Below are 72,089 nucleotides of genomic sequence, written 5' to 3'. Positions count from 1 at the left end.
CGCAAGCGGATGTCTGCGGGTGCCACATCAACCTTAAGCTGATCCCGCATAGCCTCACTCAGGTCAACTGTCGTCGTAATCTCGTCGAGGTTTTTACACACGACCAGAACACGCTGCGACAGCGCCTTGACCTGGCCCGCTTCGCCCAGGGACTGCTCAACCAGTTTCTGGTAATTCGAACTCTGGACCGTTGGGTCCTTTCTAAGTTCGAAAAGCATATCCCCTGCCTGGGTTCGGCGGGTCTTTACAACGTTGGCCCCAAGCTCCTGCAACTTGGGGTCCACACGGACCTTTCGCAGTAGATCAGCATACGACAGCTTGCCTGTCAGCTTCACTACTAAGGCGTCGCCCTTATGGACGCGCCTTGGCTTTGGCTTTGCAGCCGCAGCCTCGCTCGGTTTCGGCCTCGGCGGTTTAGGCGGTTTACGCCTAACCACCTGCCAATCCTCTTCCCCGGTCCCGGAAGCACCATCCGGGACCGCCCCCGCACGTTCGCTGGTAGAGGCGCGAGCCGAAGTCCGCTGCCTCTTGGCCACCAGCGTTGGTCCATGGTCGGGCGTAGCCGCCTTGCGCTTGGCAAGCGGCGTACGCGCCTGACTAGGCATGGCCACAGCCTTAGCGGCTATGACCTGAGCTTCGGCGATTTCGCATCGCTGCAGAAGCTCTTGCCTCTCCACCTCGGCAGCTATGACGGTAGAGCGGAGGCTCACCGCCAGCTTTTTAATGTCGAGGTGGACATTTGACCTAGAGTTGATGAACGAGTACAACTCGTCCACCAACTTTTTGGCTTCCTCCAGCTTGCTACTGGCTGGAGGAAGCCCGTCTTCGCCCTCAGGAGGGTGCACCATGCCCTCCGTTGACATTTGCCTACCGCTGTCGCTCGCCTTCTTGGCTGAGCTGGCAGCGATGGCCACCGGCGTTCTAACTGGGGTGTTAGTCCTAGGTGGTGTCAACTTCCTCTTCGGTATCGCTCCCGTTTTCGGGGGGCTTCCCTGTATGGGCTGTGCCCCCGACTTCGGCGGGCTTCCCTTCTTGGGTCGCGCCCCCGATAACGGGGGGCTACCTGTCTTTGCTGTTGGTGACCTAGCCAACTTACTACTTTTGGCAAAGATATCATCTTTGCCACTAGTAGCACCCGTATTCGATCCCTCTTTGAAATTTAAAAATTTTTCCATTCGAAAGGGTCCCAACTCTAGGCCGCTATCTCCACTCGTAATTGTGTAGTCGCCTTAACGATCCCATGGTGATCTATGCAAGCAGGGAGGCCATGGCTAGGGACACTCCCCCCTACCCTTCATGGGGGCAGGGATGTCAGCATCCGATCGGCGTTAGTCAGGAATGTATCATCTGAGCCTACACCACCGCACTTTGACGTGAGTGACGAGCTTTGAACGTACCTAGAGACCAGCCACGGTTTTAACGGGACGGAAGGCAGCTGTACCATTAGCCTACTCGCCGTTTCGGGAAGGTATCACCCTTCCTTACATAAGGTAGTAGAATAGCACAGCCGTCAGCCCTGTAGCGCCAAATCCAAACGATTATTCCCGCCCGTCCAGTACACCGTAATTAGGATCTTCCTGGAACCGATCCTAATGTGCCCATGGCACTCCTGACCTGGCTTTTTTGCTTAAAGTCCTGAGCTCTAACAGGACGCTACTACATCCGCAGCTGGCTTATAGGAATTGAGCTCCGCTCGCCTCTTTACACCACTGCGCCACGCTAACCGCAAACACTACGGCGCCCGCAGCTGGCTTATAGGAGTTGAGCCCCGCTCGCCTCTTTACACCACTACGCCACGCTACCCTCAGGCACAAAGTGCCCCCCTTTCCCTGTTAGCACACAACTGAGGGTGCAACCAAAGACTGGTATTTGGTTGACCCTAGGCCCAGTTGCGTCCCGGCCGGTACCGCGTGGAGGTAGGGATAAGAGTTCCCGCTCCCATCGTAATGGCTATTCGGAGTCGCGCAAAGTCGAATGCGACTTTGTTCGGCGCCTTAACCTCGCTGAGTTAGGGCCTTAACCGGCCATGGTTAGTAGACCTTTTTTTTTTTTTGTATTGTTTATGCAGGGAGAAAATCTTCATAGACAGCACCTTCACGGTGCCGAATAGGATTCACATGGTGCCAACATGCGCCTACCTACTAAAAACTCTCCTGCTGCCCGTTCCTGAACCCCTCCCGGAACTACCGTTAGGTTTTACTTCAGGAGGGAGGACGTGCCGAAGCACTCCGACTTGTCCGTTGCGTGTGTGGGTACACACAACACCCTTGCCATTTCATACCGCCACTACCCTTCACCTAGGGCCTGGGCCGCCCAATCAGCCCGTTACTGACCCTAGCAAGCTATGTCGGCCCTGTCGTTGCAAACGTTCTAGCCGTTGCAACTCCGTTATCACCGCTGTTACCGCCCTATCGACGGCACCCCATGCACGCTGCTCAGCGCACATTCTCTGCACGATGTTGTCGGCGTTGGTGTCTTCTCCAACGACCGCAAGCATCACCTGCCGAGTGGACGTAAACCGTGGGCAGTGAAAAATCACATGCTCCGATGTTTCCTCGGCTACCGTGCAAACGGGGCAAAAGGGTGAATCTGCCCGCCCGCGCGTATGTAGATACTTTTTAAAGCATCCATGACCCGACAGAAACTGGGTAAGGAAAAAGTTTACCTCACCATGACCTCTGCCGATCCAGGACGATATGTTCTGGATCAGCCTATGGGTCCACCTACCATGGTCGGTGCGATCCCATTCCGCCTGCCAACGCCTAATAGAGTCCAGCCTAACTCTGTCCCTAGCGCCCCTGACGTTCCTCTGCCTATGGCACTCGATATCCTCACCTAGGAGTATGCATATTGGAATCATGGCTGCAATGACCCCAATCGCATCCAACGATATGGTACGGTAGCCGCACGCAACGCGCAATGCTAACAGCCTGAACACCTTGTTCAGGCATGCCTGATTGCGCTTACTCTCCAAAGCCGGTGCCCACGCCGGTGCACCGTATCGTAGCACCGACATGGCAACGCTGGCCATCAGGCGTCTCTTACTGCTGCTAGGACCGTAGCCGTTCGGCATGATCTTAGACAGAGCAGTGACCGCCGTTGACGCTTTACCACAAGCATAATCCACATGACTGGTGAAGTTCAGCCTGTTGTCTGTCATGACACCCAGGTACTTCACACTTCGTTTGGAGACAATCACCTGTCCCCCCACGATTATTTTTGCCTCTATGGCCGACTTTCGGTTGCTGACCATCACAGCTTCCGTCTTATGGTGGGCCAATCGCAGATTGACGCCCGCCATCCAACCCTCTATTATGCTTATGGCGTCTGATGCCAGCATTTCCACCTCTTCTAGAAACTCGCCTACCACCGTAAGGACGATATCATCGGCGAAGCCAGTAATATCGACCCCAGTGGGTAGTTCAAGCCTCAGCACCCCATCGTACATGGCATTCCAAAGCGTGGGGCCGAGAATCGAACCCTGTGGAACACCCGCTGTCACTTTGTACCTCTTCGCCCCATCCGCCGTGTCGTACACTAGCGTCCGGTTCTCGAAGTAACTCTTAAGCAACCTGCATAGATGATCCGGTACCCTCATCCTATGCAGCGCTAACGCAATTGCACCCCAGTTAGCGCTGTTAAAGGCGTTTTTGACATCGATTGTGACTATAGCACAATACCTGTCGCCTCGCCTTTTCCGTTTCATAGGCTTCTCGGCCCTCTCCACTACGGACTTTATGGCATCTACAGTGGACTTCCCCTTACGGAAGCCAAACTGCGTGTTTGCCAGTCCGACATCACTTTCCACTACAGGCGTCAGCCTGTTTAGGATTACCCGCTCTAGCAATTTGCCTAGCGTGTCCAATAGGCAAATTGGCCTGTACGACGAGGGATCACCAGGCGGTTTCCCCGGCTTTGGCAGCAGTACCAATCTTTGGACTTTCCATTTGTCTGGAAATTCGCATACCTCTAGGCAACTCTGAAGCGTCTCTCTAAACATATCGGGATACGCTTGGATCGCCGCTTTGAGTGCCTCGTTCGGAATCCCGTCAGGACCGGGCGCTTTCTTCGGTTTCAAACCCCTGGCAATTACGATGAGTTCCTCATTCGTGACCGGAGTGAGGACATCATTCGATTGACCGTACGGGGTCGGAGGCCACCAAACTGGATCGTGCTGCGGAAAGAGCCCTTCCACGATGACTTTCAGCTTTTGGGGGCAGGTTTCCGGCGGCGCAGATGTACCCTTCATCTTTTTCATTACCACCTGGTATGCACCACCCCAGGGGTTTGAATCCGCATCGCGACATAGCTCCTGGAAACAGGATTTCTTGCTACGCCTAACCTCTTTCTTAAGCGCCGACCTTGCCGCTCTAAGATCAACTCCCCGAGCTTCAGCATCTGCATCGGTCCGGGCCCTCTGCGCTAGCCTTCTCGCTCTGTGGCACCTGGAACGGAGCTGGGCAATGGTATCACTCCACCAGTATACCGAGCGACGACCGTTCATTTGCTGCCCCGTCCTAGGCATAGTGGTATCACATGCCCGTACTAGGACGTTGGTCAGCTCCCGAGCACTCAGGTTCGAGCGGGTGCTCTCTGCACTGAGTGCTTCAACGAACAGGTCTTTGTCGAAGGCCTTCACTTTCCACCTCCTCCCTGTCGACTTCGCCCCGCGTGGCCGTAGCGCCCGTCGTTCAATCGTGTACCGTATAGCTTGGTGGTCACTATGCGTGTACTCATCTGACACCCTCCAGCCCATGTTGTCAAGCAACGTTGGGCTGCAGAAGGTGATGTCGATGATCGATTGTTGTACCCCCCTACAAAAGGTACTGACGGATCCCACGTTAGCCAGACTTACATCTAGCTTGGACAGAGCTTCCAACAAGCTTTGTCCCCTCGGAGTAGTGCACCTGCTACCCCATTCGACAGCCCAAGCATTGAAGTCTCCTCCAATGACAACGGGCTTGCGGCCCGTGAGTTCGTCGGTGAGCACGTCTAGCATCCGGTCAAACTGCTCCGGCGACCACCTAGGTGGAGCGTAGCAGCTACAGATGCAGACGCCATCGACTACCGCGATCACGAACCCCTCTTGGTCGGACGACACCACCTCCTGGATCGGGTATCTACCCATCACGGCGATCGCTGCCATCCGACCCTTGTCGATAACCCAGTTTGTGCCTCCACGGGGGACCCGGTAGGGATCCGCGATAATGGCAATATCGCACCCCGTTTCGGCTGCCGTTTGCCAAAGCAACTCCTGTGCCGTTTCACAGTGGTTTAGATTAATCTGTATAACCTGCACCATTATCGTTGCAAGGCGCGTCTATAAGCTGCACACAGTGGGCCGCCTGTGGCATGCTTATTTCCCTCTTCGGCTGTGCAGAGCAAGCACCTGGGGGGTTTGCTACATCCCCTGGCGAAGTGGCCCTCTTCACCGCACCGCCTGCACAGCTTGGACCGATCGGGGGCCTTACACTTGGCCGCCCGATGGCCGAAGCCCAAACACTTGAAACAGCGTTCTATGCGCCGTTTCACCGTCAGTGTACATACTGACCATCCTACCTTAATCTTGCCAGACGCCAACATCTTGTTGGCGATTGCCTCTGGCACGTTTAAGGTCGCGGTTTGCATATCTCCATATGCCTTCCGCAAGCGGATGTCTGCGGGTGCCACATCAACCTTAAGCTGATCCCGCATAGCCTCACTCAGGTCAACTGTCGTCGTAATCTCGTCGAGGTTTTTACACTCGACCAGAACACGCTGCGACAGCGCCTTGACCTGGCCCGCTTCGCCCAGGGACTGCTCAACCAGTTTCTGGTAATTCGAACTCTGGACCGTTGGGTCCTTTCTAAGTTCGAAAAGCATATCCCCTGCCTGGGTTCGGCGGGTCTTTACAACGTTGGCCCCAAGCTCCTGCAACTTGGGGTCCACACGGACCTTTCGCAGTAGATCAGCATACGACAGCTTGCCTGTCAGCTTCACTACTAAGGCGTCGCCCTTATGGACGCGCCTTGGCTTTGGCTTTGCAGCCGCAGCCTCGCTCGGTTTCGGCCTCGGCGGTTTAGGCGGTTTACGCCTAACCACCTGCCAATCCTCTTCCCCGGTCCCGGAAGCACCATCCGGGACCGCCCCCGCACGTTCGCTGGTAGAGGCGCGAGCCGAAGTCCGCTGCCTCTTGGCCACCAGCGTTGGTCCATGGTCGGGCGTAGCCGCCTTGCGCTTGGCAAGCGGCGTACGCGCCTGACTAGGCATGGCCACAGCCTTAGCGGCTATGACCTGAGCTTCGGCGATTTCGCATCGCTGCAGAAGCTCTTGCCTCTCCACCTCGGCAGCTATGACGGTAGAGCGGAGGCTCACCGCCAGCTTTTTAATGTCGAGGTGGACATTTGACCTAGAGTTGATGAACGAGTACAACTCGTCCACCAACTTTTTGGCTTCCTCCAGCTTGCTACTGGCTGGAGGAAGCCCGACTTCGCCCTCAGGAGGGTGCACCATGCCCTCCGTTGACATTTGCCTACCGCTGTCGCTCGCCTTCTTGGCTGAGCTGGCAGCGATGGCCACCGGCGTTCTAACTGGGGTGTTAGTCCTAGGTGGTGTCAACTTCCTCTTCGGTATCGCTCCCGTTTTCGGGGGGCTTCCCTGTATGGGCTGTGCCCCCGACTTCGGCGGGCTTCCCTTCTTGGGTCGCGCCCCCGATAACGGGGGGCTACCTGTCTTTGCTGTTGGTGACCTAGCCAACTTACTACTTTTGGCAAAGATATCATCTTTGCCACTAGTAGCACCCGTATTCGATCCCTCTTTGAAATTTAAAAATTTTTCCATTCGAAAGGGTCCCAACTCTAGGCCGCTATCTCCACTCGTAATTGTGTAGTCGCCTTAACGATCCCATGGTGATCTATGCAAGCAGGGAGGCCATGGCTAGGGACACTCCCCCCTACCCTTCATGGGGGCAGGGATGTCAGCATCCGATCGGCGTTAGTCAGGAATGTATCATCTGAGCCTACACCACCGCACTTTGACGTGAGTGACGAGCTTTGAACGTACCTAGAGACCAGCCACGGTTTTAACGGGACGGAAGGCAGCTGTACCATTAGCCTACTCGCCGTTTCGGGAAGGTATCACCCTTCCTTACATAAGGTAGTAGAATAGCACAGCCGTCAGCCCTGTAGCGCCAAATCCAAACGATTATTCCCGCCCGTCCAGTACACCGTAATTAGGATCTTCCTGGAACCGATCCTAATGTGCCCATGGCACTCCTGACCTGGCTTTTTTGCTTAAAGTCCTGAGCTCTAACAGGACGCTACTACGTCCGCAGCTGGCTTATAGGAATTGAGCTCCGCTCGCCTCTTTACACCACTGCGCCACGCTAACCGCAAACACTACTGCGCCCGCAGCTGGCTTATAGGAGTTGAGCCCCGCTCGCCTCTTTACACCACTACGCCACGCTACCCTCAGGCACAAAGTGCCCCCCTTTCCCTGTTAGCACACAACTGAGGGTGCAACCAAAGACTGGTATTTGGTTGACCCTAGGCCCAGTTGCGTCCCGGCCGGTACCGCGTGGAGGTAGGGATAAGAGTTCCCGCTCCCATCGTAATGGCTATTCGGAGTCGCGCAAAGTCGAATGCGACTTTGTTCGGCGCCTTAACCTCGCTGAGTTAGGGCCTTAACCGGCGATGGTTAGTAGACCTAGGAAAACAAATGTGTATGTGTGGACCTAGGAAAACAAATGTGTATGTATGTATGTGTATGTATGGGGATAGCCACCATCACCTCAAGGGTTTCCCATTGTATGCAAGTAGAATTACTGCAGTATCGAATTTATCTACCCAGTAACTTTCATGTCAATGCTGTTCGTGAAGGACCAAAAGGGGTTGGGTGGATCTATAAGCAATGTCGCTTATATGATTCCACGGGAATATAAGACACTCCTTCCAGCATAGAACTCCGGTTTCTAGATACATAACTTCGCCGTGCAAACTTATCTTGCGTGATGATTTCTGTGCTAGAAGGGCGCGTCAAAATCCTCTCCGACCTTATATGACTTGGGCTGGTTACCACATCCCTCATCCAGCCTTTGATTCATTCGATACCCTGATGCTCCCTTCCCTCCCTTTTAATGATGTATATGTAAATGTATTAAATAATGAGTAATGGTTAGTAAACCTTTTTTTTACCTTTGTTATACTATAACAAAGGTTTAAAAATTGGTCGAAAAACACGAAATTGATCCGAGGCCCGGAGGGCCAAGTCACATATACCAATCGATAGGGTTCGACGATTTGAGCAATGTCTGTGTGTGTGTGTGTGTGTGTGTGTATGTATGTAATGATTTTTTCTATCGCCTGTTTCTCAGAGATGGCTGAACCGAATCGTTCGCTATTACTTTTGTTTGAAAGGTATTATTGTCTAGTAGATCACTATTGAGTTGTTTCGTGATACGACGTTTCGTTTAAAAGTTATAAGCAAAAATGTGAAAAATACGTGACACGGGTTTCTCCGGAACTACATGACCGATTTCAACGATCTTAGTATCAAATGAAAGCCCTTATTAAAGCTAAATTGTTCAGGATTTTTTTATTGAAAACAAACAAGTAGTTTAGAAGTTAGCCTTAAAAAACCTGTTTTGACAAGGTAATAATTATCGCCTGTTTCTTAGAGATGGCCAAGCCGATTTATGCGCCATTAGTCTCATTTGAAAGATAATATATCCTAATAGATCACTATTGAATGATTTTTTGATTGGACGTTTAATTTGAAAGTTATGAGCAACCGTATACACCACACCAAAATTAACAATAATTTAGAATGATTTTAAGAAGAAAATTTACCTAATTTCAATTATTTTAATATCAAACGAGAGGTTTTCACACTACGAATATATATGCAAAATTTCATAAGAATTGGTTTTACTGGTCAAAAGATATTAACCCTCGAACACTCGCGCCAACTTTTGTAATACAGTTACTCGCGCGCAAAATAGTCCCAAACCAAAGAAAACGTGTGCAAGGGAGTTTTGACTGGGAAAACTTGGTTTTAAGTTTATTAAACCATTGTAAGAGTTTCTTGAAATTGAAAGCTCTATCGTCTGGTAGAATTTAAATTTTGATTAATCCCCCTAAAAGTGAAATAAAAAATTTATTTTTCTTCAGTGTCAATATAACACATTGATGTGTTCTGCAAAGTTATAGAACATATTATTACAAGAAATTTTGTTGAAGACTGTAACCTTCTATCTCTGTAGCGAAGATAGAAAAATCTTATTTATTGTATATGAATTTGTAAAATCAGTTTTTCTATTTTTGCTCTTTTTGTAATTGTTGTATAACTTTTATATGTACTACAAAATTGTACAAATAGTAAAAATACACAACTTTGCTGAAAATAGTATACCTGTATGTTTGCTTGTTTAGGAACTGTAGAACTTTGATTATAAAGAATGCCCCAATTTTGACTCCGAATTACTCGACTACCAGCAGACGGATACATTTTAAACATTTTACATTTGCTGATAGTTTTGCTGCATACATTTTCCCAACAGTTTAAATTATTAATGCATTGAATAATTATGACATTTTGCGCACAATAAGTTTGTTGAAGAATATACGTTAGTTAAACAACGTTTTGTAACTTTATAACAATATGGCATTGGAAAACCTACACGTGTTGTATCAAATACAACAGCGTGAGTAACCGAAGGTTAATAAAAATTGATGAAAATTATACAAGAAAACTCTACTGATGTGATTCAAATAGAATAGCTACAGAGAACAGACATCCAAGCAAAAGGTCCCCACTTGGATAAAACTTATGTCAAATTAGTTGGGAAACTATAGTGATGATGTCGCTGAAGGCGCATAAAATTCTACACTAAACTCACAACAGCTAGCTTCTGGCGCTAGCATAACGCTTATAGTCCATATAAACTAGCGCCAGAGGAGCCAAAGGTTGTCAGTGTGCAAATCAAAAGAATCATTTAGTTGGGAAACTATAGTGGTGGTGACGCTAGCATATTAGGTGATTTTAATTTGAAATTTTATCCAACAATTCCCAAAAAAATTGTTGGTGAATGGATGTCTGTTCTCTGTGGAATAGCATTACAGGAAACTATGCATAGTTCAAAAACCTATAAACTAGACCTTTACTAAACAATGTATATGTTAAAGAATAAGATCTCCTCTTACAACTTACTTTTATTTGCACTTACTCAGATTAATAACAACAGATTAATAATAACTTACTTATCCATACTCAGCAATTTCATGAAAAAGGATCTATCAAAATTTAAAAGTGTTCTTATTTTGATCAAATTTTGTAAACTTATTCAATTTTCAAAAGTTTTATGTAAACCAACGCACTGCGTAACGATAACCAATAGATGAATTATGTTCCGAAGCCGTGTCGATTTCTGTCTCAAATAGCAAGTAAGACCGTATAACAAAGGTTCCTTTCACCACTAGGTGGATTAAATCGGGTTTTTGTATTGTTTATGCAGGGAGAAAATCTTCATAGACAGCACCTTCGCGGTGCCGAATAGGATTCACATGGTGCCAACATGCGCCTACCTACTAAAAACTCTCCTGCTGCCCGTTCCTGAACCCCTCCCGGAACTACCGTTAGGTTTTACTTCAGGAGGGAGGACGTGCCGAAGCACTCCGACTTGTCCGTTGCGTGTGTGGGTCCACACAACACCCTTGCCATTTCATACCGCCACTACCCTTCACCTAGGGTCTGGGCTGCCCAATCAGCCCGTTACTGACCCTAGCAAGCTATGTCGGCCCTGTCGTTGCAAACGTTCTAGCCGTTGCAACTCCGTTATCACCGCGGTTACCGCCCTATTGACGGCACCCCATGCACGCTGCTCAGCGCACATTCTCTGCACGATGTTGTCGGCGTTGGTGTCTTCTCCAACGACCGCAAGCATCACCTGCCGAGTGGACGTAAACCGCGGGCAGTGAAAGATCACATGCTCCGCCGTTTCCTCGGCTGCCGTGCAAACGGGGCAAAAGGGTGAATCTGCCCGCCCGCGCGTATGTAGATACTTCTTAAAGCATCCATGACCCGACAGAAACTGGGTAAGGAAAAAGTTTACCTCACCATGACCTCTGCCGATCCAGGACGATATGTTCTGGATCAGCCTATGGGTCCACCTACCATGGTCGGTGCGATCCCATTCCGCCTGCCAACGCCTAATAGAGTCCAGCCTAACTCTGTCCCTAGCGCCCCTGACGTTCCTCTGCCTATGGCACTCGATATCCTCACCTAGGAGTATGCATATTGGAATCATGGCTGCAATAACCCCAATCGCATCCAACGATATGGTACGGTAGCCGCACGCAACGCGCAATGCTAACAGCCTGAACACCTTGTTCAGGCATGCCTGATTGCGCTTACTCTCCAAAGCCGGGGCCCACGCCGGTGCACCGTATCGTAGCACCGACATGGCAACGCTGGCCATCAGGCGTCTCTTACTGCTGCTAGGACCGTAGCCGTTCGGCATGATCTTAGACAGAGCAGTGACCGCCGTTGACGCTTTACCACAAGCATAATCCACATGACTGGTGAAGTTCAGCCTGTTGTCTGTCATGACACCCAGGTACTTCACACTTCGTTTGGAGACAATCACCTGTCCCCCCACGATTATTTTTGCCTCTATGGCCGACTTTCGGTTGCTGACCATCACAGCTTCCGTCTTATGGTGGGCCAATCGCAGATTGACGCCCGCCATCCAACCCTCTATTATGCTTATGGCGTCTGATGCCAGCATTTCCACCTCCTCCAGAAACTCGCCTACCACTGTAAGGACGATATCATCGGCGAAGCCAGTGATATCGACCCCAGTGGGTAGTTCGAGCCTCAGCACCCCATCGTACATGGCATTCCAAAGCGTGGGGCCGAGAATCGAACCCTGTGGAACACCCGCTGTCACTTTGTACCTCTTCGCCCCGTCCGCCGTGTCGTACACTAGCGTCCGGTTCTCGAAGTAACTCTTAAGCAACCTGCATAGATGATCCGGTACCCTCATCCTATGCAGCGCTACCGCAATTGCACCCCAGTTAGCGCTGTTAAAGGCGTTTTTGACATCGATTGTGACTATGGCACAATACCTGTCGCCTCGCCTTTTCCGTTTCATAGGCTTCTCGGCCCTCTCCACTACGGACTTTATGGCATCTACAGTGGACTTCCCCTTACGGAAGCCAAACTGCGTGTTTGCCAGTCCGACATCACTTTCCGTCACAGGCGTTAGCCTGTTTAGGATTACCCGCTCTAGCAATTTGCCTAGCGTGTCCAGTAGGCAAATTGGCCTGTACGACGAGGGATCACCAGGCGGTTTCCCCGGCTTTGGCAGCAGTACCAATCTTTGGACTTTCCATTTGTCTGGAAATTCGCATACCTCTAGGCAACTCTGAAGCGATATTTGTCGCCTGTGCAATACCGAGAGCGAAACCTCGGAACACTTACTCTGCAATTGTGGAGCACTAATAGGACGCAGACTGCAGTATCTCAAAAAGGCCCTACTAGAGCCTAGGGAGATCTGGTTTGCGTCGCCGATCTGGACTATAAGGTTTATAAACCAAGTCATCCCTGATTGGCACCTGTCTCGCTCCAGCTTCCAGCCTACCACTTCTTCAATAAGTGATAGGTAAGCCTGAAGCGTACAGCAAAAGAGACAATGGGGCATACCACAATAGTTCAAAATAATGGACGCAGTGGTGAGAGTACCCAACAGAAGAAAAAAAAAACTCTGAAGCGTCTCTCTAAACATATCGGGATATGCTTGGATCGCCGCTTTGAGTGCCTCGTTCGGAATCCCGTCAGGACCGGGCGCTTTCTTCGTTTTTAGACCCCTGGCAATTACGATGAGTTCCTCATTCGTGACCGGATTGAGGATATCATTCGATTGACCGTACGGGGTCGGAGGCCACCAAACTGGATCGTGTTGCGGAAAGAGCCCTTCCACGATGACTTTCAGCTTTTGGGGGCAGGTTTCCTGCGGCGCAGATGTACCCTTCATCTTTTTCATTACCACCTGGTATGCACCACCCCAGGGGTTTGAATCGCGACATAGCTCCTGGAAACAGGATTTCTTGCTACGCCTAACCTCTTTCTTAAGCGCCGACCTTGCCGCTCTAAGGTCAACTCCCCGAGCTTCAGCATCTGCATCGGTCCGGGCCCTCTGCGCTAGCCTTCTCGCTCTGTGGCACCTGGAACGGAGCTGGGCAATGGTATCACTCCACCAGTATACCGAGCGACGACCGTTCATTGGCTGCCCCGTCCTAGGCATAGTGGTATCACATGCCCGTACTAGGACGTTGGTCAGCTCACGAGCACTCAGGTTCGAGCGGGTGCTCTCTGCACTGAGTGCTTCAACGAACAGGTCTTTGTCGAAGGCCTTCACTTTCCACCTCCTCCCTGTCGACTTCGCCCCGCGTGGCCGTAGCGCCCGTCGTTCAATCGTGTACCGTATAGCTTGGTGGTCACTATGCGTGTACTCATCTGACACCCTCCAGCCCATGTTGGCAAGCAACATTGGGCTGCAGAAGGTGATGTCGATGATCGATTGTTGTACCCCCCTACAAAAGGTACTGACGGATCCCACGTTAGCCAGACTTACATCTAGCTTGGACAGAGCTTCCAGCAAGCTTTGTCCCCTCGGAGTAGTGCACCTGCTACCCCATTCGACAGCCCAAGCATTGAAGTCTCCTCCAATGACAACGGGCTTGCGGCCCGTGAGTTCGTCGGTGAGCACGTCTAGCATCCGGTCAAACTGCTCCGGCGACCACCTAGGTGGAGCGTAGCAGCTACAGATGCAGACGCCATCGACCACCGCGATCACGAACCCCTCTTGGTCGGACGACACCACCTCCTGGATCGGGTATCTACCCATCACGGCGATCGCTGCCATCCGACCCTTATCGATAACCCAGTTAGCGCCTCCACGGGGGACCCGGTAGGGATCCGCGATAATGGCAATATCGCACCCCGTCTCGGCTGCCGTTTGCCAAAGCAACTCCTGTGCCGTTTCACAGTGGTTTAGTAGACCTAGGAAAACAAATGTGTATGTATGTATGTGTATGTATGGGGATAGCCACCATCACCTCAAGGGTTTCCCATTGTATGCAAGTAGAATTACTGCAGTATCGAATTTATCTACCCAGTAACTTTCATGTCAATGCTGTTCGTGAAGGACCAAAAGGGGTTGGGTGGATCTATAAGCAATGTCGCTTATATGATTCCACGGGAATATAAGACACTCCTTCCAGCATAGAACTCCGGTTTCTAGATACATAACTTCGCCGTGCAAACTTATCTTGCGTGATGATTTCTGTGCTAGAAGGGCGCGTCAAAATCCTCTCCGACCTTATATGACTTGGGCTGGTTACCACATCCCTCATCCAGCCTTTGATTCATTCGATACCCTGATGCTCCCTTCCCTCCCTTTTAATAATGTATATGTAAATGTATTAAATAATGAGTAATATAAATATACAATATATGTAAAGAATATCTATTATAGTGGCAATGATTCTCCACTTGTTTATGTATCGCAGTCATATACTAATTAATAAACTATATTTTAAAAGTACATTCAATTGTATAAAATTGTACACTGTATTATTAACCGAGTCAGTCTCCCGATGGGCCAGCAAAGTCTGCGACTGTGTAAGGTTTAAAACGGACAGCACACAAGAAAGACATCGCCACACATCAGTCTTCAGCCTAAAAAACAAACAGCCAAACCACTACTTATCTAAGCACTCGTCGGAACGTCCTCTGACCACTCTACATATCAGACCTTACACATGGGGAGGTACGGGTACCATACACTATGTACAGACTGTTGATGATGCATGATGGTCTCTTATTCCCACCACTAGCAAGCAAAAACACGAAAAGACGAACGGCGGTGATACGGGTTATTCGTCAGCGGCTTCAACGGCAAGTAGCGCAGCAGCGAAATGCACACACAGAAAGCACGAAGCTATGTGCTGGCAAAAAAAATTAACAAGCCCCAACTGCTTCACTAACACACATTCACTTTGCATTTGATACACATTATACGAACTGCCGAAACGGAATTTTTCTTGCGCTGAGCACACAGCTGAGCGGGCAATATCATTGCTCGAATACACAGACATGCATAACCGACAAAAGAAAAAGCTGAAATAGCTTGGTTCGGAATCGCACTTTTCATCACAATTAGCTCAAAATATCACTCATTCCGATCCGCGGGGTATAAACTCATCGTTAGTCACTCTTGCTTATAGGAATTTCAACTAGAGGCACTCGCGTATATTAAATCAAAGCGAAAACTACTGATTTTTCGATCCAACGTATCGCGAAAACACACAAGCGTCCGATCTCTCTGCTTTCCCATACCGAACTGAGTAGACCTAGGAAAACAAATAAACCTAAACAGATATGATTTGTGCGGGGGGTTGTCCCCCCGGAGGTCGCCGGCTACACTCGCGGCCTGCGGCCGTCTCGCCCTGAATCATCCAGTGTTACTATAGATAGTTTGTGGTGGCTTGTAATTGACTTGTTTTACGTTTTAGAGTCTAAATTTCTCGAGTTTGATTAGTAACCCAAAGTTTATGTTACGTCTATTACGGAGTATCATTTTAAGATCATCAAGCAACGGCATTGTAACGGATTTGAAAAACATATGGATGTTACCTTCCATCAACTCCTCCGGTAGTTTCTCTTCCTCCCAAATCCTGGAAATTATCCAATGAAGTGCTGTTGCTAGCGGTTCTTGGCCATATTTGTAGAGCACTGCCGGGAGTCAGTCCTTCACGGCGGCTCTATTATTCTTCAGCTGACGAATTTCTCGCCGGATCTCTTTGAGATCGCGAGCCGGCACGTGGTTTGTTTGTAGGTACTGCGAGGTTAACTTCTATTGCGTGTCCTGCTGCTATACCGCCGTTGAGGTGCTCATCGAAATACTGCTTCCACCTGTCGACCACTTCGCGCTCATTTGTGATTAGATCCCCTCCCTCATCCCAACACATGTCAGGTTTAGGTGTGTAGCCCTTACGAGTTTGGTTCAGTTTCTCGTAAAACTTACGCGTGTCATTAGCCCTGAATAGTTATTCCAGCTCCTCACCATCTCTGTCCTCCTTCTGGCGTTTTTTCTGCTCAGGATCCTGGTCAACTCATTCCACGCTCGTCGATACTTGGTCAAATATCGTAATGCACTATACCGTTTATCCAATCATTATGTTCGTCCGAAGAATGAGCTGGAGAGGTGTTTGAGTATACATAGTATAGTACACAGAGAACCGTTACATTGATGTCATCATGAAAATGGCGAAAAAGTACAGTTTCTTGTGCTGCTTCAAAAATGAATTGACAATTAATAGTAAAATTCTTAAATAAGTCAATCATTTCACTGCATATAGATTTTTGTTCATCCATGCTGTTCCTTGCAAACTACACACAGTACCGCCACGCTAATCCGACAAATTTATAGCCGGATTAGCGAATTTTGACTTGATAATCCGACAGTCAAACTGACGTCAGTGTGAGTTTGAAATGTAGTTTTGTTTACATCCATACGTAAACAACTCCGGAAATTTTTGAAAATATTTGTCGTAAGTACGCAATAACTATGTTTTATACGCGGTAATACTCAATTTCGTCAACAAAATACTTTGAAATTCTTAGTTAGTGTCGAAATAAGCGCAAGCATATCAGCCTATTGAGAATAGCAATGAAAATATTATAGCCATGGCAAAAGTGAACGTAGTTAGAAGCAGTACCGTGTACCATTTCCATTTAGTTAGAAAGAGTGCCATTCTGACTTTAACGGAGAAGCCAAAGTTCGATTGAAAGAAGTCAAGTACAATACGTTTTAATTCGGAATTTTCCGGATTAGCGAGATCCGGACTATTGAGTCGTCGGATTAGCGGGGGGATACTGTATTGAAATTGCAGCGCTTACAAACTATGTAATCTGGTACATAATATGTATCCGGTAAACATATTTCTTTTCTTGGTCGTATAGAAACAATTTTAAACATTTCCCGAGCGTAGTTGAATTAGTGTGAAATTGTTTACTAGCTAAATCAAAACATCGTCCCTTTTGAGCGTGAAAGTATATATTATGTATATATTGTTGTGCATAATATATCATCATAAACTACAAATCGGTCTAGATAATGCGACACGTTCACTGTCGGCTAGTGTTTGTGGAAGTCTTACATTTTTAGTCTCTGGCAGCAACAAACTAGAACATCCACCGCTGATCAATAATAATCCCATGACAATGAGTGGAAATACGGCGACTTCGTTTCCCTGAAAAAAGAAATAGGTATTATTGATCCGAGTTTTCAATCTAGAATGACTGTATTTTTATGATGTTTCGTGAGGTAATTTGTAATACATTTGAGAATTCGCAATCATCAATTCTTTCGTACACCAACATAATTACATCAATTCAAAATCTCTTTAATCAATAAAAAAAATTACACCAACATAATCTATTAGTCTTTGACACAAGGAAAGCTTCGGATGACGCTTAAGCTAGCTGTGTTTTAGTGTTAAAGACGTATGCTTTTTCTTTTCCTTCTGCCAGCTGGTATAGAGGGTTCTAATTTAATAGGTAGTAATCAGTCACGTAGGCAGAAGGGGGGGCCCGGGGGCCCAATTTTGATTTTAACTGTTTTATATGCGTATTTTTTCGCTTAGAACTACAATACATTAAATGTATTGTACTGTATTATGTTTATAAGCAGTAAGATATGCAGATAATGTATTTGGAGCCAAGATAGGGCTCCTGGCCCCCACCTCTGGCTACGTGGCTGGTAGTAATACCGTAGCATTCAACCTCCATATACAAAATATGGACCACCAGCTCTTGTTCTGCAGCGGGAGCGAAAACAGTTTAGAAGGAATCAATTTGGTCCACCTCCTGCCCCGACATTGCATTTCGTATAGCTTCACCTACCGAGCTAGCGTCTGCCGCAGAATGCCGTGCTACTTGGCGACTTGTTTTGTGGATATTCCGTCTCGCCTTATGGTGGTCAAGGCCGTTTGCAAGGCCTTTTTTGACCAATTATGTCTTCCAGACTTTTGGCATATTCATACCGTCACTGTAAACAAGCATTGACGCTATCAACAAAGAAACTGACAGGTTAGTTAATGCGCAATAATACTCGTTTCGCCCTAGGACAGGACGTGCCATCTGGCTTCTTACTCTTCTTTTCATTATGACCGCCATCCCGATTGAATATTCTTTGTACACTCTGCACCACTGTTGCCTGCCCATATTGTTTTAAAATTAACTTCGTTTGCCGAAAATCAGCTCCCGAATACGCCACAGTTAATGCGACCAAAATCATGTTTTGCATTTTATTTTGAATATTAAAATTCGTGTACAAACAAAACTAATATAAAACCAAGCATAGAACTACAGAATACAAAAGAAATTCAAATTCGGAAATAATAACTTATTGACGTATTCCCACTAATGAGTTTCAGCAACACTGAAAGCGATACCGCGTTATATTTTCCAGTCAACGGTTGCTCGTTACTTTCAGCCAATCAGAAATTGGGTCAATTTTGGGTCAACGCCGCGGTTGACACTTGGCACGTCCTGTCCTAGGTTTCGCCAGTATAATCAATATATATAGAATGCCAGTGTCGCTGCAGTGCGCGTGGCAAACATCATACATATTCAGATAATGTATTTACATTATACTTGCATATGTGTGTGTGCCTGAGATTCCAGCAAAAGGGGAATCTCATTATCAAACTTTGACAACCAGTTTAAAATTTCGAATATGGCTGCCAAGTAATGTAATGTAGAAGTTTACAACTTCGCATGCTTCAAATTTCTGAAAAAATCGGTGCAAAAAGACTCAGTTGAGGGATTTAATTCATCCGGACGAAAAGAAAATGAGCGTTTAAAAACATTTCACTGGCATGAAAACACAGCGATGAGCGCACTGATGACAGCACCAACCAGCGCACAGATAAAGAACAGATAAATAACAATAAGCAACTTTGACAATGAAGTTCCCGATTCACAGACTTGATACAGATTGTTAGCACCATGTTTACCACAATGAGTCCTGTAGAAAAACAGCGACACTGGCATTCTATATATATTGATTCTACTGTTTCGCCCCACCTAAAGGTGCCCATGTCGCCCCCAGTCAAGTAGTTAAAGTAAAAATGGGGGTTTACACTAATTATAGTATAAAATCAAAACTTCAATGAAGGTGAAATTTGAGATACAATGTATACATCATGTTGTAGTGTGCACTTGACAGTTTAAGATATTTAGATGATCGTAAGAGTTATTTCAACGAAGTTATTTGGTAGTGCTCAAAAGTTATAATTTTTTCAGCGTTTGAGAACCAAGTTGAGTTTTTCAATATAACTCCGTGTTTTAAAAGTAGAGATCACTCATTTTTTTATAAATAGATGCAGTAGTACCTACAGCAGTGTTTCGCATGCCATATAATGTTACAAAATGCGTACTTTCGTACAGCCACGTAGCCAGAAGGGGGGGCCCGGGGGCCCAATTTTGATTTTAACTGTTTTATATGCATATTTTTGCGTTTAGAACTACAATACATTGAATGTATTGTGATGTATTATATTTTTAAGCAGTAAGATATGCATATAATGTATTAGGAGCTAAGATAGGGCTCCTGGCCCCCACCTCTGGCTACGTGGCTGCTTTCGTAGAAAAGAGGGGTGCCCATTTCGCCCCGTGTGCTCATTATGCCCCTAATCCCCCTATTTAAAAGTAGCTGTTTTTCAGCGTTTTGGCAGTCACCATAGAGTATTTTTAAACTGTTACTACCTGTTACTGTTTGAAATAAAACAATACTCTTAAAATTATGCTAAAATATGTGTAATTTCAATTTAGGTATTTAGTAAAACTAGTAAAATCTTCAAAATCCTTAAAAATTTTAACCCCCTTTTAGTGTTGAGTTTTGAGTGGACCTAGTTTTGCGCTTCGAGACATCACTAACGGTAGCTATCATTGCTTACCACTAACGAACTCGTCGTTGTATATTCATTGAAACTGGTTGGTGTCACTAGTATCTCCGTTTATAATTAATCTATAAGCACGGGATATTGAAAGTAGGCTTGATTTATAGTCCAAATATAAACTTAATTGTATTGATAAAACTAACTACTACTCATCCTTTTTCGTAGTTGCTTCATAGTGTTTGTACATTGTACCCTCTAGTTTTGAAACTAAAAAGTCTTCCTAATTAGTTAGTATAACATATGTCATTTTATGCTTAAAATAATGTAAAATTAATTTATTCTAAGTATTGTACAAAAATTTTAACCATCATTGATTAAAAGATAAGATGGACCAAAAGATAAGAGGGATACTAACTGTCGTCTGTTAAAAAAGAGCTATTTTTGCGTCATTCACATTTATTAAAAAAGCAGTTACACTTAAGTTTTTCAATTGGATTTTACGTATTTGTTTTAGCACGAAGCACTTTTGGTAATCTATATAAGTAGAGTAAAATTTTCCCAATTTAGTCGCCCTATGTAAAAAAAGTTCCCAAATTATGCTAAACGGGATAATTCTAGTACAGGGATACCTCGATATAAGACAATTTATAATTTCTAAAAGTTGTCTTATATCGAAATTGTCTTATATCGAAACATGGTTTTTTCAAAAAAAAATTGCACTAGCGGTCGCCAGTTTTGCTCTGTGTTATGTGTTTACGGTTTTTGAACTATTTATTATTGTTTGAACTATTAGTTTTTTACTATTTTTGGGGTTATTTTGAAATAATGAAAATTCTTCATGGCACCGATTTCAGAATGGAAAATCAGCTCTGGTATCGTTATCTGTTATGTCAAAGGGATTTGTTTCGATATAAGACAAGATTGTCTTATATCGAATTGTCTTATATCGAGGTTGTTTTATAACGAGGCTGTCTTATATCGAGGTATGCCTGTATCATTAAAAGTAATGCACAGAAGAATAAAAGAAGTTATTTGGGAATACAATTCCGAAGATTTATATACAGCTTTATTGTATAGGAAACCCTAGTATTGGAATTTCGAATTGAGTTACGAAACTAACATTCCAAACTCTATTTAAAGTGGTTATCCCTGCTTAACTATCTACGGGGAACATCGTATTTTCCAAATAAATACAGCAATAAATTAGCTTAAGTTTTGACAAAACTCAGATGAGAAATAGTTTAAACACGTTAATCAAGCAGTTGCACTACCGTATACATTGCTTGCTGCTTTTGTGCCTTGTTGAGTGCGAGTCGGATATTGTGCGACGATGAGCACTGAGAAAAGTTGTTGTGCTAAGTGCAGCCAGGAAATAACTGACATCGATTTCGTTACCTGCCGTGGTTACTGTAATATCTAAGCAGCTGACAAACTTGTGTTAATAGGATTGATTTGTGGTTACCGTCTAGCACAGAACAGAAGTGGAAGTTAAAATCAAAACTCGTAACTCTAACCTTTTACAGATACTAGCGAACCTGGCGGTGGAAAGTGGCTTTTTACACGGAAAATTTACTATACTGTTTTCTAACTTTAGACTAGCTGAGCCAAAGCAAAGTTGCCAGAACAATTCTATGGAATTCCTGTACGGAAATGGCAAAAAGGTGTTAATAATCTTTATGCTCACGCGACCAAACCAACAAAAACTCAATCATGCATTTATCAGTTTAGTTATATAGAAGTGAAGAATTTTCTAGGAATCTCAAAAACAGTGCATCGGCAACAATAATTTACATTCGTCTAACATAAAACTTCACTTTTCCGGCGAGAAACAGATGATGCCGCTACAAAAGCTAAGTTTGCTGCTGCGGAAATATTGTATTAATTATTCTTTTACACGCACACTAGCATAAAAGTGATCCAGTGATCCAGTTGAGTTGGCTTCACCTATTTTGTTCGAAAACGTCAAAGTTGCCACCGTGTGATCAAAACTAGCATAGGTGTTTTTTCATCTCTCAAACATGCTAATGTAGTTGCCGCTAATCGCAGGTGATCAATAATAAAAATCAAAATCTATACCTACGTGACTTTTGATTTTATTCCTGTTTTATACGATACACCGGTTACGCATATCGTTGGAAGTTTAGCATAGAGATTGCTGACAAGAATATTACGCACACATCGCCGCGTATACGTATACCCGATTTGTTTGCATCTGGAGTTTTTTTTCGTTGCAAAGTGTTTCCCGATGCATACAAACCACCAATACAGTCGCACATCAACAATTCTTATATTGCAAATTGCATTAAAAACGCGAAATGCAAAAATCTTGTAAACAGTTTGCAAGTAAAATTCCAGCGGCGAGTTGTCAAATATTTATGTCAACTATTGCGAGTGTCAATCCCAATAAATTGACATATGTAATTGACAGCTCGTTGCGGGGATTTTACTTGTAATATGTCTGCAAGTTTCTTGCATTTCGCGTTTTTGATGCAATTTGCAATATAAAACGTGTTTAAGATCACAAGCAGCATGTTGATTTCGATTCTCGTCTCGATGATACATTTTGAAAATTCATAACCCTTTTCTTTCTGGCATCCTTGCCAACTCGTCTAAATGCTCCAGTCTCGTCACTAGGGACTGGTGAGGCTGTCAAATTCTACATATTGTCCGTATAGCATTTATCAGTTTTGGTTTTGCTCCCACTTGCTGGTTGGAAGTATTAAACAGGAAGCAATTAAACACTGTATTTTTATTACAATTTTACTATTATTAGCTGTTGTCTCCGTTATGAAATTCAACTAGTCGAACCAACTGAATCTGTCAGTTCGCTCAGTCAAACCAAAACAAAAACCAAAGTTGGGTATTTTAATCCCCCTGTGTCTCGTCTAATCTGCCTGGACAGTGGGTAAAGTGATGAAATATGTAGTTATGAATTCTTTTTTTACGATATTCCTAATTTAAAAAGTTTTTGTATAGTTGTCTTCTGTAAGTTATTTCAATTTATTGCTTCTTATAAATTCAAATGATTTGCTCCCGTTGTACAATGCATGTCGTTTGATTCCCCAATTAATTTGTATTGTGCTTTGCTAGAAATCTTTTCATTCTCGGAAAATTCATAGCAAGCTGTCAAAATAATTCTGTATTGAGCGAAGCTGACGAATTTTCGTTAATTGAATATCGATATTTTTCACATATCGATACGTATACTCAGCTGAAAGCATAATCGGCAAAATTGCTCGCATCACGTGACGATCTGCATTTTACATTTATTTTATAACACTCCGTATAACGTGTTAACATTTACAGAGCTGTTGTATTTATTTATATGCATGCCGAAATTAACTATTTCGAAAAAATCTCTATCGAGATTTCGTCCACGAATATCGATACCAGTTATATCGATACATTATCGCCCAATGCTGAGCTCGCCAAATATTGAAGGATGTGCTTTTGTCCAGAGCTGCCATACAAATAGATTAATTTCTATTGTTTAGATATTTGCATCACCATTCCATACTTTTTAAATTTTGTTGCTATTTACACCAATTTTTATACTTATGATATTCAATGAATGTATATAAAACAGATTTTTTAATATAAGAGGCTAAAAGAAGTTTTTTATGGTAGTTTTAGTTGCTAAAGCATCAGTAACAGTTGCACATATAAACCAAAAAATATTTGGCCACCTTTCCTTGTTCTCGTTGCGGTGATTGACGATGCGGACTACCGCCGCAACAGGATGAAAATTTATGTAAATAACCGCAATATTATCGGTCCATCTAAACGAAACCATCATCAAAAAGGACCCAAATTTTGAGCTTGCTCTTTTTCATCCATTTTCAATCCGAACTTCGTTTTCTTTGCCTCGCTTGAAAGGTATGACCCAAAACTGACACCCAAGGTAAATTTCGGAGTATTTTGTTGAATAATGGCCGCTTCAGCGTCGGCTCCGGAACATCAACCACCTGTCTCCGGGGACATTTTTGTATTTTGAGATAATTCATTTTGCGGCACATCAAATCACATCGGCTTAGCAAAATAACACTAATGGAACTACCCGGTACTTGGGCAGATAGACAGACTTCGCAGCTGGTTATTAGAGTACAGGATAATTACGGGGCTAGTGCAACGATCCTACTGACTCTATAGCAGCACCTACCAGCCGAGATTCGAATATACGACGACTTGCTTGTTAGGTTTGCATCTTACCCCGAAGCTAACTGGGTGGATTATGATTCAGCACATATGGGGTTATTCAGGACAAAAATGTGTAGGGGAACTGTGGGTAAGACGAACAGGGTGGGTAAGACGGACAGGTGGTTGATTCTACCAGTTAAGCATTAAAATTCGTAAATGTTTTGATGGGCATCCAACCATCTTGCTATCTCATGATGTCTGAACGTTTCAATCATCATTTAGAACTTTCCAATTTTGATAAAGTACAGAAAAACTAAAAATTGGACATGATTCTGCGTTTGGATGTAACTTTTTTTCCATCGGAATTAAGCTTTTTGAGTGGTTTAATTCCAAAATGTTGCCCATAGCATGAAGTATTTCGATTTAATACCTTTTCAAGTTTCATCTGCATTGAAATAATACGTAATTTTATTTGCGTATGAAAAATTGTAAACTCTTTAAAAAAATGTATAATGATGGGGTGAAATGGACAACTGCTAGTGTGGGTAAGATGGTCAGTGAACATATTATAATAAAATTGTTGATTTTGCCTGTTAGTGATATCTCAAGCATATAAATGAAAATTTAACCGGCAAACGTGAACTTCAAACAAATTAGCAGCGGCCAGGCATGAAACAGTTTTTGGAATGCTTATTCATATTGCCACTGCCAAACAACTTTCTATTGGCTGCCTCTAGTGGGAGGGGGTGGACTGCCCCCTTCATTTTTTTGCACGCTACACCACCATATTTTACGTATTCAATTTGTTAAGGGTCAATAATAATAATATGCGCTCAGTTGGGGCGATTTACAATACCTGTCCATCTTACCCCCACACATTGTCCATTTCACCCGCAGAACTAAAAAAGTTCACTTTTTCGGACCATTTTTAAAACTCAAAATACACATTGAAAAACATTTTTTGTTAAATATTTCACTAGCTGCTTTTGTAAACAATATGTTGAACTGAAGTAAACTGTATTTAGGTTTTAAAAAATATAAGTCCTCTGTATTATATTAGCTGTTCTTCTTAACCTGTTCGTCTTACCCACAGTTCCCCTAATACCTTAGAAGCTATGATACACGGTATGCCTTCAACACATAAGATGGTTTTTATTCCAATGGTAATGGTTGCTTCTAAAACTAAAACTTCTAAGTTTTCAGTGCCATGCGATTTTGTTTCAAACCGCTCCAATATAACCAGAACTACCCCGTTAACCGGTTCATTATAAGTTAAATAGCTTATATACCCTAAAATCATCAATTAAACCCAAACCCGGTTACTAAAGTGGCTATTTGGTTCCAAAATGTCTCCATTGTACTTCCATCAATGTCTTTTGATCAAAGCGATATGATTTGATGTGCCTCATGATGCATTATCCCAAAATCCAAAGAATTCCCCTGAACCAGGTACCGGATGTTCCAGATCCGATAGTGATGTGGTCATTTGCTTTCAAAATGTCTTTATTATACTTTCAATAGTCTCATTTTATCAAGATGATGTGATTTGATGTGCCGTAAGATGAATTATCCTAAAATTTAAACAATGTGTCGCGAATCAGGTACCAGATGTTTTCCCGGTGAAGTGGCCATGTTGGTCCAAAATATCTGCATTACTTCTATTAGTCTTATTTCATCAAGCTGATGTGATTCGAAGTTTGCGGTACATCAATTGATGCTTGCGGCAATGAATTATTTCAAAATACGAAACGAAATTCGAATTAAAATGATAATGAGAGCAATCTCAAATCTTTTTTCTAATGCATTAGGAAGGTTAAGAGGTTATACTATACACAGTTGAGAGGACCAAACCTTTTGACCAAGGATGGTTCGATCACTTTGACTCAGTGGAGCAAAATTTGACAATGTGATATATGAATCATTTATAGAACGAGTTATTATCTACAATTTTGCTGAATAAAGTTTTGCTGTATCTTTTGTATTTACGGTGCTACAATGCTAGTACCTCTTTATTAACTAATTGAACGTTCATTTAGTCACTAAACTGTTTGGCACATAAAGATCATTTACTGGGCACATTGCAAAAATCTATATATGGGACACATAGAAACTATACGAAAAGTTTTCTCAGTGTAGCCGAGATTCGAACATACGACGACTAGCTTGTTAGACTAGCATCGTACCTCGAAGCTAATTAGGCGGTGCTAGCTGGTTTGTGTATGTGACATAAAATTGGTTTGTGTATGTGACGCCTATGCATGTATATGCATATGTACATGCGTGCATACATATATACGAAAACATAATTGTTCTTGTCGAACTGAGTCGAATGGCAGTCGCCATTATGGCTCGAAGAAGCTGATGGATATATTGATGCATATCCAGTTTTTTACATGCCATAATGACGGACGGCGTTCGTAATATTTGGATAGCATTTTTGACATTTCCTAAATACATGGCACGTTTTCTTTCCGCACGTTCCGTTAGTTTTAACGTGAACGTGCGCATAGAAAACGTACGATGTAATTACGAAATGTTAAAAATACTGTCCAAATATTACGAACACACTAACACAGATTATACGGTTCACCAATACGGCTCGTAAAAAGCTGGATAAAATTATTGAAAAATATTCTTCTTTACGGAGAAAATGCTCACTTATGTTAAGCAAATAATATTTCATTCAGATTTTCAGGTTTATATACCCACGAGCGATAGGATGCTTCTTGAAAACTGCTATCCAAAATAACAGCATACTCTGTGAAAAAAATATGAATCAATCCTGCATAGAACAATAACGTGACTAGTAGGCCCTGTTGTGATAATAGATACGATATTTTGATAAAATCATGCACTTTCCATTTTGGACTTATGGCCAACATTTTGCATCAAATACTCCTATGTGCGAAGTAAAGCTGAAATATTTAGACGAGTTGAAGAATTTCGTTTAGACGAGATTTTGAATGACAAGTGCACTCAAAACAAAAAGTAGTCAAAGTTCTTACTTATTGGTAGAGTTTTAGACCAGAGCGTAGATGCCAGGTTTTGCTCGAACGATTGTTCGAACTTCCACTTCTGTTCTGTGACCATACCTTAATTTTGCCGGACGCCAACATCTTGTTGGCGATTTCCTCCGGCATGTTTAAGGTTGCGGTTTGCATATCTCCGTATGCCTTCCGCAAGCGGATGTCTGCGGGTGCCACATCAACATTAAGCTGATCCCGCAGAGCATCACTCAGGTCAACTGTCGTCGTAATCTCGTCGAGGTTTTTACACTCGACCAGAACACGCTGCGACAGCGCCTTTACCTGGCCCGCTTCGCCCAGGGACTGCTCAACCAGTTTCTGGTAATTCGAACTCTGGACCGTTGGGTCCTTTTAAAACTCGAAGAGCATATCCCCTGCCTGGGTTCGGCGGGTCTTTACTACGTTGGCCCCAAGCTCCTGCAACTTGGGGTCCACCCGAACCTTACGCAGTAGTTCAGCGTACGACAGCTTACCTGTCAGCTTCACTACTAAGGCGTCGCCCTTATGGACTCGCCTTGGCTTTGGCTTTGCAGCCGCAGCCTCGCTCGGTTTCGGCCTCGGCGGTTTAGGCGGTTTACGCCTAACCACCCGCCATTCCTCCTCCCCGGTCCCGGCAGCACCATCCGGGACCGCATCCGCGCGTTCGCTGGTAGAGGCGCGAGCCGAAGTCCGCTGCCTCTTGGCTACCAGCGTTGGTCCATGGTCGGGCGTAGCCGCCTTGCGCTTGGCAAGCGGCGTACGCGCCTGACTAGGCATGGCCACAGCCTTAGCGGCTATGACCAGAGCTTCGGCGATTTCGCATCGCTGCAGAAGCTCTTGCCTCTCCACCTCGGCAGCTATGACGGTAGAGCGGAGGCTCACCGCCAGCTTTTTAATGTCGAAGTGGACATTCGACCTAGAGTTGATGAACGAGTACAACTCGTCCCAACTTCGCCCTCAAGAGGGTGCACCACGCCCTCCGTTGACATTTGCCTACCGCTGTCGCTCGCCCTCTTGGCTGAGCTAGCAGCGGTAGCCACCTGCGTTCTAACTGGGGTGTTAGACTTTGGTGGAGTCAACTTCCTCTTCGGTATCGCCCCCGTTTTCGGGGGGCTTCCCTGTATGGGCTGTGCCCCCGATTTCGGCGGGCTTCCCTTCTTGGGTCGCGCCCCCGATAACGGGGGGCTACCTGTCTTTGCTGTTGGTGACCTGGCCAACTTACTACTTTTGGCAAAGATATCTTTGCCACTAGTAGCACCCGTATTCGATCCCTCATTAAAATTTAGAAATTTTTCCATTCGTATGGGTCCCAACTCTAGGCCGCTATCTCCACTCGTAATTGTGTAGTCGCCTTAACGATCCCATGGTGATCTATGCAAGCAGGGAGGCCATGGCTAGGGACACTCCCCCCTACCCTTCATGGGGGCAGGGATGTCTGCATCCGATCAGCGTCAGTCAGGAATGTATCATCTGAGCCTACACCACCGCACTTTGACGTGAGTGACGAACTTTGAACGTACCTAGAGACCAGCCACGGTTTTAACGGGACGGAAGGCAGCTGTACCATTAGCCTACTCGCCGTTTCGGGAAGGTACCACCCTTCCTTACCTAAGGTAGTAGAATAGCACAGCCGTCAGCCCTATAGCGCCGAATCCAAACGTTTATTCCCGCCCGTCCAGTACACCATAATTAGGGTCTTCCTGGAACCGATCCTAATGTGCCCATGGCACTTCTGACCCGACTTTTTTGCTTAAAGTTCTGAGCTCTAACAGGACACTACGGCGTCCGCAGCTGGCTTATAGGAATTGAGCCCCGCTCGCCTCTTTACACCACTGCGCCACGCTACCCGCAAGCACTACGGCGCCCGCAGCTGGCTTATAGGAGTTGAGCCCCACTCGCCTCTTTACACCACTGCGCCACGCTACCCTCAAGCACAACGTGCCCCCCTTTCCCTGTTAGCACACAACTGAGGGTGCAACCAAAGACTGGTATTTGGTCGACCCTAGGCCCAGTTGCGTCCCGGCCGGTACCGCGTGGAGGTAGGGATAAGAGTTCCCGCTCCCATCATAATGGCTATATGGAGTCGCGCAAAGTCGAATGCGACTTTGTTCGGCACCTTAACCTCGCTGGGTTAGGGCCTTAACCGGCCTGGATGCTGAATTGTGTGTAATGTACGTTGGTGCGGGGATTGTGGGGTACAGCTTCAACCACAGGTCGTGCAGCTGTAATTGCCGTACAGTCGCCTGAAGAGATGGGCTTGTGTTTGGACCCGTAGAGTCGTTCGAGCGAAGCACACAATTAAAATCACCAGCGAGGATGACGTGTTGCGTATTGTGGCGAAGGTAGTAAGCGATCCTACCGTTGAAAAAACGCTCTCTTTCCGCACGAACCGCTGTTCCATACGGTGCCTAGATATTGCAGAGAGTTGTATTTTGTACACGTATTGCGATGAGTCGACCATCCAGGCTCTTCTCCACGTGTGTGAAATCTATATGATCTTTAAGTGCGATTGCTGTTCCACGTCTTGCGTGATCCACATTACATACCACGTTAAAACCAGGAAACGATATCTAGCTCTTGCGTTCGTACGAAGTTGCGAAGTGCGTCAATCTTCGTGGTGTTTGTGATGTTATTAATATTAATAGATGCAAGATTATAACTAGAGAATTCAGCCATTAGGTCAGTTGATTACTCTCATCTTGCATATCGTCTTCGTCGTCTTCTACGCGGGCCTTTTTGTTTATAGGACGAGTGCGGAGGAGTCTTCTAGAGCTGGATGATCCGACAGAGGAGTCTGTTTCGCTTCCATCGCCTTTAGTGCCAGCACTTCTTCGTACTATACCACTGCTAGCTGGAGGCTGTTGACCTATTAGTAAGGTCATCGACCCACTGTTCATGGGTTGCGTCGACATCGAGGAAGAGGTTAACGGGGGAAAATTTTGTTCTGTCAATATTGGTGGTGGCAACAGTTTCTGTTGTTGCCGACGGGGTGTTTGTTTCGGAGGCGGCATATTATCCGCTTTGGCCGAGTTTAAGTTAGTTTTTGTCTCACTAAGAGGAATTGGTATCGTGTTTGCTTGTTTCGCGGCGAGTGGGAGTTGTTTCTTCGATTTTGTCGATAACGCTATTGGTGCCATCTGCTTTGCGGCATCGGCGTACGTTTTTTGCACCAATATTTTTTTATTCTGCACACAGGTAGCTCCAATGTGTATGTACTCGTGACAGTGACGGCAAGTTTGACGCTGTCCGTAGAACGATACTTGTGTCATTTCACCGTCTATGGTGACCCATGATTCGATGTTACGTTTTACAATCATTTTAGCTACACGGATACCAGTCGAGATGCCAGGGAAATCGACATCAGCTCCATATTGCTGCTCTCGTATTGATAGGACATCACCGTATTTTCCCAAGAAATCGGCAATTTTTTGATCTGTCACGTCCTCTGACAAATCGTAGAGTTTAACTTCCACTGCTCCATCCTCAAGAGTGATTCTAAGCGGATATTTTTTACCGTCGATTGTGAACTCATGCTTGTTGTCGTGCTCGTCACAAATTCGTTGCGCTAACTCTAGGTCAACGACTTTAACGAAGGAAGCACCGAGGGATCTGCTGTTCTGTATTCGTAGCACTTCACCTTGTTTCAGGCCCAATACGGTCGCACAAAAACGATGCACTTTGGCGTTATCTGGTCTTTTTGGCATATTTGCATAGTCTATGCGAAAAGTATTTTCTCGACGGACAACGCGGAGTCGTTTGCACGTACGGCTCTACGGAACGGCTCAGCGATGAGCAAGAAGAGAGTCAGAGTACACTGCTAAAGATTTCGTATTCGACTTCCACGGAGCGATAGTAAAACGCGTCTGTTCAGCTTGGAAGATGAACGGTATCTGTCTAATGCTAAATTTGGTTCCATTTGCTTGATTAGTTCTTGAGTTATGAGGAAATTTGTGCTTCATTTGTATAGGAGCCCCCCGTTTAAATACGGATGAGTCTCAGTACACCATAGAAAAAATTCCTCCCTTCTAAAACCCCCACATGCCAAATTTGGTTACATTTGCTTGATTAGTTCAAGAGTTATGAGGAAATTTGTATGGGAGCCCCCCCCCCTCCTTAGAAGGGAAAGGGGTCTCAGTATACCATAGAAAAAATTCTTACCTCCAAAAACCCCCACATGCTAAATTTGGTTCCTTTTTGCTGGATTAGTTCACGAGTTATGAAGAAATTTGTAAATTATTTGTATGGGAGCCCCCCCCCCTCCTAAAGAGGGGAGGGGTTTCAATTGACCATAGAAAAAATTCTTGCTTTTTTAAACCCCCACATGCCAAATTTTGTTCCATTTGCTTAATTAGTTCTAAAGTTTTGAGAAAATTTGCATTTAATTTGTATGGGAGCCCCCCCTCGTAGAAGGGGAAGGGGTCTCAGTACACCGTAGAAAAAAATCCTGCCTACTGAAACCCTCACATGCCAAATTTGGTTTCATTTACTTGTTTAGTTCTCGAGTTATGAGGAAATTTGTGTTTCATTTGTATAGGAGCCCCCCCCTCACCTCTTACGCCCTCCTTAAAGTTGCTCTATTAACCCCCCCTTCCATAAAATTGCTCGTCTTTTTATCTATCCAACGACATATAAATTGTTCAGTTTAGTTCAGTAGTGTAGTAGTTATTAGCATTTGAAATCTTTCATTCAAACGTTACACTTCTTTTTTCGTTTTTACAAAGTGCTACCCAGTCGCAGTATAGTAAACAAAGAAGTAGTTCTACGTACCACCTGTCGAAGACCGGGGCAAAAGCTTTTGTTTTATCCAAGCACGTCAAAACCGTTTAGAATACAGTTAAAATCCCCACCAAAAACATTCGTTATAACGTTACTTTTCGTAAGAAGCACCGTCAAATCATTTTGGAAAAAATCGTTTCTCTCCTTTCTGCGGTTTGAACCGGCAAATGCGTAGATGTTTATATAGTTAACTAGCTGTAACCAGCGCGTCGCCTCGCGTCTAATTGAGAGCAGATTGGAGGTACACTATGTAACGCTAACGCTATGTAACTCTATGAGGTGCAACTACGTTACTTTTGCTCTTCTTGAATGTAATCTGGTATGATTGGTTTGAGTCTTTGCTTAATGTGGGCGATTATTACCACGAAAATACAAATCGCGCCCCTCGTTTTGGCGACAGACATAAGCCTCTTATATTGTCCGTTTCTTTGGTAACAAAACGCGCTGCTCACTTTTTTGATGGCTTGAAATCGTCGCAGAAAGAATCTGCTTGGCTGTATGTAAGTTATTAGTATATATTATGCTTGTCTAGCACGTAAGCCATTGATTTACTTGACAAAATAAACGATATTTGCCTCGCGACGAATGCGGCGATGGTTTCGCCCGCGACGGTTATAATTCATCGCGTACGAAAGGGTGAGAAATTGATAATATTTATGATAATGATGATGATGATATTGTTTACCACAACCGAAGATATTCTACCGTTCAAACTCAACAATGGCTGACTTACTTCGAGTGAATTGCGAGTCAAAATAGCTGTTCTAGACTTGGATTCATTTACATTCACGGATGAATTGATGGAACGGAACAAAGGATGGAATAAACGAAAAGTTCGAATAATACACCTCTTGTAAAAAGAGTACATCAATATCATTATGGAAAACGAAATCGCATAAAAGGCTTTTGTTAACTGTTGTCGTGCTGCTATTCAAGTTTATGCTTGCTATTCGTAGTATGAAATTCATTGGAAATAGTGTCTAATACTATTGAAAGTTGAAAGTTATTAAAAGTCCACGATGATATTACTCGTACTATTGACAAAAAGGGTGTTGCAGTTTTACTGCTGATTGATTTTGCGAAAGCTTTCGATCGAGTCTCTCACACTAAATTATTGAAAAAGCTGTCTTATTAGTTTGGGTTTACTAGCCTAATTCGATCTTACCTTTGTGATAGACCTCAAGCTGTATACTTTAATGGTGTGTTGTCTTCTCCAAAACTAATTCACTCGGGTGTACCGCAGGGATCTGTGTTAGGACCTCTACTTTTTCCCTTTTTTATTAATGATTTACCATCAGTTTTGAAATACTGTTGTATCCACTTATATGCTGACGATGTACAGATATACTTTTGCTCTTCAAAAGACTACAACAACGCCGAAATTTCTTTAATGATCAATGAGGATCTTCATCAGATTTATAGCTGGTCACAAAGAAACCTTTTACCCATAAATTCTTCTAAAACTAAGGCTTTGTTCATTTCTAAATTGAGCACATATCTCGAGTTACCCGAGTTTTGTTCTTCAATGACGAACCTATCCATTTTGGCAATAAAGTAAACAATCTTAGAGTAATTTTTACATCCAACTTATGCTGGAAATCACATATAAATTCTCAAGTAAGAAAAATCTTTGGAACGCTTAAACAAGTGAGCTTAGTTACAAAATACTTAGATGTACAAACTAAGCTTAAGCTCTTTAAAGCTTTAATTTTTCCACATTTCATTTATGGTAACTTTGTTTTCTCTAATGCCACACGGCAACCAATGAATAAACTCAGGATAGCACTTAACTATTGTGTAAGGTATGTTTTCAATATTCATAGGCTTGGAAGAGTCACTTATTTACAAAAACAATTGTTAGGATGCCCATTTAAAGTTACAGAGCCTGCACTATATTGTATAGAATTAATACCACTAAGAAACTAAACTATTTGTTTTCTAATACCTTTTCGAAATACACGCGTAAATAATTTATTGATTCCTTACCATTCGTCAAATTATTATGGTCAGTCTCTGTTCTCTAGAGGCATAGTTTTACGGAATCATTTGCCAAATAATTTTAAAAATAGTTCATCCAAACAGAATGTCAGGCGAGATATACATCTGCACCTTAACAGTATAAATTAGGTTTGTGGTAATTTGAGAAACAATTTAGTTTGTAAGTTTTTACATGTGCTCAAAAGAGGCATATGTCTCAAGTTACATGGATTATAAATGAATAAAATAAAATAAAATAAAATAAAATAAAATAAAATAAAATAAAATAAAATAAAATAAAATAAAATAAAATAAAATAAAATAAAATAAAATAAAATAAAATAAAATAAAATAAAATAAAATAAAATAAAATAAAATAATATAAAATAAAATAAAATAAAATAAAATAAAATAAAATAAAATAAAATAAAATAAAATAAAATAAAATAAAATAAAATAAAATAAAATAAAATAAAATAAAATAAAATAAAATAAAATAAAATAAAATAAAATAAATAAAATGATACTAGTGATAACTATTAATAAAAACCTTTCCACATTCGACAAAAATTAAGCAAATGAACTTTGACTATTTATCTTTCTCACTTTTCAATAAGACCTGCAGCATCTAGTATCATAGACCTTTCCATTTATGTGTGTGTTGGTGCTTGAAAATGAGGCAAACAGGCATCAACCCTTCCCCAAAATGAGGCAAATATCATGTATATACACGCGTATTCCGTGTTCGCTAGAGTGGCTGCTTGAGCTGTCAGAAAGCTCTATATCAGTCTCGTGTTCCATCTCATTTGTTATCGCGCTTCCTTCACAAAACGTTGTTGGAGTAGTCTCGATTTGTTTAGTGAACTTGATATACTTGGCTTTGCTCCTGTACTGATCGGTCACCCCACTAAATCGCTCGCCACGCGGCACAAGTACCACTACCCGAGCATTAGTGTCTGCTTCCGTAGTCGATTGACCAGAATCCGATTTTTACTCGTTTTGGTCTTTCGCATGTTTACGTTCTCTCTTATTCGTGACCGTGATGAAATCTTCCGCTCCCGCCATTACTTCCCCGCCATCTTGGTCTTGGGCACAATGTTGGCTATCAGCAGTGGTTGTATAGGTTCTGTTTGTACTATTGTTTTCTGCATTCGATTCGGTTTTATTATCTCTTCCAGTATCCATCTCTACACTTTCCTTGGCACCATTTGACGAGTTAACCTGCACAGCACCACGTGGTCGATTGGGGAGAACTGATCCAAGGGTGATCATCCCTGCTTCGCTTTTTCCTTAATTACTCGCTGTTTCGTCCACTTTAAATCGCCTCTTACCATTTCACTGTAAGATGGTTGGTTAGTGGATTGCAACCATGCATTGACCGATCTTTTGTTAGGACATTCCGCTTGCAAATGCTCTTTGCTTCCACAAAGAAGACATTTATTTACCAGGCCCTCATAGAATACTCGCGCACGCAATCGTAGCGGATATTTCAATTTCTTCCTTGAACTCGATGTAGATTCCACGTACTGACGTCCAAATGGGAAAACCAGTTTCCTCACCGTACCTCTCTCGAACCAATCACGTTACTTTTCCGTACTTGTTCAAAACTGCTGCTACTCTGTAATACAAATACAAATACAAATAGTACTCGGATATTTGTTATATGAAAAGTCCATTGATACTGGTAATTCTTGCAAGGTTTTTCGCATATCCTGTTCATTTTCAAACTTGATGATAAACGATGTTTCATTTCTATCCTTGTACATGGACAAAAGCTTTTCGCAGCTCAAGTTCATTTTCAATTTCATAAATTTGAATATCTCCATAACCGCTGGTTCCGGTACTCCTCGTTCAAAACGCACTCGAAGGGAATTCACTCCTAGCTCTGTATCCACCATTTTTTTTCGATGGTAGATGACCTCGCACTCAATTGTTTTAAATTGTGCACACCGCTAGAAGAAACAACAATTATTCTTTTCTATAGGTTTCTATTATACCCCTACTAGCACAGTTGGTATAAACTAGTTGAGATAACCGATTAATAACTAATTTCAGTCAAAAATAGGTTGCAGCAACCAGAAACGACAAAAGTGTGCTACTTGAGACGTCTGCTCAGTTTGACTTCCAGACACGAACTGATATTCGCAGAAAAAGTTGGATTTATTTTAATTTTTTATTTTAAACACGTCTTTTTCATATGTTACTCCAGTTGCCCACTGTGTCTATAAAATTCCTAATAATTACATGTAATTTCCTACAACTTATCCGAATACATATGATTCAACCTTTCGCTTTTGAGTTGTGACATAATTTCTGTTATATCAATAATTTTTGAGAAACACTTTTTCAAACATAATACGCCCTTTTTAAACATGATTCTTGAATCAAAATGACGCCAAAACCAGTGGAAGGTGCATATTTCCTCCTATCAAACACGTTGGTAAAGTTTCATCCAAATTAGAGAGGTTCATTTCAGATTTCAGCTATTTTTAGACGATTTGATGTGGAATTGCTCTGGGACAACTTGAAAAGCAGGGTGTAACAGGTCCGCATTTTCGCTACCCGATTAATAAGCGGGTGGCTTAAGTGCCACTCTCCAAAGGAGAGACCACCCACCGAGATTAACGGTTGCCCAGCCTGAGACCCTCACAGGGAGAGGTTCACTTAGGGTTGTTGATATTATATCGATATTTGATATTATCGATTTTCCGTCCTTAAAATATTGATATATCAGGCCAATATTGAGCTGACCGATATTATCAATATTTTGATATTTGCGGCCGATATCGGCCACGGCCACGATATTGTCCTTACCGTTTGTAATAAAACACGCTGCACAACTTTTTGTCAGCCTAAAATCGCAGGCAAAAGCGACTGTGGGTGAGTTACGAATACATCTTGTTTGGCTAGCAAATAAACAAAGGCAAAGCAAATAAATTGGTTTACTTTACAAAATAAATGAAAATTGCTCTCGCGACGATTTCGTCCGCGACGGTTACAATTCATCGCGTTCGAAAGGGTGGGAAATTTACAATATTTTTATTTTTTATACGGATTTCCAATAACTGTACACAGTTGTACTTGCCAGTGAAAAGACTGTCAATCTTATTCTGTACTTCGAAGGATCTGTTTCATATCATTAGGTTAATATTCATCGGAATAGAGAAATAGTATATTTGATGCTAATCCACACGTCCCTTAAATCTAGTAAGTGTCGTTCAATTTCGTTTCAGCGTTTTTATATTTTATGAACGATAAATATTTTAGATTTTACCATCAATAAGTTCATCACACCTGTTCCTCACGGCGAGTTAAAGAAGGTTTTTAAATCTTTTAGCTCTATTAACGCCAATAGACCCAACCGGCTTTGTTGAATTTCATACAAAGAAATGCGAACTTTTTATCCCGTTGTCTTGTCACAAACAGCAATTAAATTTTGTGTAGAAACCGTAAATAACGCAGTAACGTAACGCAAAGCGATTTTTTTTGTGAATATCACAGTTTTGCTGATATTTTTCACCCGGTTTTTTACCTACCCGTCAGTCTGTTCGAGGGGATCAACGTGGTGCCATGCATGCCAAGTTTAATGTAATAAAAGATTAGGTGCTGCATGCAAAGTTAAATGATACTAGGTAAAAGTGCGATTTGACGTTAACGGGTTTTGATGCCTTTGGCACACTTATTCCTTGAATTACAACGAAAATATGCGTAGAATGCATCAAGATCATAAAAATAAAACCACACTATTTCGTGCGATTACACAGGTTTGAAGATTCGGCAGAGATGCCATATTTTCTGAACAAAAGTCTGGAACTGCTCGAAAACCGAAAAAATCGAGCAGTTTTCCGGCTACTCGAATTTTCTGGTTTGAAAATAATCTGCGAAAATCTGCACACTTTTTTAGGAAGTCTGTGAAAGTTTAAAGAGCTTCGAACAAAAATCTGCACCAAAACAATAAAAGTCATATAAACTGCAAATATCTGCAAATTTATAATGATCTGCAAGACCGTTCCAAAAATCTGGAATTTGCAGACAAATCTGCTAATCTGGTATCCCTGAGATTCAGGGTTTTTGCAATATCGATATAACTATCGATATCCGGCCTAAATATCGATGGCAATATCGCGGAGGGTTCAAATGTCGATATTGCTGATATCGATATTTTTTTCAGAATATCAACAACCCTTTCACTTTTATTCCGAGTTCGGGAAAGGAAGCTGGTTCGCAGACTTAAACACGTGACGCTATACTCCGTATCGCTACACGTCAGAAAACTTTACCTACAATACAGACCTAGCACTTAAGAATAGCAGCTTAGGAACTTACGACAGCAGACAAAAGTGACGGGTGATTTCATCACTGGCCGAGTCCAGTCTCCACCTAAAAATGACCGCAAAATGATTCGAGAGTGTCCTTGGCTGATATCGGAGTCAGCCACCCCAGTAGAAAATAACCAAAAATCTAAAAGACAACGCAAACCGGACACATGAAGAATCCCTTTCAAACCGACTGCATGGAGGTTCGTCGCATGAACTTAAATGCTCACTTCTGGCTTACTACTATGGTTTTATATAGAATCAGCATTTATCAAACAATTCGCATCTTGTATTTCGATACATCATAGATCCGATCGGTTTAACATTTTCACTTGCCTAGGCCTATTAGTCTCTTATTCTATCCTTTCCCATTTCCTATCTCTACTCGCTAGCGGTGTGTGCAAGATAACGTACGCTTACTGTGCGGTGCGGTGGGCTGCTACCAACCGGCTGCTTTTTGTTCGGTTACGGTCTTGGCCCTATTCAAGTCACATGCGCATGGACAATAAATGTAAAAAGTGTACTCACTCATAACCTGGGGTTTACATGAGGCTTACCGTCGCTGCTTGGTGGTGCAGGTGGTCGATCAACAAAATGGCGGGGCCGCCATCGCTATCTTGGGTAATACGCGATCAGGGTTTGATCCGCGCCACGCGGATCCCGAAATTTACTCCTACTGCTGACGGCGCACGGCGTGTGCGAAATTGGCTGTTTCTACTCGACGCTAGTAGTCTTACTCGATGCTGGTTGCTTGCTGTTGGATGCTGCCGATTGATGTTCGGCCAGCCTATCCCGTATAGGGCGCAAATTGACCCCGCTACCCTTGTCCGGCGTTGTAGCGGGCCGGGAAACCTTGAAGCTGACGGTGGGGTCAGAAGAAGTCGCTGACAATGTAGCAGGATGTCGATGACGTGTTCCGTGGCGAATCTATCATCCGAAATTTAAAAGAAAACCACAAGCAATTTTACGCACACCGCCTTTTGGCAAAAATAGGTACCCTACCTCTCGCAGCACACTTGCAGGCACGAACTGCGGTCGCACACGGGTAGCACTTTTAAAAAACGAAGCGTTCTATCACTGCCTATCCATGGGAAAGGGAAAAACTGCTTATCTGGCTAGAAAAAGAATCTCCATGTGTTTCACTACCTTTACTTCCAATCACGTCGCACAGTGGGGCAGATTGATTCGGCGCTCGGACAAAACCTCATAACTTCTTTCATATGCTTCGTAGAGCTTTATTGTCTTCAGCAACATTGTTTTTTATAAAATTTCGCACCCTTTTGTAAATGTTAAGTAGTTCTATTTTTATTCCTATAGATGGCGTTGAGATCTAACTTTTTAAATATTGACTTTAGCAATATTGTGTTTTCAGAAAAGTTGTTTGTCCTGTAAAGTTACGTAAAGTTACTGAAGTTACTGAATAAATATTTTAAATGCTCAAACACATATTTTAAGTATGTAGTCGAAATTAGTAGTCTGACGACCGCCTCTACAAATTATCACAATCTGTATATCAAGAATAATTTAGTATTATTATTCTGGTATAGGGTAAATCAACCATTTGTGGACCTTTCGGTAAATTATTTTGAACTCGTAACGCTAAACACCCAACCAATGGCACTTACAATATAAGTAACTTTCGAATAAGCCTAAATATATCAATTTCTGCTGCAAATCTCTATATTTTACATATTTTTAAAACAGATTGAAATGTTCATTTTCCTTTTATGGATCCTTGTGGTTTACAATAGAATAACGACCGGGTCAATGATGGGAATTTTAGTGTATTTTGCATGGAGAGAGTCCGATAATGGCGACATTGTTTGCGTTGTATATAATGGACCCTCATTTGTTGAAAACGTCAATTTTAAAGCATTAATAATGAAATGCATCTAAAATTTTATAAACTCAAATGTGTGTTATGTTTAGTACGTTCTGTTTCATGTCATATTTCCTCAGAAATAAGAAGCATAAGCTAGTAAATACCGAAATTTTATCCGAGGGTCCATTACAGGTAGAGGGTTTACTATATAGGTTAACTTACCCTACTATCTGCTTTAGTGCATTCATGCAAATTTTTTAATTCATTAGTTTGGCCATACGCAGTAAAAGGATACGAGTGGCGAGATAGGCTGTCATCGGCCTCAGCCAAATCCTGGTAGAAGGCAAAAAAATAACGAGTAACTGGCAGAGTATAGCAATCTGTTTATCCTGCAAACACGTATCAACATGTTCGACTCTAAATAAACAAAATGGAGGCTAGTTCAATTGAGCTGAAAGTCCTACCGAACATATTCTACTGCCAATTTGACTTGAAACAGAGCTAATTGGGAAAAAGCTGTTAAGTGGTCGCCTTTACAATGTCCTGAATTCCCCTTATCGACTCCAATGTATCTCATAACGATAATAATGCTGTGTCTTACATACACAAGCATGACTATTTAACGTACAGCAGGAATGAACTTCGCACTGGCGCGCGCATTTACTAATTTGTAGCCTAAAATGCCGGAAAACATGCATTCGGAAAACTTGAATATCTCCGAACATCGCAACTAGTAGCAGCTAATTTTTTGCTTATTACTAGTTAACACCCTGAATGTTGATTTTACGGTAGTGTCAGAGCGGAAATCTGTGGAAATCTTTTTCTACACACTATTGAAAATTGACAAAAATAACAAATTTTTTGTTCTAAAACACTTCGTCAGAACAAAGGTATAAAAAATCTGTCTTAATATCACCTAAACTATTAGTTTACAATCCCTTTAATGTGAATTGTCCTTTAAAAGTACAGAATTTTGAGCAGCATGGTAGCCAGACACTAAAAGATTAAATGATATTTATTTTTTCATTTTCCAAAATTTTTTTACACTGTGTTTCACCTTCTTTAATGCCTATTGAAAAACTACTTATTAAAACAATTTATGTATATTTCTTATAGATTATGTATCTACTATACGTAGAATATTAAGTTTGATAGAATATTTCAAATAAAAATTTTGAGGTTTTGTCCGAGCTTTTTCGGGTTCTGCCCCATAGTGCGTCGCGAGTCAAAATTACGGACAACTCCTGCCTCTTCCACGGGTCAGATTAAAGTGAAAGATCAGGGCAACGTGATCCTCAGATAACCGTCCTTGATCGAAACCTGCCTAACGAAATTCTTTATCGCTGTGTTCGAAAGTACGAAGTTGCATTTTCGGTTAAAGTAATCTTCTTCTAGCGCACGGCTTGCATCTTGTCAACCCGACCAACCCCCCAAGGTTAGAGAGCAAAGCGAAACACTCTCCCGACTGCGGGCGGGTCATCAGCCTTTATCGACAGGTCAACCTCCTCGATCGAGTTAGCGATGATAGGCAAATTAGGCAACGTAAGCGCGCGTCTGGGATAGCATTCTGATAGCAGCACGTATGCAAATTTGATTTGATTTTGTGAGTCGGCGCGCGGTATTGCCGACCACAGATTTTTATTGAAATTTTACTTGGAAAATTAGCGATATGGAAAATGAACTATAAATTAACAAATAATACTAACAATACTAATTATTGAATTTTGGCAAATATTAAATTAATTGTAATCACTATATATATAGATATATATATATATATATATATATATATATATATATATATATATATATATATATATATATATATATATATATATATATATATATATATATATATATATATATATATATATATATATATATATATATATATATATATATATATATATATGTCAGTTCGTTACAAGGGTTACAAGAAGAAAATCATTCGTCAGCAAGAATATTAGCAATGACATTAGTAATGTTATTCAATCTGTTCAGGTAAGAAAAATTGTTAAATACGACACCTTTTGCTCCGATGGGAAACGGAATATGTGGAAAGCGAAATACGGAATTGTAATTAACAGCAACAGTCAAACATTGTCCGTATACTTTTTGACTATATACATTACTAAACAACAATATTTGAATAAAATAGGTTTCGATTATCTTACCATATAATTTACAAAAGGAATTATGATGGGACCAATCATTCCAATAACGGAGCTGAAACTCATTCCTAAACCACGAACCACTGTGGGGTAAAGCTCAGAAGCCATAAGTGGCAGTATTACAAATGCTGACGATATGCCCATTTTGCCAATACAGTACAAAACCAGCGTGGTAGTTTGATCTGAAAATAAACAAGCAAGACATAGCTTAAGTACAAACAAATATTTGTCAAATAGACATTTTAAAAAATAAGCAAGAAGTTGAAGACGAACAGTCATAACACTCCAGGACCACCTCCTCGACATCTCTATCTTGGTCTACAAAGTTTCACAGTACCCCCATTAAGATGAACCCCTCGATACTGAACCCCAAACAACAATGGTCGTCCCATTGATTTTCTATGAAGTGATTCCAACCCAGCATTTTTGATATTTCGGATTTCAGATTCAGAAAAATGGCGACGTGTCGGGTAATCGTCAAGGACTCAAGGCTATCGTCAACAAAACGAGCGTCTGCACGTGCTGGTGCTGCTGTTGCGTAACAAAACGGACCTCTGGACCTCATTTATTTATTTTTTATGCATTATTTATTTATTTATTTTTTTATTTTTTTATTGGCGACAAATCAATGTTGTAGGACATTTTGAATTACATATAATTTTTATCTAACTTTCTAGCTTTTTAAATTATTCGAAAAAATATTAGGGGTCATTGCTGTGCAGTAAATTCCAAAAGTATTGCTTATGTTTTATCTTATGACATTGTGAAGTCAATATTGTTGCAACGTTTATTGTAAACTGCCATCAATTGATTGATAGGTCCAAATTTTGCATAAGTAATTGTATAATTACACTAGTTAACAGCATTTATGAACCCAGTAAGCTGAAGGTATTTTTTCATGTAAAATTAGTCGCTGAATCCGAACTTTAATAAAAACAAACTTTTCCCATACCTCTCCATTGCATCTTACTATCATTGTTCCGTGAGCCCGGGAAGGTGATTTTGATACCGTGCGAGAGCCGGGAGCTGAATATTTTTGCGACATTTCAATTCAAAGAAATTAAATTTCGTGACATGGGCGCGATAAACAAAAACAATATTTACCAACTATTTGTTGGTTCAAATGTTAAAGGTTATAGCGCCTTTAACGGTAAATACAAAAGAAACAGAAATGAAAGAGAGAGTGCTGTTGCCAAGCTGAGTAAATTTTTTGTTGCGCAAAATTGGGTTGTTTTCAAAATGTACAATATGCGTTACCAAGCATCGACATTTGTTGCAGTCCACAGGGAAACATTGACAGTTTCAAGCATATTTTCACATATGACGCATGATAAAACACTAGCGCCAACTTCTGTTTTTTTTATTTTCAGAAACTAGAGGCGGTATCCTATACAGCCTTCAAACTCTGCTTTAGTGATGTCCGATTTTTTCAGTTAATCGATTAGTTAACAATCGATTACTTTTTAGGCGGCCAATAATCGACATCGATTAATCGGCGCTGCATAATCGATTAATCGAAATAATCGATTGGTTATCACCTTCACGTCCTTTAACGGGGCGGGATGGGTTTTGGGGCAGGAAGCAGTGACAACCTTCACTTAAGCGCCAGGCAAGGATTAACTTGCCGTGAAGGAGCGTGTTTAGCGATACAATCCCGGTCCGGCTAGAATACCTCAGGACAGGTCCATCAAACGCTCAACTATAAACTTACGAACGAAATGCCGACTAACCTAACATCGGTTAAATCCGTTCGACCGACTCAACAGGGGGACATGAGCAACCATCGGCTAGTGCAGTGTCCCCTAGGCATCCTACACTAACCTACCGGCGGCTAACTCGCGAACCGATCTGGGGGGGGGAGCACATTCGGGGACTCACACTTTCCGAGAACACATATCGTAGCAAACACCATTGAGGGTTAACAGATCTTCATTTACACGTTTCGCTTAATCTAGTGGTTAGTTTTCTTCAGTTTTTCTTACGGCCTGCTGCTTCTTGTCGACGAAGGGTCTCTGATGTTCCGATGAACAGGTGGCTGTGCTAGACTAGCGGTTTCGTAGACCGCTTACAGATAGCCCGTACAAAATACGTGGTGGGTGGCAAATGGTGAATCGAATGTTTTAGTTCGACCGGGTCCGACATCCGGTAGCCGGTACGAACGGTGATGAATCCACGGACAGTAACAATTGGTTATATGGTGGGTATAGCATACGGTTGGCTCTTCGGCGATCGGTTCCTACGATCGATGGTGTATAGGGCCACGGATGGTAGCAACTGCCTGCTCGCTCGGAGAATCGGATCACACACTCGTGGTCGACACGTGTTGAGGCCGACTGACGTCGGTCGCGCTCTCAAGATTTAAGGGAAGACCTTCGTTTGAAGGAGGGTGCTGGTGGTCTTTTGCTTCGTTCGACTAGGTAATCTAACCTCGCTTTAGCGCCTATATTTTCTACCCGTGTTTTTTCCACTTTACTTCTACTTATTGTATCTTTTCCGAATACTAGTTTACTTCGCTTTTTGTCTTCTCATGTATCACTTTGCGTCTTCTAATTTCTAGCCCTTTCCAATCTTGCGTGTCGTCTCTTAGGTGGTTATCTTTAAAATCGCTCATTCCCCAGACTGATTTGCCTGTCCTGTCAAGCACAGGACTTTACGACGGGACCGACAATTCAGCTTTGGCTAGTTTCGCCAGGTTCCATCCGGTGGGCTTAGCATGGTTTGTTTACCGTCGCGGTACCCTAACCTTTTTTCGGGGATAACGGCAGGTAACGCGAACAGGCTTTTAGTGACGGTTGTGTGTGGGATTGGACAATAGGGTTTGTTACCTTATTTATTTTGTAACCTCGTTACAATCCCCGACACCAAAAAATAGTTTTGTGTCCCGTAGTACTGTCCCCGAGTGTTTTGAAATGTGCAGTCAGACTTAGGTTAGTTACATAGAAATCGAGGAGACCGCATTTTTTGGTTTTTGTATAGAAAAAGACGAAGGGTATTACCCAGTTTTCTAAAAATTTCTTACAAAATTCCGTGTCTGACAGACTGACAAATTTTCGAATTATCTTTTGACGGTGGCACAGTTTTTTTTGGGTACATTCTCCACTGCGACCATTGATCTATTGTGGCGGTGGCACAGTTAGTATCTAGATAAAGTTTAGTTTGGTTTTTAGGCTTCAGCGTGGTATTTAAACCGGCCTACTGCGTGCAAACTGGATGATTAAAAGCAAAGCCTTGGGGTTAAACATCCTTTCTAAGATTTGACCCATCTTTATCGACAGACTTCACAGCCAGATATTAGAGTACAATTTTAAATAATCCGGCATAATCGATCGGCCAGTTAATCGATTATCTAATAATCGGAACATAAAGCAATCGATTAAAAATTAATCGATTATTTTAGCGGATAATCGATTAGTTCGATTAATCGAGAAGTAATCGGACATCACTACTCTGCTTAACCGTTATGTGTTCAACAGGGTACCCGGGTATCTTTTCAGCTTTCAAAGTACGAAATTCTAAAGTTTTCTTTGATCAAGGATACTGAAACTCTGTGACATCTAAGAACTAGTTAAATTGCAACTTTTCATAAAATAAGTTTTCATGTAGCACTTAAGGGAGCGGAATGAGGGGCTTCGAAATTTTTTACCCTTCAAGTGCTCGACAAGGTTACCCGAGTACCCACAAATTGAAACGCTTGTAACTTTGGCAAGTTTTGACCGATTCGGACACTTTTACCACCTCAAGATTCAGGAACTTATCCACTTCCAGTGTGGTTACATCAGAGCCGGAAGTGGTTAATCTGGTTCCTGGGAATCCGGCATTCCGAGGATGTGTTCCGGAATTAAAGGACTTTTTATATTTTTGGATGTAATTATAGTAATGTGGGTGTTCAAAGTTCTTCAAATTACTCCGAAAGGTCATTCTTCATTGTTTTAAAACAATATAATGATATATCCTAGGAATGGCCATTCTACGACAAGTTCCCGTGGGACCTCCTGTGGCCATAAAACTGTTTGGTTTGCAACACTGGCAATATGGGTGTCTAAATTCATGAAAATACTCCAGAAGGTCGTTTTTCATTGTTTTGATTCTGTCTGATGATTTTGCCAGGGTAGGCCATTCCGGAACATATTCCCGTGGTGCTTCACAGTTGTCCAAAACCAAAAATATGTGCGCATTAGAGTTTTGAGTAGGAAAACTTGATTTTAGGTTTATGAAACCTTTAGGAGAGTTTATTGAAATTAAAAGTTCTATCGTTTGGTGAAATTCAAATTTTGAATAATCCCCCTAAAAGTGAAATAAAAAATTTCTTTTTCTTCAGCTTCAATATAACACATTGATGAGTTCTGTAAAGTTTTAGAGCATATTATTACAAGAAATTTTGCTGAAGATCATAACCTTCTATCTCTTCAGCGAAGATAGAAAAATTCTATTTCTTATATGTGAATCGTCAAAATCAGTTTTTCTATTTTAGTTTTTTTTGTAGTTGTTATATGACTTTTTCATGTTTCATAAAGTTGTACAAATAGTAAAAATACACAACTTTGCCAAATGTAGTATACCTCTATCTTTGCTTGTTTAGGACCTGTAAAACTTTTGTTATAAAAATACCATAATTCTGACTCCAAATTACTCACATCCTCGGAATGCCGGATTTCCGGGAACCAGATGAACCACTTCCGGCTTTGATGTAACCACACTGGAAGTGTATGAGTTCCTGAATCTGTAGGTGGTAAAAGTGTCCGAATCGGTCAAAAATTGCCAAAGTTACAAGCGTTTCAATTTGTGGGTACCCGGGTACCCTTGTCGAGCACTTAAAGGTGTTATTTTTGGCGAACACATAACGGTTAATGCTGTCTATGAACAAACGCTATTCAGCTGGGTCTTAGCCAGGGGTGGACTGGCCCACCGGGCAACCGGGCAAATGCCCGGTGGGCCCCAGTAAAAATTTCGTTGTTACCCAAATTGAGATTTTCCAAAATTTTTATCTCAGTTAAACTCTTTCTACGACTTACGAATGTTCAATTCCTGGAGCCCCATGATTTATGAAATCAACCGATTTGATGATTGAAAATTCAGCTTCAAATGGGACTGTTGTGGCCCTGACCTTTAAACCAAAATTTCTCTTTCAATTAAACTTTTTCTATGACTCACGAATGTTCGATTGCTGGGGCCCCATGATTTATGAAATCAACCGATTTGATGATTGAAAATTCAGCGTCAAATGGGACTGTGGGGGCCCCGAACTTTAAACCAAAATTTCTATTTCAATTAAAGTTTTGCTACGACTCACGAATGTTCAATTGCTGGGGCCCCATGATTCATGAAATTATTTAAGTTGAGCTGTTGGGGTCCAAGCTTCGAAAATTTTACCAGCTTCAATGAGTATTTAAAAGTAGAATTAGTATTTCATCCGCAGTTATTTGACTACTTATAAATATTGAACTGTCGGCTTAAACTCCATACTCAGTTTACTTCAGTGGTGACGGTCCGTTATCGATCCTGCGCCGAATGAATTATGATCCTCCAGTACTCAATCCTGGGCTACCTTTCTTCAAACCCCTCGAACACCAGCTGAACGTGCATCATCCTCGATAGCGCACATCTATCAGTGCGATGTCTACTCCGAAGTCTAAGGCCTCTTCTTGATTCTCTGCTTAAAATAATTTTGGCTACTCTTTCGTCGGGCATTCTAGACACGTGACCAGCCCAGGGCAGACTGCCACACTGTACTACCTTCATTATAACAGCATATTTGCATTCTTAATATAGCTCGTGGTTCATGCGTCTGCGCTACACTCCATTTTGGATTTTGCCAAATTTTACGCTAAAGCCCCAAGCATTCGTCGATCAGCTTCTTTTAGCGTCCATGATTCATGTCCATAAAGGGCGACCAAGAGGATAAAGTGTTCTCTAGAGCGTCAGCTTTATGCGAATTTGCAAGCTACGGGACTTCAGCTACAAAACGTAATGCCTGCGTAAAGGCCAATTCGCAGCTGCAATTAGTCGTTTTATTTTGCGACTTACATCGTTGTCACATGTCACGAGCATACCAAAATATATTCAGTTTCTCTTCGACACCAACCATCGTTTTGGCGGTGTTAATGGTAAGTCCCAATTTCTCAATAAATGACCTAAAGGCTTCTTTCGCTGCTCTACTTTTGATTTCGGTGATATCGACGTCATTCGGAAAATCAAAAAGCACGTGAGGTCTCATCTGCTATTCTGACTCATAATTTTTACTCATCCAGCGTCATACGAATCAACGTAGCTAGTTCTGTGGGAAAACCATGTCCTAGCGTTAACTGTCACAGCTCATTTCGTTTGACTGAATCGTATGCCGCCTTGAAATCCATAAAAATATGATGAGTCTGCAAGTTCTTCGCCCGGAACTCGTCAGTTACTAGACGCAGGGTAAATATCTGATGCATCTGAGGCGACCCTCATGAAAACCAGCTTGATACTCGCCGACGAAGAACTCAGCTAACGGACTCCGTCTAAAACGCAGGATAGGGAGAGCACATTATAGGCAAAATTGAGCAACGTAATGCCTCGATAGTTTTTACTCTCAAGTCGATGTCCGTTTTAAAATTATGGGAAATGAGGCCAATCAACCACTACCCGGATATTTATTTTCCTCCCATATTCTGTTCCTGACAATGAGATGGCGAATTGTTTCGTACAGCTGCTCGCTCCCCGTTTCTAGAAATGCAGCCAGGATACCATCCTTTACAGCAACCTTACCGTTTTTTAGCTCACTGATTGCTCTTTTGACCTCCTCCTGTGTTGGTGGCTCCACAGTTTGGCCGTCGCTCAAAATTCTTATCCTGTACCTGCTGATCTTCGTGTTTACTTCTCTATTCAACAGCGTCTGTAAATACTCTTCCATCTGGCTGCTACCGTCGTTTTGTCAGTAAGCAGGTTACCAGTACTATCATTGCACATCACAGGTATGGCAAAATTCTTGCACCTGACCGTTTTGTAGAAACTCCGTGTGTTGTTAATGACGAACCTCTCCTCTGGACTGGCGAGCACGTGCTCTTCGTAAAGGCGTTTTTAGACGGTGGGTTCTTTTTTCCGCAGCTCTACCAGGACCAACCAAAAAGATTCGCGCAGAGTCTCGGGCATTCCTCAAATTGGAATCGTGTGAAGAAATTCTACAGAGGATTCGCACAGAATACCTTGCTTATAGAAGCAGGATTCTTATAGGAGAATCCAAGAGTTTAATCCCAGGGATAGTTATAACTCGGCACGGGAATCTCCTGCACTATGAACTGTTCTGTTCTGACGTGTAGACGCAGTAAGCTACTCATATATATTGAACTATTGACATCCTATCATTTATCACACAAATCAAATCAAATATTCACGCTGCGGCAGATCCTCCAAAAAGTCCATGAATACAGAATAATGGCCATTCTAACCTCGCTGGGGACTTTATCAACGTGATGGTTCATCATGTGGGCTGTTCAACATGCCGTTGCAGGATGTTATGAAATGAGCAACAAGTGTTTTCACTAACGAGGTATTGAGCGTTGACCATGTTGCCCTAGCAGCATGCAATGTTCCAATTTATGGTCAAACACTAGGTGCCATTGATGTCAACGTCGAGAAAATCTCAAAAGCCGCTTCCATGCTTAAGTCGTCCTTCAACCCTGGACCTGATGGAGTACCTTCTGCATTCCTGAAGAGACACATATCCTGATCGCCATTGCTCTACCTATTCCGAATGTCTATCTCTAGCGGCGTATTCCCATCGTGTTGGAAATTTGCGCATATGTTTCCTGTGCATAAAAAAGGAGATGTGAACAACTATAGAGGAATCACATCGCTCAGTGCAGTTTCAAAACTATTTGAGTTGGTAATCATGGAACCTCTATTGTCACACTGCAAACAATATCTAAGTGCCGATCAACATGGCTTCATTTCCCAGCGCTCTATCACCACTAACCTGCTGTGTCTAACATCATACATAACGGGAAGTATGGACCACCGTGCTCAAACCGATGTCTTATACACAGACTTGTCGGCCGCTTTTGATAAGATAAACCATGACATCGCAATTGCAAAATTGCATAGACTGGGCGTTAGCGACAACCTTTTGCGCTGGTTTCGCTCATATCTGACCAATCGACAGTTGGTGGTTGCCATTGGAGATTGTAGGTCCGATAGCTATCTAGCCTCTTCAGGTATACCTCAGGGAAGCCATCTTGGACCTTTGATCTTTCTGCTCTACTTCAACGACGTTAATTTGGCTATCAAATGCCCTCGACTCTCGTATGCAGATGACCTGAAAATGTTTTCCCAGATCCGTTCGACAGACGATTGTCACTTTCTCCAAAATCAGTTGGAGGCCTTTGCCGCTTGGTGCGATGTGAACCGCATGTTAGTGAACCCGGGGAAGTGTTCAATAATCACTTTCTCCAGAAAAAAAGACCCGATCCTGTTTTGTTATGAGCTCAATGGCACACCCATCGAACGTGTTTCGTATATAAAAGACCTGGGAGTTATCTTGGATCCGCAGTTAACGTACAAGGAGCATGTCTCGTACATTATCGCTAAAGCTTCGAGGTCATTAGGCTTCATTTTCAGGATCGCGAAAAAGTTCTCTGATATATATTGCCTTAAGTCACTATATTGTTCGCTGGTGCGGTCCATCCTGGAATACTGTTCGCCCGTTTGGAATTCTAACTACAACAACAGTACAGAGAGAATTGAATCAGTTCAGCGCCGATTTCTTCGATTCGCTTTGCGTAGGTTGCCATGGAGAGGTCCGTTCCGTCTACCTAGTTATGTAAGCCGCTGTCAGCTGATTGACTTGGAACCTCTCTATATTCGTAGAGCTGCCTCTAGAGCTTTGTTTATTGCGGATTGCCTGCAGGGTAGAATAGACAGCCCTGTGCTTATGGAGCAGATTAACATAAATGTGCAACCACGAGCACTGCGTAATAGCGCCATGCTGAGACTACCAGTTCGTCGCACTAATTACTCTATGAATGGCGCATTCGGTGGCTTGCAGCGAGTTTTTAATCAAGTGTCGTCATTATTCGATTTTCATCTGTCGCGTCGAATACTTGGCAGAAGATTTGCAAGCTTTTTTTCGGGAGCAATAATCCGCGAGTGATGTAGACTTATATTTTAACTGTTTTTGTATTTGTATTTTACTCACTTGACTGTATTTTTATGTAACTATCGACAATCATTGGGGCTATCTCGAGCCCGTTGATTTAATAATAAATAATAAATAATAATAACACACAGGCACAATCTTCAGCAAATCTAGTTAGTTCGTCTACTTTCCCAATGAAATGGACATTGTCGATAGAACACCATCTGTGGTGGTGGCTGAACAAACTAAATCTCAAAGTAGCGAAGATTGGGTTGAAGAAAAATGCGTCCAAACTAAAGCACCGTGAACCGCTAATATGACGCACACGCTAAAAGCTGGTAACTCGGTCCTAATAACGACTGAGTTTGTTTTGTTTCGAGCATCGAGCCGCTATGCTGTCCGTTCTCTCGATACTCGACACTCGATAGTGCCTGAGTCGAGTCGAGTTGCACGACATGACTTACAAAATAGAGCCCATATTCATTCGATTTACTGTATTTACTGTCCTTGTAACACTGATGTCTTTTGAGTAGATGTCGTTTTTTGTGTTAATTTACTATCATGAGAATATTGAAAGCTGGGGCTTCTAATCTCAAAGGCCCGGTGGGCCCTTTGGCTCCCAGTCCGCCCCTGGTCTTAGCGCTCACCAATAGCCCCTCTACATCCAAACAGTAACTTCGAATAGTCCCTTTATATCCAAACACTAACAAGCATTGTCTTAATTGGCATAACATTTATCGAATTGCTTGTCATGATTTATATAAATGGACACGCAAATGGAAATGCAGTTTGCAATGAAGCAGTGAAATTAACCGGGGTTGTAAAAATATAGTTTCCACAGGCGTAACAGAGTTTCTGTGGATTATTTTCACGTTTAAACTCATGCTTTTTTACGCTCATTTTTCTTACTGTTCTTACTATTTTCACAATTCTTACTATTAAGAATTCAATCACTCTTCAAGCATGATCATGAGCTTGAATATCATGCGCAAATATTACTGTTTTAGTAAACCGGTCATAATTTCTACAATTTTCAACCGATTGTTATCATTAACCCCATGATTTCGTTATTTTTATTGGCCTTTAAGACCCATACGAAATGAAATGTTTGAAATGCGTTAATCTTGTGTAAAACCTTTGATAAAGTTGAAATTATTCCAAAAAAATGCATTCTTTTTTGTTTTGTTGTGAACAAATTCTCAAATATCTACAGTACTATTATTCTTACAGAAAAATGAAATTCAATTGATAGCAAAATTTCTCCTCTTTAATATGGAAGAAAGAGATTTGAAATTGGTGCACAGTAGAGATGGTCGGGTAGCGGGAAATTTGCCCGAACCCCGCACCCGTACCCGTACCCGCCGGGTTCGGGTCGGGTTCGGGTATTGAAAAAAAATAATTTGCGGGTTCGGGTCGGGTAGGGGTTCTTAATTTTTGTTTTTGAAACCGGGTACGGGTCGGGTCGGGTATCTCTATCGACCACATTTAACACTAAAGATGGTCGGGCACCCGGGCCCCTCCCGTACCCGACGGGTTGCGGTCGGGTTCGGGTATCAAAAATAATAAACCTGCGGGTTCGGGTCGGGTACGGGTTTTTAATTTTTTTCTTAATCGGGTACGAGTCGGGTTCGGGTATTCAAATTTTCATACCCGACCATCTCTAGTGCACAGCAGCCGGAGAAATTTGTGTTTATGTGCATGTACTTTCTTTCTTTAAGGAAAATTTCAACTTTAATGCATATCTCAAAAAATATCCTGCTTTAAATTTTTCTGACCACATTTTCGGATTTAGCGGCCAATTTTACATGAAAAATCATCTTCAGCTTACTATGTTCACGCTTTTTGCTTTATTTTGTTAAGGCCATTTCAAATCATATTTAACGTTTTTGTCACCCCCCCCCCTTGGAAATTGGCTTGAAAAATCGGGGGGCAAAAAAATAATTTGTAGGATATGAGTCAAATTTCTTTTTATAAAATCAATTGTCTGTGGGCTCTATAGTCTGAAAAACTCGAAAAATGAGTCTCCGAGTTGAATTAACGCTTCTAGCACGAAACAGAAATGGAAATTCGAACAACGGAATTTCCAAAAATCGCCCAAAAAAATTTTCCTTCGTTTTTGTCTTTTTTCGTATATTTTTGCATAGAAAATAATAACGTATATATTATTGTGCATTTACATGATCGATGGATTCCGAGGGGAGTTCAGGTACTGTTTCAAATGTCCCAAAGGTAAAAAAATGACTAAACACAGTTCGTAATGTTTTATCGCCATAACTGGCAACACAGGCTCATTGCGTTTCTGTCGCAACCTTAATCGTGACTTCGTGTTAATCATACAAAAGCATTAAACAAATTGTTTTCGAATACGAACGTTATTGCTTTGTTATTGCTTGTTTGGATAATGAAGGATAAACTACGCTTTATTCACTATGAAATTTCGGCAAACCGGCGTTGAAAATACAAATTCATTTCATGCTGAATTTCATTCCGTTTCTTCTGGTAGAACGGTAATTCCTAGGTTTATTTACTTTGCTCGATTGGTTCCAATAATGAAACAGCGATGATGACACTATTTGACATTTTATCTGTCAAAAGCTAAAAACGACCCTTTTTACGACCGTTCAGAAACACGACTGTTTCAACCGTCGTGTCCAGTAAGGGAATGGGCGCACAATGTAAGCAAGAATAGATTCTGTTTTCACGTTAAAACCTTAAATAAAAAATTTTAAAATCCATGTTGTTTTTGCTCAATTAAAAAAATCACTTTGTTTTTTTTCGCCCCCCCCTTCAGTGGCCGAACACTGGAAGGACAAAAACTTTATAAAATATTTGTAATGGCCTAACTAGTGTTATTAATCGCAAATACTTGTCGGTGTCTCAAATGTCGTGTTGGTACACAACAGTTTAATTTTGATAAGATTTCCGTTGAATCGAATTGTTTGCGAAATGATATCTATACCTATAAATATGGATTTCTGTCTGTCTGTCTGTCTGTCTGTCGGGATGTTCCTTATAGAATCGAAAACTACTGAACCAATCGGCGTGAAAATTTGCATGTAGCGGTTTTTGGGGCCAGGAAAGGTTCTTATGATGGTTAGAGGTCCCCCACTAAGAGGGGCGGCTCCGATACAAATGAAACACAAATTTCTGCATAACTCGAGAACTAATCAAGCAAATGGAACAAAATTTGGCATGTGGATGTTTTTGGAGACAAGAATTTTTTCAATGGTGAATTGAGACCCCTCTCTTCTTTAGAAGGGAAATTATGACCCCTTCTCATTTCAATATTAGGGGGAGCGGGCTCCTATACAAGTGAAATATAAATATCTTCATAACTAGAGAACTAATCAAGCAAATGAAACCAAATTTGGCAAGTGGGTGTTTTTGTAGGCAATCTTTTTTCTATGGTGAATTGAGACCCCTCTCCTCTTTAGGAGGGAAATTATGACCCCTTCTCCCTTCAATATTAGGGGGAGGGGGCTCCTATACAAGTAAAATACAAATATCTCCATAACTAGAGAACTAATCAAGCAAATGGAACCAAATTTGGCAAGTGGGTGTTTTTGTAGGCAATTTTTTTTATGGTGAATTGAGACCCCTCTCCTCTTTAGGAGGGAAATTATGACCCTTTCTCGCTTCAATATTAGGGAGAGGGGGCTCCTATACAAGTGAAATACAAATATCTTCATAACTAGAGAACTAATCAAGCAAATGGAACCAAATTTGGCATGTGAGGAGTTTCGGAGACAGGAATTTTTTGACGTAGGTCTACGTCTTTGTTTACTATACTGGGACTGGGTAGCACTTTGTGAAAACGAAAATAGAAATGTAACGTTTGAATGAAAGATTTCAAATGCTAGTAACTACTAAACTACTGAACGAAACTGAACAATTTATATATCGTTGGATAGATAAAATGACCAGCAATTTCATGGGGGGTAAGAAATCAATTTTAAGAAGGGCGTAAGAAGGAGGAGCTCCTATACAGATGAAACATAAATTTCCTCAAAACTAGAGAACTAATCATGGAACCAAATTTGACATGTGGAGGTTTGAGAAGGTAAGATTTTTTTCTATAGTGCATTGAGACCCCCTCCTCTTTAGGAGGGGGCTCCCATACAAATGGTATACAAATTTCTTCATAACTCGAGAACTAATCAAACAAAAGGAACCAAATTTGGCATTTGGGGACTTTAGAAGGCAGGAATTTTTTCTATGGTGTATTGAAGCCCATCAGTCTCTTAACAGGGGGGGCTCCCACACAAATGAAGCACAAATTTCCTCATAACTCGAGAACTAATCAAGCAAATGGAACCAAATTTGGCATGTGGGGTTTTTTAGAGGCATGAATTTATTTTATGACGGTTTGAAACCCGTTACCCCTGTGGTAGGAGGATAAGGACCCTCATACAAATAAAATAGAAATTTTTGCGTATGTGCCATATTTTCTGCTATGTAACAAGCGGTAAGCTGTGAAGGTAAACTAGTTAAACCTTGTCGATGCAAAAGACAGTGAATCGACGCCGCTAACTTACGTGCCTGTTGCCGTTCATGCCAAAAGAGAAGGACATTCGAATCATATTTGCGATGAACGTGCGTTGGCTTTAATGTTATTTGTAACCGATGGCGCTTTTAAGGGGCACAAGCGAGTTAAAGTATGATTATTGAAACAAGTCAAGCTACGTATAATCATATTTAATATAATAATCTGTGGGCTGGTCATTCATTACTATTTCAGCCTTTATGATGCACACAAATGATTTTTAAAAGAAATCTCAATATCTCAATGGTTGCAGGCGTTGTACTTATGAACCTCCGTATACGTATTTTCAAAGCCCTCATTGCATTCAATGAAGAATTGAATCTGAATATTTCGCTCTTCTCTTTTAAACATTCACTTAAACAATGGCACTCACAGATTCTTATAAACATACATATGCCAGAAATGCAGTTTACATTAGTCTAGTCAGTGATCCGATGATCTGATATAGTCCTACGTCACCCTTTCGTACAACCCTTGCAGTTTTTATGATGGTTTGAGACTCCTCTCTCCTGTGGTAAGGGGATAAGGACTATCAATAGTAACATTAGATGATTCCGGGCGAGACGGACACAGGCCGCGAGTATTGCCGGCGACCTGCCATCGGAAGAGCCGGCCACTGCGGAGGGAGGCAGCCCCCCGTAGAGATCACCTCTATCTAGGTTCATTTATTTTCCTAGATCTACTGACCTCTATTACTTTCCTTCAGTTGGGTCACCCCTGCGAAATGGTACTTTCTACGAAAAGATTTTCCGTGAAATAGTACATCCCGCATAAGGTTTTTTGCGAAATGGTATTCTGCGAAACTCTATATTCTGCGTTATGGTCAACCGAGAATTGGTGTTCCGCAAAATGGGATTCGGCGAAATGGTTTGTAATGAAGGCGAATATTTAAATGCTATACGCTTTATTTTATCAGGCTTAGCAATGGGGGAGTTGTTTTCTATTCTATTCTATTCTATTCTATTCTATTCTATTTCTATTTCTACTGTGAGGAAAATTTGTATATTAAAACACCCATGAACTCCTCAGAAATTTGCAAAACTCGAGATTGTGATAAAGGTCATCCGAGATTCAGTTTAATTTGTGGCAATGCGAAGTTTGTCGGGTCAGATAGTTATTTATAAAAGATGCCGTAGCAAATTCCCGCCGTTCTATGTATGAATATTAATACGCATGCATCGATCTTCACAAGATGGTAACGGGAATTGAGTTTTTGTACTGACTTTATTCTTTCTTCATGTGTGATTGTAAATGGAGACCATACTATACCGCAGTTTTGATATTAATCTAATATAAGAAACGTATAATGTTTTTTAATCGTGAAAGTTATAGCAAAAACATTTAATAAAGCCTAACATGTTATTAGCTCTGTTTATGATTCTGTAATGTTCAATGAATATTAGCTTTGAATTAAGGAAAACCTCTAAATCTCTAATTCTAGATAGAATTAACAAAAGAGCGAATGTCGTAGAGTTAAACAAAACGAGTGAGAGTTATTTTTTGCTGGACCAGCATAGGAAAATCAACTCTCTCTCGAATTGTTTACGCTTGCGACATTCGCCCTTTTGTTGATTCTATCTTCAGTTCTTTCACACTTTTCCACATTCTGATTATACCTAAGGAAATAGTCACATCAGGTTTGTTACGTTTTCTACTAAAAGAGATTAGACTGCGAAAAATTAAAGTCCGCGTGAAAGAACATAAAGCAGCAACCGAAAATAAACGTCAATGACTCCAGTGTGGCCATGCATGCCATTAGCAGTGAACATGTGATAAACTAGAATAGTGCTAAACTTTTAAAAAATGTACGAAAATCATCACATTTAAATGCGTGGGAGTCATTACACATCCTCACAGCTGAGCGGCCACTGATGAACGAGGATGATGCTCTCATAGTATCGTCCATCTTCGGTTTAACAAAGTTAAGTCTGTAGCTGCTCTCATCGACATAATTAGTTGGACTCGGCCTCGTAGATAGGTAACTATTTACCCGAAACCGGTCGGCACGAAGGTAATTTTATACTTATTGTAAGAAAAGCGCCCAAATTTATTTAAGATAGATTGCATTTGTTGACGTTTAGTTGTAGCAAACTTTTGTTACACCATATGTGGAATCGCAGTATCTCAGTTTTAAAGGTGTCTGTCTTCAACATTTTTTATTTCTATGAAAAGTTTCATATCATAGGCGTAAATTAATACTTTAAGCTTATTAAGGATGAAGGATAAGTCGTTTACAATCAAAATAAAGCGTAAAGGTCCTGAATGAGAGCCTTGAGGGACACCCGACTTTGCATTAATAAGGTTTGATTGTTTTCCTCTGAACCTTAAAATCAGTCTCCGGTTGGTCAAATATGATTCAAGCCACTTGAGGAGTTTGGGTTGGACTCCCGTCTTTTGAAATTTATTAAGAAGCAAAGGAATGTCAACGCGATCAAATGCTTTGCTAAAATCAGTGTACAAGGCTTCAATGTGGTTACCATTATTTATTGCATCTAGAGGATAACTAATGAATTCGATTAGATTTGTAGTAGCCGAGCGGCCTTTATAAAATGCAATACAGGTATACCTCGATAATACGTACCCTCGTTAGCACATGCCCTCGATAGTACGTATCCTCGATAATACGAACATTCTGCCTCGATAGTACGTCGTTTTCCAACAATACTTCTCTAAATTTATTCCATTTATGTATATCTATAATTATTTTGACACTAATATAAATAATTTTGGCCAAAAATCGAATTTTTCGAACTAAATATAGTGCATTGACTGCTTGCTATTTTTTTATACATTTCAGATCTCGTTGTCACAGAAAATTTGTTGGTATGTTATGTTATACGCAATCATTTTTACATACCTGTCTGTGTGATGAATGTGAATAAACAAGCAAAGCCGCCTAGCATCATTGATATACATAGTATCCAGCGCCGACCGCAGAAATATAAGCTGGGCCACAGTACAATATATGTTGGTAGCTCCACAATACCAGCTAAAAAGAAATTAAGTATTTCATCGCCCCCAAGAGCTGGAGCGTAATAGCTAAGTCCTACGTAAACACTTGTATTAGTAAACCAAATATATGTTATAATAATTGTTTTGCGGGCCAAGTTTTTGCCAAAAAATAAATCTTTGATGCCATAGTTGTACTTTGCGTCTATAGTGATATCTGAGGAAGCGCATAGCTTATTTTTTAAAACGGTTTCATAGTTTGTGGGAATCGGCTTTCCATTTATTCTGAAATTAATCATTGATAAGTTTAGGGACATAAAAAAGTTTTACTAATTACCCACCGCGCCATGTTTTTCATCACCATTGCAGCCTCTTTGAACCGGTTTCTAGAAATTAACCATCGAGGGGATTCAGGAATGAAATAGTAAAATGTGAATAGCGAAAAAAACGGCAGTGATACAGCCAACGACAAGGCTTTCCATCCACGGAAAATATGTACGACTCCTGCTAGTAAAATTAGACCAATTGAGTAAGCGATATTGGATACTATCGTACAGAAATCACGCTTTGATGGTTCTACCAATTCTATTGCTGAAGAATGCAACAAAATATTAATGAGTACATATATTACTGCAATACTAAGGTGGTTTACCTAATACATATGGACTGGATAAAATAGCAGGAACCGTTAGACCCACAATAAAGCGAGTGACTATCCATTGACCATAATTTTGAGTTAACACTCCGAGTGCGCATGCAATGATTTCAATCAGCAAATATATGAAAAATGAAGATTTTCTTCCCCAGTAGTCCTGCATATACCCGAATGCTAAATTTCCAATTAAACCGGCTAAGCCAAATATGCTAAGAGCAGCAGTTGTGAAAAAATCTTTTTCGCAAACCAGGTCCCACTGTAAAATGATATGGTAAATTAGCAATTAAGTAGCAAGAAAGTAAATTTGTAATTTGTAAGACCTGCAAAATTATAACAAATGTATGAAAAATAATATAGTTACGCTTCATTAAACATTTATTCCTAGATAGTGAGTGATTTTGGTTAATGCTGGCAGTTTTCACTCTCATGTAATGGAACAATCTGTATAGAACCATATCGAACAGACATCACACTTCACCATGTCATGAGTCTAATTCGGCCTTTTGCAAGCACCGCAATCAAACCAGTCAGACACGCGTGACATCCTGAAAATAAATCTTTGAGAATGTTCAGATAGTTTTCGAAGCGCTACACAGATGAAAAAGTATAAGGGTCCATGCCTAGTGGCACGGGCGCAGGCTTGAAGTAGGACTACGAATGTAGAGCAATTCGTCTCCCAATGCCAAGTCCGGTGATTTTTGTACGAATTTCATATAATAGATTCCCCAGTTGCGCAGTAACGGAAGGTTTACTTGCGCTGTTGTATTTTGTACAACACCTGTGAACCGTTGACTTTATCTCGGTATATCTCGGGAATCTAGCAATAAATAAAATTACTGTTTTCAGTAAGGTTGATCCGCAGACAAATGGTGGAAATACTACCTTTAAAATTGCCAATTTGCCACCGATGTGTCTCGAAAACTAGCTGTCCGATGCGTCGCAAGCTAGCTGCTGCTGGCTGATGTTTCGCCAACGAAAGTCGGCTACAGACTGATGACGCACACCGAGGCAAAGGCAAACAAAGTTTCAAATACAACCTTTAAAATTGCCAATTTGCCACCGATGTGTCTCGAAAACTAGCTGTCCGATGCGTCGCAAGCTAGCTGCTGCTGGCTGATGTTTCGCCAATGAAAGTCGGCGACCGACTGATGACGCACACCGAGGCAAAGGCAAGCAAAGTTTCAAATACAACCTTTAAAATTGCCAATTTGTCACCGATGTGTCTCGAAAACTAGCTGTCCGATGCGTCGCAAGCTAGCTGCTGCTGGCTGATGTTTCGCCAACGAAAGTCGGCGACCGACTGATGACGCACACCGAGGCAAAGGCAAACAAAGTTTTAAATACAACCTTTAAAATTGCCAATTTGCCACCGATGTGTCTCGAAAACTAGCTGTCCGATGCGTCGCAAGCTAGCTGCTGCTGGCTGATGTTTCGCCAATGAAAGTCGGCTACAGACTGATCACGCACACCGAGGCAAAGGCAAACAAAGTTTCAAATACAACCTTTAAAATTGCCAATTTGCCACCGATGTGTCTCGAAAACTAGCTGTCCGATGCGTCGCAAGCTAGCTGCTGCTGGCTGATGTTTCGCCAACGAAAGTCGGCGACCGACTGATGACGCACACCGAGGCAAAGGCAAACAAAGTTTTAAATACAACCTTTAAAATTGCCAATTTGCCACCGATGTGTCTCGAAAACTAGCTGTCCGATGCGTCGCAAGCTAGCTGCTGCTGGCTGATGTTTCGCCAATGAAAGTCGGCTACAGACTGATCACGCACACCGAGGCAAAGGCAAACAAAGTTTCAAATACAACCTTTAAAATTGCCAATTTGCCACCGATGTGTCTCGAAAACTAGCTGTCCGATGCGTCGCAAGCTAGCTGCTGCTGGCTGATGTTTCGCCAACGAAAGTCGGCGACCGACTGATGACGCACACCGAGGCAAAGGCAAACAAAGTTTCAAATACAACCTTTAAAATTGCCAATTTGTCACCGATGTGTCTCGAAAACTAGCTGTCCGATGCGTCGCAAGCTAGCTGCTGCTGGCTGATGTTTCGCCAATGAAAGTCGGCGACCGACTGATGACGCACACCGAGGCAAAGGCAAACAAAGTTTCAAATACAACCTTTAAAATTGCCAATTTGCCACCGATGTGTCTCGAAAACTAGCTGTCCGATGCGTCGCAAGCTAGCTGCTGCTGGCTGATGTTTCGCCAATGAAAGTCGGCGACCGACTGATGACGCACACCGAGGCAAAGGCAAACAAAGTTTCAAATACAACCTTTAAAATTGCCAATTTGCCACCGATGTGTCTCGAAAACTAGCTGTCCGATGCGTCGCAAGCTAGCTGCTGCTGGCTGATGTTTCGCCAACGAAAGTCGGCGACCGACTGATGACGCACACCGAGGCAAAGGCAAACAAAGTTTCAAATACAACCTTTAAAATTGCCAATTTGCCACCGATGTGTCTCGAAAACTAGCTGTCCGATGCGTCGCAAGCTAGCTGCTGCTGGCTGATGTTTCGCCAACGAAAGTCGGCTACAGACTGATCACGCACACCGAGGCAAAGGCAAACAAAGTTTTAAATACAACCTTTAAAATTGCCAATTTGCCACCGATGTGTCTCGAAAACTAGCTGTCCGATGCGTCGCAAGCTAGCTGATGTTTCGCCAACGAAAGTCGGCGACCGACTGATGACGCACACCAAAGCAAAGGCCAACAAAGTTTCAAATACAACCTTTAAAATTGCCAATTTGCCACCGATGTGTCTCGAAAACTTGCTGTCCGGTACGTCGCAAGCTAGCTGCTGCTGGCTGATGTTTCGCCAACGAAAGCCGGTGACCGAAGAAGGTAAGGAAAGGAAGTTTAACCCATAGCTCATCTCGTATATATTTCTGTCATCCGTGCTAGGGAAGCACTGGCGCAGGAAGGCAAAAAAATGCAAATAATGAAATATTAAATATTCGACTCATATTTTCTCGATTATTAAACGTCTGTTAGGGAAACATGTAATCTACTGTGTTGTAATGGATTTTTTGAAAAATTTCCAATCGATTGATACCAATATCTCTAGAATCTGTTGACGGATGACTGAGTTATAAGCGTGCAAACCATAACCACTTTTCGTTACATGTTTCCTTTTCGTTTTTCTAAAGTGCACCCCAATATAGAAATCAAAGAAGTAGTCCTACTTCAAAATTTGGGGCTAAACTTTTCTGAAATTCAATAGGTTTCTGAATAGGCCCTTTTGAAAAGTTACTCTTGACGAAATAAATTAAGTCTAGTGGAAAATGAAACATTGCGTGGTATCCAACATATCTACAAAATTTTATTCCAATCAAAAATAGTCAAGTAAAAAATGGCACTTTTTCCAGCGGTTTGGACTGGAAATGGTCCATATCGAAGTCGGTCCCGGGAGATGCTATCTAACATGTGAGATACTATCCAACTTGTCAACTGTTTTACTGAAAGGTCATTCTGCCTTATAGCAAATTTTGATATTAATAACGTAATATTTTCCCCGCATGATAAGAAAAACTGAAAGTCGCTGCATTAGGTGTGCAATAATTGGAATATTACCCTATTTGAAAAATAATCTGTTTATTTACAAACAAATTTTTAGAACGGCAATGATACATACCGAACCAATTTAATTAAATGATCAAATAATCAAATCAACGAAAAAACGCTTCAATGAATTCATTCTGAAATACTGAAAATGATTTTGAAGCGTTTTCTTTGGCTTAGTTACATTAGAATTGCATAGATTAACTGACAAGATAGTTATTTCAATGTACGAACCTGAGTAACAACAGTAGAGTCGAACAATGAGTTATCATACACCCAACCATGCTGACATTGTGTTATATTTAAGGGGGGTGATAGCTTTTCAACTATAATTGAATTGTTTTTCACGCTGTTTATAATGTCAACAATATAACTATAATTTCGAACATACATGCTACATCCAGCAGACTGAGAAACTCCATCCTTAATATATGATGGTATACTAAAAGAAAATAACAAAACAAGCAAGCAAAGTTAAAATTTTATCATTTTGATTTAGATCATACCTTACCTCAGGTTTTTCATTAGATTGGCAGACCAAAACTGCAGTTTGTCAAATTCCGGTATTCTACACCAATGAGCAGGTTTTGCTGCAATGAAAAGTTGGCTAAAAATCTGTTATTATATTATTTTATCTAGGGTAAACGAATTGTAGCGGCTTTAATCATCGACTGTTCAGATCACCGATTCATTATTCCCTAAGATATGTGTTTGTCGTAAGTCGGCTGGTTAAAGACAATACTTCAACAGTAGCTTGAACAAAAGGGACAAACAGCAAAAAACTTAAGAAAATGGCTAGCTTGCTTTGACCCGAAGTCTGCGGTACAATGCTTGCTTCCACAGGTTGGAAAACTCGCAAAATGAATAGATACGCCGAGCATCGGCAAACGCGAGTAGTTCAATTCGCCTATAACAATGAACAACATACACTCACGCTTCATGGCATCGCGGAATATACGAATATAGTGAGCAACGCAAAAGTACGAATTACCGCCTTCTGTTGCTTGTAAAGCCACTAACACTACTTTAAACTATTCCCTTTGCGTGGTAATATTATTTTGAATACTTTCCGGCATCCCCGGGCATTCTATATCCGATAAATCGAACACACTCAATGTTCAATATTCAATTTTTGAACGAATTCTGATGTTCACATTGAGGTTCTGTTCGTGATAAAATTCAAAGCTGATGCGTGCATTATCGGCGAGGCAGGCCAATAGTGTATGTTCATGAGGGATGTTCATCGATTCAAATGATCAATTTTTCGCGAATTCTCCAACCACTGCTTGCTACTGATAAGTTACCAACGTTACCTTGGTAGCTACCAAACACTGCCGGTGCCGACATGATGTGACATGATTGGCTTGCTTTTGTTGCGTACAATTCGTATTTCATGCAACGCGTTGTAAAAAAAATTGTTTGAACATACTTAACCATTATAATCAACCATTTTGGTGCAATTAAAAAAACGCGTGTTTCGATACCTTTGGGACCACTGTGCAATGGCGTGTTTCTTCGGCAAGCAACAGCATGGTTGTCGTGAAACATCTGTATCCATGATAACCAGCTACGATATCTTTTTGTTGTCCTTACTTTCGTTCAATAGTGGCAAACTTTCATCACATTTTGTGCCTACATTTTGAAGTAAGACAATATATGTATGAAATGGGGAAGGCAAATGAGGAGCGTCCAATATAGCTCTAACTTTTCCAAGCCCCTACCTAGCGCATGCAAGGGGCCATACTCGGTAATGCTCTATTGAGTAGCCAAACTAGAAGGTGCGATACTGGGTGATTCCGGCTGCCTGATCTGAAAATCAAGGTTTTGGGCAGACGGCGGAGCCACGCGACCTTGTTAATAGGTAAGCATAAAATAAGTTATTTTATTTATTTTTTCGTTTTAGCTTATGAAGCAGCTCCTGCTATATAGTGAAAACTTTGGCCAATACTAGTGTTAATACTGCACATGGATATTGGATACCAGAAGAAAAAATTAAATTAATTATTAGAAGCACTTATGGAAACCAAAAGGACGCAACTCTATTCCATCCCAAGGAAAATGCTGGTGAGATTGTTCTATTTTTACTCATATATACAACATTTCATAAATAAACTAGAATCGGGAAGAGGGAGGAACCATCAGAGCACTTGTGCGGTGGGCCTCCCTAGGCCTAGTGAAACAATCAACTTTCTAGGGTTAATCTTGGCCCGATTAACAACATATCGTGGATAATGAGCGGGCTCTTCTCCCCACCTGCTGGAGTCATTCTGCATTAAGACGGTTTATTCAACGATTGACTCAGGCGACTTAGCCCTTGGAAGGAGATTCTCTAAATCCCTGGTACGTGTAAGTGATGTTGCTTATCGACCAATTCCCTTTTGGCCCTTCATACAAGAGGTGGGAAGCATGACCAATCGTTGAATATCTTCAACCCTTTTTGACATGATAGGTTCATTGCTATGAACGGATGTTCTGCTAAGGCAGGTGGTAGTACCATATATTCATATTCACATTTTGAAGTAAGGCAATATCATTGTCTGTTGTGCGTTCGTGATTTTTGATTCCCTGGCTCAAAATACAGCTTTCAAAATGGATTATGTATACAGTGATCGAAGAAACCGTTGCCGCGAATGGACATACACAAACTTTCACTTTCGAAAATTGGATTTTATTTCGGAAGGTTCAAACAGGGGTCATCATAAAAGTTTGTTGCTATTTTTTTGCTTTCAAAAGAATCAGTACTCTTTTGTTGTATTTGTGAAAGCTGGTAATAGTATACCGGGGTTAGACAAAATGATCGGGACAGGCAAAATTTTGATGAAATTCAAACGGCCATAACTTCCATAAAATTGGATACTTTTAGATGAAACCAATTACATTCGACGGGAATTTTTTTCTAAATTTTCAAAACATTTTAAGATTAGCAATAGTCAGCGGAAACCGGAGATATTCCGGGTTATCTGGGGGTTTATCAAAAACTGATTTTTTTCATCGCTTGTATCTTTTTCTATCCTGGAAATTAATTCATATTCATATTTTATCCCAAAAGTAGATTTCATTTTCAGTCCATGGGTGAAAAAAGAACGGAAATCCGACAACAAACAACCAAGTTTCGACTATTTTCGTAAAATCAGTACTAGTAACATTTATTACTCTGGCCAGTTTAGGATATGACGCAAACCATGTCAATATGACCATCAAACATGAAGTTTTTATGAGCCATTGATACTGGGAGCATTTCCAGGTCCGCAGCGTGCCATGGCAACCCTGTAGCAGGTTCTTGGTACCCCGGCGGAAGTGGTCGGGAATATTCGAAATATCAATATGGATGTCAAACTTCAGGATTTGAACTCTCGTAAATATTTGTAGTTTGACATCCATATTAAAATGGCTTTGGTCATGTTTTAAAATTGTCATAGAGGTAAGCCATTACTGGCAACATTTCCAGAACTAATTTCACTAAAATGGCCATATCTCGGTTGTTTCTCGTCGGATTTCCGTTCTTTTTCGACCAATCGACTGAAAATGAAATCTAGTTTTGGTATAAAATATAAAAATTAATAAATTTTTATGACAGAAAAAGATACAGACGATCAAAAAAATCAGTTTTTGACATACCCCCAGACAACGTGGAATATCTCTGGTGACCGTTGACTTTTGCTAATTTTGAAATATTTTAGGAAAACTAGAAAAATTTCTCCACCGTATGCAATTGTTTTCATCAAAAAATGTCCAATGTTGTAAAAGTTATAGCCGTTTGAAATTCATCGAAATTTTGCCAGTCCCGATCATTTTGTCTAACCCCTGTATGTGAGGTTTGCACAACCAAATTTCAACTTTGAAAATGACGTCCAGTTTACGTACAAACATAGGTAATTCTCATCCATCGCTTAGTTGGTTTCGAGATACAATGATGTCCTAACAAGCCAGTCGTATTTTCGAATCTCAGGCAGGCGAAAAGTCTTGGGCTTAAACGTATTTTCTATGACTTGACCCTCATTTATCGACGGATTTCACAGCCAGTTATTAGAGTACAAGGCAGTTACGGGGCTAGTGCGACAATCCTACTGACTCTATCTAGCAGCACCGCCTAGACGAAATTCGAAAATACGACGACTGGCTTGTTAAACCGGCATCATGCCTCGAAACCAGCTAAGCGGTTGAATTTACGTGGATATCACATGCAAAGCTGGGCGGTGCTGATAGATAGAGTCAGTAGGACTGTTGCACTAGCCCCGTAACTGTTCTGTGCATCAATAGCAGGCTGTGAAGCCTGTCGATAAAATAGGGTCAATTCTTAGAAGGACGGTTAAGCCCAAGGCTTCACTTTTTTCACTTGAATTATTGGTAGCTTGCACTCATACTAACCGGTGTACGTGCGATCCCGGTAAATTTTATCAACTTTCCTCACATCGCTTCTGTAAAGCTTATTTCATAATTTCTTTACAATCATCATCTCTGCCGGTTATTGGGCATCAATTCAATTCCCGGATCCGCTTGCTTGAGGCATTTATTTACCTCTCGTAGTAAAGCCTTAGCCTTAGCTTTCCGCCTACGCTATACCGCGTCGTCAAAATTTCAAAAACGGCAGTTGAAAATGCTTCAACAGACTCATACAAAAGCATCGCAACATTGAAACGAGAACGATGGTAACTCGTACCATTTTTATGAAGACGTTTGCTATTGAAAGTACCATGAAAAAGATAATTAGATTTACTATGATTCTTGAATAATCAACATGTCCTCAGGAAATTTTACAACCTTTCATGGTAATGTCTAGAAATTTTTACTACGAATCTGTTATTTTTGTTATAGGGTTTTGCCTTTCCACTGTATGAAAATATAGTATAAAGGCATGGGAATCACTCGAAAACCCGAAAATCGAAAGAAAGCCTAGCGGTACGAATGTCATATAACATTCGACGCAGTTTCGAAAACTGAGCATTTTCTGTGTGTGTGTGTGTGTGTGTGTGTGTGTGTGTGTGTGTGTGTGTGTGTGTGTGTGTGTGTGTGTGTGTGTGTGTGTGTGTGTGTGTGTGTGTGTGTGTGTGTGTGTGTGTGTGTGTGTGTGTGTGTGTGTGTGTGTGTGTGTGTGTGTGTGTGTGTGTGTGTGTGTGTGTGTGTGTGTGTGTGTGTGTGTGTGTGTGTGTGTGTGTGTGTGTGTGTGTGTGTGTGTGTGTGTGTGTGTGTGTGTGTGTGTGTGTGTGTGTGTGTGTGTGTGTGTGTGTGTGTGTGTGTGTGTGTGTGTGTGTGTGTATGTGTGTGAAACGCTTTTGATTGAGCCAACTTTGCTCGGAGCTGGCTGGACCGATTTTAATGTTCTTAGTGTCAAATGAAAGGTCTAGGTGACCCATTATGTCCAATTATGTATAAAAATAAGAAAAATATGGGACTTTATTATCTCATAGGTCCCTTAACCGATTTGAACAAAACTGATTGCATATGAAAGGGGAGTCTTTCAATACCTTAACTTCCAGATTACATGACGAATGGGCTTGTGGTTTCAAAGTTACATAAAGAAATGTGGAAAAAATGTATTCAAAACAGGTTTTTGTTACATATAAGCATTAATTCAAAGGGAAACGTCCTACAATTTATTATTATTTGAAAGGTACTCTTGAGATCTATCAAACGAAACCAAGTTACTGAAAATCCGACGATTCATTCAAAAGTTACTCAAACACTTAAGCACCGTATATTAAACCGTCAAAATGTGCAAAATCGAAATAAATTAATCAATGATCGATTGTATTCAATGTATGTGTTATGAATGTATATGTATGCATGTATACGTGTATGTATGTATGTATGTATGTATGTATGTATGTATGTATGTATGTATGTATGTATGTATGTATGTATGTATATATATATATGTGTGTATGTGTGTATGTATATGTGTATATGCGAATTGCAATTTTAAAATTTGCAAAGAAATACAAGAAGAGTGCGAAACATTTCAATTGTCATTTTCTCTACTTGCTGTTACTCGCAATCGGACGAGCAAAGCAAAAAGCGAAGAAAAGTATTTGATTTAACCATAAAGGTATAGTGGTGTATAAGATTGAAAATGCTAATGAGTTGATTTTCCCAATTAAATTTACACCAATTTCAAACAAATTTTGCGCATCAATAGATGCTTTTCAAATCAATAGATGCTAGCGCTTAGAAATTTCATCTGAAAAAGAGGAAGAAAAGGAAGAAATAATTTTGTACGATTTGTTTTTGCTAGTGACACTTTAAAAGATAATAGTCATATGTTAAGTATCATGTTTTAATAAATTAATAAATGTGGGTCCACTCATACCAGCGAAAATAACAAGCGCCAGAAATTATATCGATCATATTTCCCATCCTCAAGCATGTTTCTGGCGCCATTTTTGTTTCTTTGATCTCATCGTTTCCTAAAACATCTAACGGGGAATATCGTATAAACGATACGATCAAGCCAATGACTATTTTTCATTGAAGTTTATTCAAAAGAAGGCCATGCAAAAATAATTAACTGAAACAATGCCAACTAAGAAAAAGTCCAATTTCTCATTTTTGTTTTTCATATTTAATGCTCTACTCAGTTATTTTTTCAAATTCAGATATTATCTTTTTTGGATAAGGATTTTGAAAAATGAACGGATATTTAAAAATTTAGTCAAGTTAATTATAGATATTCCTGAGAAATTAAAAAATAATTATTGCGGCAGTAGAAAGGCTAGGTCACACCGCTAGGTGGATTAATTCGGTTTTTTTTCTTATTCCCGTCGTAATAAGTAAAGCCATTTTAATTGCTTCCATTCTAAATTCTGATTGCTGTGGTCGATGGCGTCTACATCTGCAGCTGCTACCCTGATCCCTCATTCTACAGGCCAATTTGCCTACTTGATACTTTAGGCAAGTTCATTGGCGGAACTAGGGTGGGGGAGGGGCAAGAGCAGATTTAGCTCCACCTAGAAAAATGGACCTGGGCAACCAAATAAAATGGTCGAAAAAAGGTCGGATGCTAAAGCCCCCCCTAGAAATTAGTCAAATGGTGTCAAACATCTATTTTCAACTACTAGCAGTTAGATCCGTTCTGAAAAAGTCTAATTGCAAGGTTTTTCTTGCAAAATGCTAAACAATAGTCCGACATCTTGGTTTTAAAAATGGTGTCAAACATCTATTTTCGACTATTAGCAGTTAGACCCGTTCTAAAAAAGTATAATTGCAAGGTTTTTCATGCAAAATTCTAAACAGTAGTCCGTCATCGGGGATTTCAAAATGACGAGACTTACAAAGAACGCATGAGACTATTTTGCAAGATGACATTTAGTATCAGTGATGAAACTGACTGTCACCAGCCCCGATAGGGGTAGCAAGTATATGTGGTTCACTACGAGTTGAGTAGGTTTTTAAACTACTGCACGATTTAGTTAGATACTCTGTCTAGCTCACTGCAGCTCTATGTTTGATCCTAATGGGATGCTTTTTCTAACCTTTTCCATGTCAATAATTTGTATTTACATTGCTAACTCTAAAAAAAATATGTTTCTGCGTCGTTGAAATGAATATTTCAAATGTACTTTAATTTTTTGAATTTTTGCGCGATTAAATGTATATTTTTGCAGGTTATGACTAAAAATAATTCAGCGTGTACGTATAACGTGTTTCTTCAGTTGCGGTTGTCAAAATGAGCGCAAAACGCTATTTTTTCTCTGAACGGACTCTATTAGTGTTTTATGTGACGTTTAAGATCATATGGTTTTGGTTTGTTTATGATCTTGACACTTACTGGTAACGACAACAGGTATTAGTAAAAGAGAGACAGAAATATATTTGCTTTTTATATCACATATTCTCTGGCAACTAGTTATGCGATTCCGTGTAAGTATGAGCGGGTACCACAAGTGTTTCCATCTTCTTCTTCATAACAATGTAAACAACAAGCTGCACTGCTCGAATATAAACCATAAACTGTCGTCATAAATTGCCTTATAGAGATGTCGATGGAGTGCATTAAACGATCTCTTGCACACTCATAAGAAATGCCCGTATGTAGGTGTGGGTAAAAATCTGCCAAAATGTTTCGATCTCTTGCGCTCTTTAAGAAATTTCTATTCCGCTTCACCCTTACAGTAAACTTTTGGAGGTGCCAGCAGCTTACGTTCGTCAACGCGAAGAGTGATCCCATAATAACCAATGTGATATACATATACAGGTGTGGCAATGCTGGTTAAGTGGTGTTAGTGCAATGAAAAAATTTCATGGTGTGGGTGGAATCGTAAATCGACCAATCACGATGAAGCGTGACGTCAAACTCCAAAAACAAACCCCATTGTCCGACGCGGTTTGTTTTTGTAGTTTCACGTCGTTTTCTGATTTTTCGCTACTAATACCATCAAATGTCTTCATCTGCCACACCTTTTTAAACCTCATTGCGTAACAATAACATTGCTCAACACTCAAAAAAATCAGTACGTCAAGTTTACGTGAAAACATAGGTAATTCTCATCCATCAAACTTTTCATGTAACATTTACGTGAATTGTTGGTAACTCGCACTCATACTAACCAGTCTACGTGCGATCCCGGTAAATTTTATCAATTTTCCCATTAACTAGTACATGAAGTTCACGTAAGTTGCTGTACAGAAGTTGCATGAATTTTCACGTGGATGCGACGTGTCGATTTTTTCGTCTTCCGCTGGCTTAAATACCAGCAAATTTTTAAAATATGTGCTTGAATTTGTAACAGGATGGAAAATTTGACCGAAATATGTGCTCTGCAGTGTGGCAAACGGAGTAACACAACTAGTAATCGCTATTTTTTGGTTTGTTCATCCATCATCAGCTATTCCCCAAAATTAGGTAAACATCATGTATATACACGCGTATTTCGTGTTCGCTAGTGTGGGTGCTTGAGCTGTCAGAAAGCTCTATAAAAGAACAGACACATGGCCCGGTTTACACTGACCGCGACCGTGAGACACATGCTTCCTAGAGTAACAAATTAAACTTCACCCACAGACAAACAGACGAGACACTCGCGTTAATTCCATCGTCCATTCAAAAACTACCTATTTTTCAAAAAAGCATTTTTCGCAACATCGCCACACCGCGGCGCTCCATATAAAACCCTGCAAATGTAAAACCCCT

General features: G+C 41.5%; 1 protein-coding gene across 1 annotated transcript; it reads right to left on the bottom strand.

The window, feature by feature from the left end:
• Positions 1-17,129: 17,129 nt before the first annotated feature.
• LOC128735977 (beta-alanine transporter) lies at positions 17,130-63,654 on the bottom strand. Its single transcript, XM_053830463.1, has 8 exons — positions 63,647-63,654; positions 63,474-63,569; positions 63,197-63,404; positions 59,398-59,656; positions 59,087-59,336; positions 58,654-59,030; positions 42,151-42,329; positions 17,130-17,291 (listed from the first exon to the last, which is right to left on the bottom strand). The coding sequence occupies exons 1-8, from the start codon at positions 63,652-63,654 to the stop codon at positions 17,130-17,132; spliced, it is 1,539 nt and encodes a 512-aa protein (XP_053686438.1).
• Between the last annotated feature and the right edge of the window lie 8,435 nt (positions 63,655-72,089).

This window comes from Sabethes cyaneus, chromosome 2, assembly GCF_943734655.1.
Source record: "Sabethes cyaneus chromosome 2, idSabCyanKW18_F2, whole genome shotgun sequence".
NCBI classification, from domain to species: domain Eukaryota; kingdom Metazoa; phylum Arthropoda; class Insecta; order Diptera; family Culicidae; genus Sabethes; species Sabethes cyaneus.
Note: the sequence above shows the minus strand (reverse complement) of the source record. Positions and strands in the feature narration are given on the sequence as shown.

Coding starts and splice junctions, on each gene's coding strand:
- LOC128735977 (XM_053830463.1), bottom strand. Junction 59,337..59,397: donor ATCCAGTCCATATGTATTAG/GTAAACCACCTT, acceptor TGCATTCTTCAG/CAATAGAATTGGTAGAACCA. Junction 17,292..42,150: donor TTCCTTTTGTAAATTATATG/GTAAGATAATCG, acceptor TTCTTTTTTCAG/GGAAACGAAGTCGCCGTATT.